The sequence below is a fragment of the Dendronephthya gigantea genome, unplaced genomic scaffold, assembly GCF_004324835.1.
Source record: "Dendronephthya gigantea isolate DGI-Jeju-01 unplaced genomic scaffold, DenGig_1.0 000006F, whole genome shotgun sequence".
Classification (NCBI taxonomy): domain Eukaryota; kingdom Metazoa; phylum Cnidaria; class Anthozoa; order Malacalcyonacea; family Nephtheidae; genus Dendronephthya; species Dendronephthya gigantea.
Genome location: NW_021163016.1, coordinates 150,780 through 222,868, shown reverse-complemented (window position 1 = coordinate 222,868; position 72,089 = coordinate 150,780). Strand labels below are relative to the sequence as shown.

At 37.7% G+C, this 72,089-nt stretch overlaps 3 protein-coding genes and 1 pseudogene across 4 annotated transcripts in view; 2 read left to right on the top strand and 2 right to left on the bottom strand.

Moving 5' to 3' along the window:
• Window positions 1-10,117: 10,117 nt before the first annotated feature.
• Window positions 10,118-14,400, bottom strand: LOC114516550 (NACHT, LRR and PYD domains-containing protein 12-like). The gene is made up of 2 exons (XM_028536074.1): window positions 13,069-14,400; window positions 10,118-11,447 (listed from the first exon to the last, which is right to left on the bottom strand). The coding sequence occupies exons 1-2, from the start codon at window positions 14,352-14,354 to the stop codon at window positions 10,118-10,120; spliced, it is 2,616 nt and encodes an 871-aa protein (XP_028391875.1). The 5' UTR covers window positions 14,355-14,400.
• Window positions 14,401-31,919: 17,519 nt separating this feature from the next.
• Window positions 31,920-37,697, top strand: LOC114516524 (annotated as a pseudogene).
• A 633-nt stretch (window positions 37,698-38,330) lies between these two features.
• Window positions 38,331-54,539, bottom strand: LOC114516549 (coiled-coil domain-containing protein 57-like). The gene is made up of 16 exons (XM_028536073.1): window positions 54,348-54,539; window positions 53,770-53,885; window positions 53,112-53,247; window positions 52,262-52,555; window positions 51,687-51,826; window positions 50,508-50,666; window positions 49,926-50,088; window positions 49,590-49,725; window positions 43,133-43,312; window positions 42,684-42,863; window positions 41,944-42,044; window positions 41,049-41,249; window positions 40,151-40,244; window positions 39,590-39,742; window positions 38,674-38,940; window positions 38,331-38,620 (listed from the first exon to the last, which is right to left on the bottom strand). The coding sequence occupies exons 4-16, from the start codon at window positions 52,451-52,453 to the stop codon at window positions 38,331-38,333; spliced, it is 2,256 nt and encodes a 751-aa protein (XP_028391874.1). The 5' UTR covers window positions 52,454-52,555; window positions 53,112-53,247; window positions 53,770-53,885; window positions 54,348-54,539.
• A 17,170-nt stretch (window positions 54,540-71,709) lies between these two features.
• LOC114516831 (follistatin-related protein 4-like) overlaps window positions 71,710-72,089 on the top strand; it is a 4,187-nt gene continuing 3,807 nt past the window's right edge. For both annotated transcript variants that reach the window (XM_028536417.1, XM_028536418.1), the window contains exon 1: window positions 71,710-71,849. In XM_028536417.1, coding sequence (XP_028392218.1) covers window positions 71,807-71,849 — 43 coding nt within the window. In that variant the 5' untranslated portion in view covers window positions 71,710-71,806. The remainder of the gene's footprint in view (window positions 71,850-72,089) is intronic.

Here is a 72,089-nt window from a genome sequence, read left to right as displayed (position 1 = left end):
AGTCCAAGTCGGCTGCATCTACGAATAATGTCCTCTGTGTAACTGTTAAGGCTTTCGCTCTTACCTTGCTTTCGGTCATTTAATTGTTGTCTCTGAAGGAACTCTTCGTTTGGTGAAGCAAATCGCTGTCGAAGGGCCGTTATTAGACTAGCATAATTGTTCCTTGTCTCGTCTGGTACCGTATGTAGCCATGCCAACGCTGGGCCTTCAAACAATAGCATTAATGCAGACAGTTTCTTGGCGTTTGTCCAATTATAAAACTTGCTGTATCGTTCAAATCTTTCGATAAAGTCGGTAATATCCTCATACGAAAACCCACTGAAGGATTTTGGGCGAAAAAATGACGATGATGATTGTCCTTCAATGGCAGCTTGCATGGCTGCCATCTGCGTTCGTAGTGATTCGACCGTTTCTTCGACGTTTCCGACTTCTGGAATGTCAACTATAGCGTCCCTTTGCATCGTTCCTTTTGACGGCTGTGCTTTGTATTTTGTAAACAATACGTTCTCGTCGGGGTCACCAATGTTATGATATTAAATTATACTGTCACACGTAATGTTATGCTTTGTTTATTATCATAAATATGCGTCTAAAATACTCAATTCGTCAATACTTGAATCACATATCTTCTTCCTAGCCTCAAAAACAAAATCTCCTCATGGTCACAGTTTAATGATATACAGTTATGGAACTCGCGGCGGAACCCTTTGATGTTGCTGTCCCCCTGCCTACGCCATTCCACGCGCCACGCAAATTGCTCTGGCAAGTGTATTTTGACTCTAAAGTAAGGGAAAAAGGCGTTCGAAAGACGAAAATTGTTAATATTTTAAAGCTGGCTCTATCGATCTCCATTTTTGCGCCTAAATTTTAAAAACAAACGGTAAATGGTTGTGTTTTTTGTAAAAAATATATGCGTTAGGTTAAAGAGGTAAGAAATACAAGCACGAATGATTTTCTTTATAAATATCAAGTTGATTGCCAACATCATCGCCGATTATAAATTAGGCAGTTATTTTTCCATCCAGAAAACATTTGAGCTGATCTTAAAACAAGCATGATTGATGTGTTATTTCTAAAATTCAAACACACGAAAAAATTTCTTTGAAAATAATTTATTTTGCCATAAAACTAGCAAAAACTACATGCTTTTTATTCGAATCTTGAACTTGAATTCAAAGCCAAAGGATTTACAATAAACAAATGCAACTTCTACCTATTATATACAATACTTTTTACATGAGTATAAATCCAACTTCACACATAAATGGTAAATGCTAACAGATATTAATTTCAGTTCATACATGATTGTATTCATGAAGGACATGCAAATCAATTCCCAATCTAATCTATGCAATGCTGTGTGGCTTCTATGAGAAGATTGAAAGCTATTTTCCAGTTTTGGATGTGAATATAATACACATAGAAGACATAATAGGGTTCACAAACATCAGTAAACTACGTATGCGTTGTAAAACTTTTTTGATAGCCATCTAACTTGCTATCTTGTTGAACAGTAGAAGTCAGTGTCTGGATATGTCGTCTGCTCAAAAGTTAACTGACTTTGAGAAGATTGTTTCGCCATCTAGAGAAAAATACGACTGCATGTTGGCGAAATATAGTCAGATAGACCTACTCATTTATTAGATGAAATACCAAACTTTGAATTTTTACCTGGCAGTTCTTCTGGCAAGCTTCGTGTGAAAATCGCACTCCTCGTAGATGTATTTCCCGTTTTTTTCCGTTTTAATTCGTATTATCGCAGTCATTTTTAATCCAAAAGGAGCAATGTCGGATGGATAAATAAAATTTGTCAAAAAAACGAAGAGCTAAAGACCCATGGCTTTAAATTGCATTTTTTTCTGCTAAAAAATCGAATTTTCCTTATTAAAAATGTAAAAACACTTGCCAGAGCTTAGCGCATGCGCATTAAAAACAGGGGGACAAGATTTGCCGCGAGTTCCACCTCTGTGTAGTACTCTGTGTCATGGTCCGTACTTTTCCCAACTTTTCCCCACTAATTATCGTCTCTTCGTCACTACTTAAAAATGGACTGTTCACGTGTTCAGCGCATGCCATTGCTATTGTTATAATTATCTCGTAACACTAATTTGCCTGTAATTAGGGGAGCCACCGAGTATTTAAATAAAATAAAGAACAATATATAAACTCCATAAACTGTGAGCATTTTCAAAATAAATTTCTTCCTTTTTTTCGAAACGATAGACATGGCTAATCATATAGTAATAACAATACAAAAAAAAATTCAAACTTTCGCATTTTTGGCCATTACGGGGTTTCTATTGCATGTTCTACTACATTATTTTGTCAGTTGATCAAACCGTTTTCATGAGTGTCTTTCTAGTCTCACACCCCCCCCCCCCTCCAAATCTTAAACATTTATTCGGTCTTGTCATAATTGTTAGACATGCGACTGCAGAGTTTAAGACAATTTCTGATAGTAATAAACCTCTTTCGTTAGAGAGGGTTGCAAGTTCAGTCAAGTTTGCGTGTTCAACGGCACAGTTTTCATCGCAGACTATGATGCAGACGCTGTGCACGTGATTGATGTCAGAACACACAAGAAAATTGAAACTATCCCGACAGGCAAGTTCCCATTGCGCTTGTACTGTTTGCCATGGCGCAAGGAAGTCTGGGTACAATTATATGACTATAGAAGTACTTACTCCTTTGATGTCTTTGAGATTGATGGTCGCACCAGGACCCGTGTTTCACGAGCTCAGCTCCAATCAGGTGATTAAAAATTTCATTATTACTATTGTCATATTATTATTGTTATTGTCATAATGATAGACCGAGTACACTCGCATACACGCGCGAGGGCCACGAGAACGAAAACATTTCTGGGTTGCCTATGGTTATCACATGTGAAAACAGTCTATTTATTTCTAGACGCCCCTGGGAATACAATGCTTTCTGAGAAAGACATGCTGGAAGGAAAAACGGCCTTCGTCACAGATAATGTTTATCCCGGCATCCATGAACTAAATTTGGAAACGAAAAATTACACAAGATTTCGCAATTTCTCAAGGTATGGCTGCACTGGAACACACGGTATTGCCTATAACTCTTACAACAAACACTTGTATGTGGGCTGTTTGAAAAAAGAATATCAAAATGCATCGATACTCGAAGTAGACACAGTCAGTGACAGCACAAAGAAATGGAGTCTTCATGGCTATCCGTTTGTTTCACCAGATGGTCGCTATGTTGTATTCCTTAATCGCACGAGTAACACAAGTAGAATAAATATTTTAGCTGTGAATGGGACAGGATTTAACGCGAGTCATTACCCGATGCTCACTTTCCCTGGTCGTGCATCCAACCCGGTTTTTTACCCCAAGGTCAAAACCTCGGATAGCTACTACATGTTCCTTACTCTTGATTACGCAGACAAGATGGCGGTCGTTGACATGGACTTGGCGAAGAATGAACAAAGCGTCGTTGTGAAATATATCGAAAACGTGGTCTACCACGGCTCACTATTACCATGGGTATGGAGGGACTTGTTTATTGCTGGTGAATGGATCATTTCCCCGGCAACCCAAAACAAGACGGTGATGATTATTAATGCTGAGACTCAAAAGATTCATGCGAAGATTAGCGGGGTGAACGGAGGACATTTTGCAGTTTGGGTTTCAAGACCGACCACGGGTGGGACTGCTAAACCCACCCCGGGTGAGAGCCCCGGACCCACCACTACGGACTCTTCTCAGAACGCAACTAGTGGGACTCGTGGTACAGGTAACCCGAGTCGCTTGGTTTTGCTTGTCATTTTGTATGTTTTATGTGAAACGGCTTTAAAATTTTCTGCCGAAGAGGTGTAAATTAAATTCAAAGGTTTGTTTATGTAATGAACTCACGTAAACCTTTCTTTAACCACAAGACACAACAGTTGATAAACGCTCCCAATATTGAAAATATGTAATTTAAATTTTAGAATGAATACGGGTCACTAAACCGATCATATTTCATTACAATACGTGTTTCAAGATCGGAACACTGAAATAATCTGGAATTTAGTCCCAATTGCGTTAGGCATTTTATCGGTATCAGGCTATCACCTACTCACCCTATGACCCTAAGTCTACAAGCTTCGCGCAAATATTTACCCAAATTTACGACTCACTAAATACACAGTGTCACAGTCGTTTGTTTGTTTGTTCATAGTCAAAAAATCTATTGTTTATTACCTCTTTTGCCATGTTCGTCCAAATTTTAACAACATACCGAGTTTATCATTTTGATTATTATATGTATTAAATGTGCATGTGTTAATTTCCCTAACTTAAAGCACTTATGGCGGTTATTTAAATGTTATTTTTTGGCCTGTGAAGGATGAGAACTTATCATTTTAGGCGTCAATTATCCTTCAGTGCACAGGTGTATATTCAAAGGTAAAGACTAAAAGTAATTTACCTGCACGAGGCCAAGCACGTCACTGGTACACAACAACTGTGATGTTTTTTTCAACATATATTTTTATTGTTTATATATATGTACTAATACTTTTAGTTATTTTACTGAAATGTAAATAGCCACAAGTTTATCAGTTTCTACTGCAATGTGTTACCCCAATTAAATAATGTTGAATGACACATTTGCCTCCCAGTCGTGCCAATAGAAGCGTTCCGAAAAATGTTGACCAGTTCATTTCCTAAGTTACAGGAACACATCTGAACAATTGCTCAACAATTTTAAAAGTTCCTTAAAAAGTTCCTAAAAAGTTCCTTAAAAAGTCGTCCTGTTTCATGCATTGACCAATCACATTGCTCAAAAATAAAATATTAAATTGGTCCATGAAAGAGGAAGTTAGGAACTTTTTAAGAAACTTTTCAAATTGTTGAGGAATTATTGAGATGTGTTCCTACAAGTTAGGAAATGAACTGGTCAACATTTTTCCGAGCGCTTATATTGGCTCGACTGGAAGGCTGCCAGTTACGCGTTTTTCATATACGCACATATGCCACAAGTTTGTCAGTTTCTACTGCAATGTGTTACCGTCATTAAATAAATAATGAATTTGAATGACAAGTTTCCCTTAGGAACTTATGCATGACGGTTATTCAAATGTTAATTTTTAGCCTTGCAAAAGATTATAACTTATCATTTTAGTCGTCAATTTGCCTTCAATGCACAGGTTAATATTTAAAAAGTGACATAACTGTGGCAACCCCGTTATTGACATGCAGGCATACAACGAAAATAAAGCCGAAAATGTTTAACAGCACACTTATCGTTCCAGTTGCCAGCAGTATTCTCATATTTTCAGTTGTTTTAAAATTTATCGCAATGATTATTGGAGTATTGGGAAATGTTACAGTTATAATATACACAATTTTGTTGTGTAAAGAAAAGACAGCGACATCTTACTTGATAGCAAACTTGGCATTTGCGGATCTTCTCGTGTGTTTAATATTTTATCCACTATGGATCATCGAGTTAATTCAGACTATATTAAACATTGAGAGTGATCAGGACATGTTTTGTAAGTTAAGTCGTGCCACGATCTTGTCTTTGCTGTTTGCTTCAGTCGCTACAATTCTCGCAATTACTGTTGATCGTTATTTATATATCGTGAAACCTCTGAAATATCCTCTGATTGTGACACGTCGACGAGTGTTCCTGGTTATTTCTGGAATCTGGTTAACTGCTTGTTGTTTTTGTGTTATATTTTATTTTCACTTTTTTAGCGTCGACAATGGAGTCAGAAGTATTTGCCGCTTAGCCCTGCCTCCTAACATCCGGCAATTTCTATTGGTTTCTTTTGTCTACATTCCTCTTTCTTTCATTTTTCTTCTGAATTTCCGAATTTTAAGTGTTTCTCGAAAACAACGCCGAAGAATCTCTGACGAATCCATGGTCGCAGGCATCAGCAACCACAACGAACATTCAGGCAGTATGAGAGTTGTACTTCGTCTATATCAGGCGTTTGCAGAGGCAAAAACATTTTCTTTTGTTATTACAGTGTTGGCGATCTGTTGCTTTTCACCAACAGTTATTACAACCGTATTACACGTGTCTTGTAGTGATTCATGTTGGTATGTTTGGAACGTGTTTGTTCACTACGAGCTTTTTGGCATAAACTCGATCGTGAACGCTTTCATCTACGGAATGAGGCATATCAAATACAGAAAAGCTTATGGACAAATTCTTTTCAAAATTCTTGATTGCAATTGTTGCAAGCGACCTGTGTAATGAAAAATTAACTTAAATTCTGCCCAATAATAACGATTCAGCGAGTGTTTCTGGCTATTTCCAGAATCCGGCTAGCGGCTTGATGTTAAGCAATCAATATCACACAATAAACACGTACTTGCCAGCAAAACGGATGCCTAGCTTGGGGCATTTTTATTACTGAGATGGGAATCTGTCCAACTTTTATCTATGGTAATATTAAGAAATAAAAGATATCTTTATCGTATCTACCTGGTGAACTGTAATAAAACTGGAAACGCTACCTCACATAGCGTGCATGGTACTTTAATTGTTGAAGCGATAAATTGAAGCAAAAAACTAAGTTTTTTCTCTGTTTTTCGTACCAAATGATTGTATTTTAGTTCTAGACATTGCTAGGTATTTACTCTAACGCGTCTTAAACGTTCAAAAACTTAGAACTAGGGATCCAAGGATAGTGCAAATTTAGATATATAGTGCTAAGCAACCAGACATTTGTCCCAACATAAACGTTTTGACTTATGCCAGTAAAAATATGGTTAAACATTACCCTTGATCAAACAGGAAATTACTCAAAGTACTCAAATTACGCGATATTGTAATATTAAATTATAATTTTTGTTGCTCATTTTAAGCCGGCGCAATTTTCTCAGTTTAGTATGTGGTACCGGATTGTTATCGGAACAGTTACTAAGATCTTTAATGTCCGAGATCTGAATAAATATACCAAATCTCTCAAATTAAAAAGAATTTGCTATTAATCATTGCTTTATATTGGCAAACGAAGATGTCGTGACGACCAAATCCGATACCGTGTGAACGAAGACCATATCTATAAAACAGCATGCAAAAGACTCTATTCCCTACGAATTTTCAAGTAAAGCTGGCGTTGCTCCTTCAATTATTGTAACGGTATACCTAGCTACAATTCGACCAATAATGAATGGAATACGCCGTCCCCGTGTGGCAATTATTTCAAAAGACTTGTCTGCTATGCTATATAGAATCCATCCAGAAAAGAGCCCTGAAGAGCCTTAATTCCAATATGCTGAATTGTATCCAGAAGTGCTAAAACTAGCTGGAATTGAAAAACTACCTGACGGAAGAACTACAATTTGCGAAAAATACATGAATAGAATGAAACTAGCGAATCACCCTTTACACCAACTAATGCCAAAGGTAAAAGAAGAGGACTGTACCTATGCGCTACGTTATAGAACTGAAAAGGTGCGAATGTATCAAAATGTAATTTTCACAAAATGTAATTTTTGTAGAACAAAAAAGGCGGAGGAATTTTTAAACTAACCTTTACACATTGTTGTGAACTGATATAATTAATAATGGTAATTGCACTGAGTGGAGTCCAATTTGGTGTGAAATCAAACACGTGATTACAATTTCCATTTTATCATTTTGGAATACAGATAATTAAACAAACTCAAAACGATTTATTGGCTGAAAGAACCGTAAACGGTGTGAAATGTGAGTAATGTGCATCTATTTTTGTCAAGAAATTCTGTGGGGCATTTAAAAATTACCGGGATCTATGAAAAAGTCGATCGGGATTTGCGCGCCTGGGTACGAGGTTGTTGCGCACGCTGTAATATTAATGACATCATCAATCGCGAATCAACTCATTAGTTTACGTAACAATCCATGTTTTTCATTATTGACTCAGACTGCAAACCAACTAGTCGCATTTGCGGGAGTTGCGCTCAAAAAACCTTTCTCAAAGCGATAATTTGAAGTGGCTGATTGGGGCGTTGCGTCTCCGCTTGTTTCTCCCGCCCGTCTTTGTAACAACGTGTCATCGGCGAGGAAAAAGAGCATACTGTTCTGTGAAAGGACAAAATCTTAGAAAGAAAGTTGGAAAAGAAAAATCTATGAACAATATGAATTTTAGAATATTAAGTGGTTGCGTTTTTTTTGATACACCCTGTATATAAGAAGGCTTAGGATTAGTAAGGAAGCATTTCTGACGAAGGGGCTGCGCCCCGAAACGTAGTATATATTACAAGATGTATTTGATTTGATTTAGTTTATTAAAAGTTTAATTTTTGAACACCGCGATGTGGTGAATTGAAGCTATATATTTAAATAGTTTTCTCTTTTGGACTGGCTCCTGATGTATATATATATATATATTTATCACATATTCGTGCCTTTATCAGGGCGATAACAGGGTGACATAAAAACGATATCGCCACTGATATCGCTTTTTGTCACTGATATCGCTTTTTGTCCCGCTGCATTTGCCGCTGTCAAAACAAAGATGGCTGACTCGAGCAGTTCGAGGTTTGTTTCAGTCGATGTCGATTGCTTTATAGAAGAAAAAGAAGTATGTGATAAACAGGTTATCACAATCGGGACGAGGTGATATCAGTTTTATCGCTTTCAGGACGATATCATAAATGTCCTTCGTTCGCTGCGCTCACTCGTGATATTTATGATATCGTCCCTCAAGCGATAAAACTGATATCACCTCGCCCCTCATGTGATAACCTATATATATATATATATATATATTATATATATTGCATATATCACGCCTTTTACAAGGTAGAAAATCGACATTTAGCACGATATTTATGGGCTGGGGACGTAATAACACGACGATTGTCTTCACTACTGGGCCAACAGATCTTGAAATCAACAGCTATATTTTTCTAACTTACCAAATTCTTCCCTTTCGCGACATGCATTATAAAACACTTTCACCATGCAGGATTCCAACCATCAATTTGGAAGTTGCGAGACCATTGTCGTCAGACTCGTCACCCCTAAACTATTTGCTCTTGTGATAATTGACGGTATTTTTATTTTACCTAAACATTTGTTTCAAATTCATAATGAAAAATATTCCTTTCATAGCTTAATCGATCCTTACGCTTAAGACACGCGAGAAGGCAATAACTACGGAGGAGCCTCTTCCTGGAAAGAAGACAAGAGAACGAAAAGCGAACGAAAAACTGCCCTGTCACACAATGGGTGCGACTTCAATCGTTTGACTTTTAATCGACTTTTAATCGTTTTCCATGCAATGGTTATGTCGTTTAATGTTTGTATATAAGCACGAAACTTGCTTGGAACTTTACATAGGACAAGCATTTGACCATTAAAACAGTGTGGTTATCCATATCAAAATATTTGACATCATAACCAAAGCATGGTTATATTGTTTAATGTTTGTATATGAGCGCCAAACATGCTGGAAACTTTACATAAGACAAACATTTGACCATTAAAACAGTGTGGTTATCCATATCAAAATATTTGACATCATAACCAAAGCATAGTTATGTCGTTTGATGTTTGTATATGAGCGCCAAACATGCTGGAAACTTTACATAGGACTAGAGACTGTTTTTTAGTATGAAAATGTCTCGATCGGCAGCAAAACGATTGTTGTTTATAGTTTACTAATACAAAAAATACGCCTATTGCCACGTTCTTTACGCACAATAACGTGCCAAAGGTTCTAAACTTTGATCTGATATTTCATTATTGAATGTGGCTTAAATATATTTTTTACTTTTAAAGCTTCATTGCCTGATTATATATATTTACACCATAATAAATATTCTAAGGGCGTTTTCCTTTATGCGGTAAAAACGGTCAGACCGGTCCTGTTGTATTTTAGTATACAGGCATGCAGATTACTTCTAGAGTGTTTTAAGAAACCTAAATTCATATTTAATGTTATTCACATCTGATCAGCAGGGAAAAAGTATTTTCACCGCTTCAATTTTTCACCATTTCAATTCAAAATACGACCGGGCTGACCATTTTGCCTTTTGGCCGCCTAATGGGAAGCGTGCTAATACAACTAAGGAACAATATAATAAATTTACAACTATTTTCACTTTTTTAAATATCATGAAGATATCCAAAACGTGATCAGTTCGAGTGATCAGTTATCCTGTCAGCAGTAAGATACAATATAAGAAGCATCTGCAACATTATAAGTAAACTCGAATTCAGTAAGTTTACAATTCTCACTTGTTAAAGCTTTATTAAGGCATTCAACACCTTGATCTGTTATCTTATTATCATTGAGGCTCAATCGAGTAAGTTTACAATTTCTATTTTTTAAAGCTTCACTAAGATTTTTAACACCTGAATCTGTTATATTAATGCAACTGAGATTCAATTCAGTAAGTTTACAATTCTCACTTGTTAAAGCTTTATCAAGGCATTCAACACCTTGATCTGTTATCTTGTTGTTATTTAGGTGTAATGCAGTAAGTTTACAATTTCTATTTTTTAAAGCTTCACTAAGATTTTTAACACCTGAATCTGTTATATTATTGCAACTGAGATTCAATTCAGTAAGTTTACAATTCTCACTTGTTAAAGCTTTATTAAGGCATTCAACACCTTGATCTGTTATCTTATTATCATTGAGGCTCAATCGAGTAAGTTTACAATTTTTATTTCTTAAGGTTTCAATAAGATATTCAACACCTTGAATTTTTATCTTATTATCATCGAGGTACAATTGAGTGAGTTTACAAGGTTCAGTTTTCAAAACCTCACTAAGATATTTAACACCTTGACTTGTTATACGATTATGACTGAGGTGCAATTCAGTAAGTTTACAATCTAAACTGTTTAAAGCTTCACAAAGACATTTAACATCATAATCAGTTATTCCGTTGGTAACAACCAAGTGCAATACAATAAGTTTACAGTTTTCGCTTTCCAAAGCTTTACTCAGATATCCTACGACTGTTAAATTAGAATAGTTGGGACCTTCTACATCACTTGTGTCATTTATTTCAAGCTCATCTTCAGTTTCATTATCGGAAGCTTCCTCAACACGCTCTGTCCGTTCTATTGCTTCGTAACGCAGTTCGGTCAATTGACAATGCTCACTTTTTAAAGCATTACAAAAGTATTCAAAATACTTCGAATATGTATATAACCTCCATTGAAAAAAGGTGACAGCGCTTCCTTCAGTGACGAAAAGCTTCTCCATTTTACGGTAGCTGTACTCACCCCGTATCTTGCAGTTCTGATGAAGAAGTAGTCGTTTTAACTTTTGGGTACTTCCAAAAAAAATAAACAAAGCGGCAGAATCAACTGGTGTGATAATTAGGTCTTTCAAATGCAGCTCTCCATGTCTTTTTTCCAAAAATTTACCAGAAACCGACTTCATTATATTAATATCTTGCATTTCGTACAAACACTTTATTCCAAGTAAAGCCATTTTGCTTTTACTGCTTTCCAATTTAAACACCCATTCCTCAAACCTATATATAAATATCAAATATAGATATACGCGATACTGAAGAGTCGACGTGTACATTATATGCTGATCTGACCTAATATGATATTATAGACATGTAAATGGTGTAATAATATAATGTTCTAAAGTTTTTAGCAATGAATGGCTAAAATTCGAGCGCGTCAGCCAGTCATATATTCATAGACATAGTATAAACTTTTCGGGATTTATATTTGTAACGACTTATCGTACATAATCAACGATTGTAAAGGTAGTTTTAGTTTTCTTGTATAAAAATTCTTTAGGTCATGCAAGCGGTCAAAAAGCGCCTAGTAACACTGTAACATGTGGCTCCGCCCATAGTTACATGTCAAATCGACGCTAAAATAACTCGAAAAAATGCACTGTGCACGCTCAATTGCAAATGGCGGTAAATGGTTTTCCGTGCAGGATAGCGTGATACTGCACGTGGGATATTGCGAGACTTTCGGAAGGCGTGATTGATTCCGATCGATTCTAAATAGACCTTTTCGGTAATTACGTCATAAAATTTAACATTGACAACGTTTAAATTTAGAACCACATTAAATAAAATGGATTTTAAGTTTTACTCTCAGGAGCCACGTGCAAAGATGCAAAACATCCTTCATCAACAGTCAACACATTTATGAAAATTTTTTTTTATTTTGACCAATAAATGTGGAAATAAGCCATAACACGAGAACGAGGCGCCAAGACCGCGAGCCTCGTTCCCGCGTTTGGCTTATTTCATACTTATTAGTGAAAATGAAAAAATATTTTTCGTGCACGGGTTATAGAAGGATGTTTTGCATCTTTGCACATAGCTTGTGAGAGTAAAACTTGAAATCCATCTCATTTAAGGTGGTTTTAAATTTAACGTAACTACCGAAAAGGTCTCAATGATTTCAATATTCCAATTCCGAAATTTACTTGCAAGTTACTTTCAGGGGCGCCGGAAGCAGTTTAGGGCGGCGGGGGCAGAGTTTTAGAAAAGGGCACATTCATTTTATCTTAGCAACCACACAAAGAGGAAACTCAAATTTACAAGTACATGCGAACTTGCAAATCCACGGGAGAACGCATTTTCAATAATATTACGGTTAGTTTTTATGCAAAAAGTAGGCATCATGATTAAATGTTGAATTTATGATACTTTTATATGGTTGTAAAGGGCACAGGGCTGCCCCCGCTCGCCCCCGTAAGCAAAGGGCAGGGGGGGCAGCTGCCCCCGCTGCCCCCGTGGTTCCGGCGCCCCTGGTTACTTTATAAGGCGCCGGTTGTTCTCTTAGGCCTAAGAAAAGCCGCACAGCTGCATATGACAAATTTCTAAAAAATTAGAAGTAGAACGCTGACTTTTTTGCTTCTCCTATTTTTGTCGTAATCAAAATGTAGTTCCACATAAAAAGAGGCGAATGCACTGGCCATTATATAGGTATGAAATAGGCTTTCCTTTGCAAGATTACCCTGAAGTAAATTAAAGGTAACTGTTCGCATTTTTATAGAACTTTGAGAAATATAATTCTATGTCGAGAAATTCCTAAACGATTAGAAAAGCTAGGCCAACATAATGTACTGTGCCCAGATCATGTAGGATAAAATGCCACAAAAAGGCAAAAAAAACATACCTGTTTACTATATCATCAAGGATTTTTTCCCTTCCAGAATAATCTTCACCACTTTTAATCTTATCTCCAACCAAACCAGCCACAAACTGTATCACCAAATACCACTTTGGATAAGGAATATGTGCCTCCAGGAATTCCTCAACATTTTGCATGCCATCATCAACCACCTTTGACGCAGCAAGAAACTCTTGAAGGGTCAAGTGTAAAAAGCAAAAGTAATTTCGACGTTTGTCTGGCAATTTGTTAAATAAACCACAATTGGCTAGTTCGCCAAACTCGTCCCCAGATTTTCGTTCGAAAATTAACCTTCCTTTTCTTATTCCATCCATGGCAATTTGTTTCAGCTTCTTTAAGTCATCATCGAGTTCTCTGGGATAAGGGGAGATCAGGTAATCATTTGGCCTTGGTAGCAACTTGTATCTTGGATGGTGTCTATACATTAAGACTTTAACTGCTCTATTGTATAATTCAGTAATAGTTTTTGGAGCATTCTTTTCCATTTCATCAAATTCAATGCTTTCTTTCAATGTTAAGCAGGCGATGTAACTATTTACTGGTACGTAGCACAAACTGCACAGTTCTGCTGAATTTTGAATTTGATTCCAAATCAATCCACCGGTGCGTTTATCATCCTTACAGAAGTTAAAAACGTACTCTTTGATTTCTTCATGAAAAAAACCTAGGATCTCCACAGTTCTCTTAAAACCTATGTTCTCAAAAAGATCTCCTGCTGTAGGGCGTGATGTGGTCAATACTGTGACGCCTTTCAGCAATTTACCTTTGATCAACATTCGAAAAATTGAAAACACTGGCATCTTGTCATTTAAACCACATACTGGGTCAGTATACGAACACAAAAGCTGTCCATCAACATTAAGTTCGTCCAATCCATCAAAAACAAGAACTACATTTGTGGGGTTGGTAAGGATGAAATAATACACACTTTTAAAGATTGTATCAGTCAGTCCTGCACCATATCTTAGCATTTCCCGAAGAGTAACAGTTTTGTTGTTTAGGACGCGAAATTGCAGACTGATAATTATCTTATCTTGCCAGAACTGTCCTTCGTTTTCTTTCCACTGATGTAGAAGTTTTCTCGTCAACATAGTCTTACCAATTCCAGGCCTTCCTATAACAAGTATGGTTCGCGGGTACGTTTGGTTATCGCCATCGTTGACTGGTTTAAATAAATCAGCAGTCCCTGTAAGCTTTGTGACTGATCTTGGAGTTTCAAGATGACAATTATAAATTTTCTGGCGGTCAAATTCGTCTGGATAAGCGTCCATTAGTTCCCGCCCTTCTTGAATAATGACATTTACATATATATCTTCAAGTTTTCGAAACGCCATATCAATGCCACCAAAATCATCCCTAAATTGGAATTGCTCTTGACTAAAACTCTCCCGTAATTTATTCATCAATTTTCTAACTCTTTTTCGCTTTCTCAGCAGATATACAGTGCAAAATTCTTTGTCAATCAAAAAATCCCTGTCATTGTAGGTTATCCACGCGAGGTAGCCAAGTTCTAAGAAGGCCATTATAACGAATAATACATCCCCAGCTGCAACAACTTTGACCAAGGTCTTACTTTTTGAGGCATTCGGATTAGTACAGTCGATAATCGTTAAGTTATACTGTGAGTTGTTGGTATCATTGAAAGAAGAAGTGACTTTCCCCCTTATTTCAGGTTGCCATGAACAAGGGAAATCCTCTGGAATATCCACTGGGCAGAATACCACAAAAAGAAATACCAACAATGGGATTATACGAGCGACGAAGAGATGCACGATATAAATAAAAAATGTTGACAAACAACTGCAACATTCACGAGCATCCCTCGGGTTTTGATAAAATAATGGTAAAACCATCGTGGGATTCTCCTCGTCACCACTATTAGAACTTAATGTACTGAACGAAATGTCAAATTTCTCAACACGATGTTTTACAAAATACGCATAGATTATACTCAAGGCCAAAACCACCATAAATTTATAGATGACCATACGTGACAAAGGCTCACTAAACTGGAATATATCTTTATAGTCTTCTGAACATTTCATCTTTATGTCCTCAAATGGAGTTTTATCCTCTGGCTTTAATTTGGTATTGTAGCAGTAAAATTTACTATCAAAATCTAGGGTGCGCAAGATGATAATAACCACGACGTCGAACAATATGAATAATGTGAGAAGAACAAAATTATAGGTATTGAAGCTCTTGCGTGGTAAAAGGTTGGAACAAGTCTGACCGACAAAATTTAGCATCTTGAAACCTGCAAATGAACATATTTTTAGTTTAATTTTTGTTCGTTACCTCTTTTACGCGAATTAGTGACATTATCCCCGAGCGGGCGCGGAGCGCCTGCGAGGGTAATAATTCCGCTCGGAGATTAGGAATTACACCCGGAACCCGGTAGAACATAGCCGAATCCAAAGTCACAGAATACCTAACAGAAGTGGAACTCCTGTACTTTTTTCGTAAGTGTGATTCGTCATGATTCGTCACTTAGCAAGTGCATTTTTTTGAGGTAGTCACCCCCCTGCCAATGTCTAAAATCAACCCATATTTAGTATTAGCAGGGGGGTGACAGCCTCAAAAAAATGCACTTGCTAAGTGACGAATCATGACGAATCACACTTACGAAAAAATAGTATAGAGTTCCACTTCTGTTAGGTATTCTGTGCCAAAGTTGTCCAAATTCTTTGTCATGGACGGTCGACGTTGGGTGGTTTTGTAAGTTATGCGCATGCGCGAGTAACATCTGGTAATCAACGAACGTTCTGATTGGCTAAGACAGAAAGTTTGTATTTCAATGAGAACGTCAGCAATTTATATTAACTGTCATTTCGTAAACAATTTTGTAAAAGCGTTTCATAAACTTTGTGCAAAGAAAGTAAAACGAGAAGAAACAAGATATATGAAGCATGACAGTTAGCAAAGATGAACGTGGATACGGTCAAGACAAAGCCGTGTAAGAGGAATAATTCATAATCTGCAAACTTATAAATGTTTTCAAAGACAAAGGGTACGTGTTTACTTTGTTTATTTCGTATTTGTTTCGCGATAAGAATGAGCCGTATTTGTATACTTTTCGGCTTTGTATGCCGTTTATTTGTTAAATTTTCAGCTTTTTATGCAAACGCATAAACCTGTGAAAGGCTATTACACCTTTGCTTTAACTTCAAAAAGTGTTTTTGAAAGTGTAATTTGAATTTTGGTATCAAAAATACACACTATATTTATAAAGTATAAAACTTTTAGCCGCCGGCGTCGACTGCAATTACAGAATAAAATAACATTTGAAGTTTTTTCTTTGTCTGTGAAGATTTTGTACTGTTTTAATCGTTTGAAACTTCGATTTTAAACCGTTTCTTAATTGCTGGCATGGTATAATGCAGCAAAATTGAACGGGCAATATTTACACTAGCTTTATGATTATTTTTGTATTGAATGATGGATCATTAGGTATAATATACTCGGTAAAATATAATAGGACTGATTTGAGTTTTGTGTCATTTCATAATATAAGTTTAGGTCAGGTTAACTCAGGAAATTGTGTACTTGGTTTGAAATAGCGAGGGGTTGCTGCATGCATGTATTTCTAGTATAAAATATCATTCAGGATTTAGTCCTAACAATGTATCAATATTAAGCATGCTACATCAATATGGTTGAGCCCCAACCCCATGGTATGGTAGCCCATTGGGAATGCTTTTATTTGTAGTAAAAATGGCTGTTTTTGTTCTGGTTCTTGTGACAGCCATTAAGATTACGAATTTGTCATTTCAAAGGTTCCTAAAATTCAATTCTCGCTCCCACAACTTGTTTTCAAAGTGAAAATATAGTCAGTATATAGTAAAATTATCGCAGATTTCATTTCTGATGTTATTTAAACTTAGTTGTAGGGATATTTGACGTATTTTTGGATTGTTTGAACGTGTACAGGGTGTCCCCCCAAAACACGCAATTCAATCTTTGGGTTTAAAGTAGGTCTGAACAGAGGTCGGTAAAGTTCGAGTTAAGCCTTTTTCGAGTTAAGCCCCGACCACGCCCAAGACACACCCTTTTTGCGGAGGGCTTAACTCGATATAGGAAGCACGATTTCATTATTCGAGTTTAGCCCCGGGGCTTAATTCGAAGTACGAAAAACGACTTTTGTTATTCGAGTTAAGCCCCGGGGCTTATCTCGATCTTGTCTAAGATTGGTGCTTCTCGAGTTACGCCCTGACTTTTGAAATATGTGATCAAGTGAAGTACACCTGGAAGTGCTAGTATAAAATATTACAAAAATAAGTAATATATCTAGGATAGTCAACAATATTTAGATAACGGTTAACAAGAACTTATCTATGAATGTAATAGTCAGCTCTATCACCGTTCTTTCAACAAACAACAAATCGCAAACAAGTATATTATTCATAAAGTGGGTATAAAAAGATAACGTTCGTGAATATTTTGCTTTTAGTTGTCGTATTTTACTTGGATTCCTGTATGCTGTAGGAGAGATAAATCTTCCAGTGTCAGCTGCGAATCTCTGTTGACGATAACTTCGTTAGGTGGGCCTTTAATATTACTAGCGAATGGTTTTATATTAAGGCAACGATTCTCTGCGCAGAAATGAAATTGACGACTAACGGCAAAACGTTTGCTGCGTGGTATGTATAGCCCATCGAAAACAATGAATATGCAGGTACAACAAGATGCACTTGTTCGAGTGTGACGCTTTTCAGCTCTCTACACCTGATCCGGTTCAGTGGGCTTTTTTGCTTCTAATACAGACTCTATTTCCTCGGGGGTTAGTAAGCCGGTTTGTTGACGCGTTTGGTAAATACACAAACTTATTCAGTATGGATCCTCCCCACAAGACTAACATATTTTAGAGTACACTGGACGAAGACCTTTTGATATATGAAGAAGAGTTGAAAAAACGAGGTTTTTCTTCGTCGTTAACAATTTGAAAGAAAACTGAATATTTTCACCATGTCATGGTTTCCCCCGAGAAACGTGTACATTTCCAGCGTGAAACAAACGCGTTCGGAATAAGTGTAAAAGAAATATATACTAGGATAGATAAAACACCGTTAAAGCTATTAATATTTACATCCCTGAAATACTAGAGATTCTGAATATCGATGTTGAATAAGTTTAAACGGCATGTTTTATACGATATTAACCTAGGTTGACAATCTTGTCAAGAACTTCACATGTTTTTAGCAAAATCTTACACAAGATCCTGCTACTAGAGTGGTTGGACACTAGAGTCAGTTGGGTAGGTAATAGTAGTTAGGTAATAGAGGGTTCACGGCTCGGAGTTTTTATTAAGGGTGGATACGGCTCAATTCAGGAGAATGTAAAGCATTCAGTATTTGAAAGTATTTGAATAAAACTATCGTCCAAACAAACCAGAGAAACACCATAGCATTTGAGCTGCCTAAGATTACTCTGGCACTTTCAGGTGTACTTCACTTGTTCACATATTTCAAAAGTCAGGGTGTAACTCGAGAATCACCAATCTCGAATAACAAAAGTCGTGTTTCGTACTTCGAGTTAATCCCCGGGGCTATAAACTCGAATAAATATGAAATCGTGTTTCTTACTTCGAGTTAAGCCCTCCACAAAAAAGGTGTGTCTTGGGCGTGGTCGGGGCTTGACTCGAAAAGGGTTTAACTCGGGAGGCTCAACTCGAAGGGCTTAACTCGAACTTTATCGACCTCGTCTGAACAAAGAAAGCTCTTTTGGCTATACAGTCAACTGTACCATGACATTATAGAGATAGTCTAATTGGCGTGCTTCGCGAGTCGTGACAAGTAGGCGCGACTTGACCAAATAACGAGCGACTCCAGAAGAAAACGTAAACAAAAACCCAAACAGACACGAATAATTATAATAACACATAATTTTTACGAATAATTATAGTCACCTTTACTTTCTGGTTACAACATTTTGTGCCATAGAAAAGAACAAAAAACACAACAAAATTCCAAACAACCTCAAAGACCATGATATAGAAACACAATGCGGATAGTAAAAAACAATTTCTGAATAGACAATTAAGATATCTTGAAAGTCAATAATATAAGATTCAAACAAGACACAGGTGTGAGGTTGAGACTTTTTCACAGTTCTGTGGAAAATTTACAGTCTCTGAGTCTCACTGACCCGTGCTTATTTACACTCTCCCCTTACGAAAAAAACACATGCAAAAACCACATGTGGAATCACATGTGACTCACATGTGAAATTGGAACCATTAAATCACATGTGGTTCACATGTGGTAGTATCACATGTGGACCACATGTGGTTCACATATGAGTCACATGTGGTTGAATACATGTGGTTCACATGTGAGTCACATGTGGAACAACCACATGTGGTTTACATGTGAGCCTGTTTCGACGTTCACATGTGGATCACATGTGATCCACACAAACTGCTGTTTTTCTCGATCATGCACTGAGAATGCTCAAAATAAATCACTCGTACACAGTATGATCACAAGGCTAAGCAAATTAATGCTGATATATTAATAATACCCATATAACAAAATTACGTGAAACATTTGACAAAGGGCTAGCTGCTTTCCACTGTGGCGTTGTTTGCACGTACATACACACGCTTGTAAAACCTTAAAAACTTCTAAGTTGTTGCATGATTATTTTTATGCAAGAAAACACAAAATCGTCAACAGAATCCAACCCTCACACCTGTATCTTGTTTGAATCTTATATTATTGACTTTCAAGATATCTTAATTGTCTATTCAGAAATTGTTTTTTACTATCCGCATTGTGTTTCTATATAGTCTTTCGAAGTTGTTTGGAATTTTGTTGTGTTTTTTGTTCTTCTCTATGGCACAAAATGTTGTAACATGAAAGTAAAGATGACTATAATTATTCGTAAAAATTATGTGTTATTATAATTATTCGTGTGTTTGGGTTTTTGCTTACGTTTTCTTCTGGAGTCGCTCCTTTTTTGGTTGACTCGCCTATTTGTCGCGACTCGCGAAGCGTGCCAATTAGACTATCTCGACATTATATGATTGAAATTTTGCCAAACAGTTTGGTAGTTTGAAAGACAAAAATGAATTTGTAGTTGGCTTCCGAGTACCCATGGGACATTAAAAATGTTCTTTTACGGTGCATCTTACAATCACTGGGTGTGCGGGAATATATCTTGTAAATAGATTTCTTGCCCGAAATGCTTAAAGGCAGGTTACATTCGCTTCTGCGCATGTGCGAAGTGTACTCACACTTTGTTGTGATTCTTGCAATTTCTATCGTGTTAAGAATGATATCTAACTCGTTCGCCGCGCTCACTGGATAATATTATTCTCATTACTCGAAATAAATTCCATATTTTCGCGCATCATGTATTGATTCTCTCTCTGTATATATATATATATATATATATATATATATATATATATATATATATATATATATATATATATATATATATATATATATATATTGGAATAAGACTAATAATAATATATATATATTGGAATAAGACTAATAATAACCAAATACACAACCAAATTTAAACTCTATATTTCGATTCAAATCTGAATCATCTTCAGGAGATAAGATATTGCACGATATGACAAATTTGATTAACGTGCGCAATGACGCAACTGCAACGGATAACAACGCTATAACTTAAGCAAAAACAAAATTAATTTCAGCCATAGAATACACATTATACCAGACGTCTCACCCTTTGCATTTTGCTAATGTTTTCATGAGTGGTTTTCATAGAGATTGTAAATAACACTCGAGGGGGCATCGAGGAGAAATTGGGGGGGCAAATCCAAGTCCCGGATGTTCACTCACTCACGATGTCCGAGGCCAAAATAAATGTTTTTTTTCCTAAAATATCATTTCAGGATGTCTAGTCAGGATGTTAGTAAAACTAGTTAAAAAAACACTGTTTTTCCTGAAAAACCGGCAAAGCGACCTAAAAAACGAATACTAAATTTTTTAATACAAATTTTACAAGTTGTTGTTAACGTGGTTGCTAAGGAGGCATTGATGTAGCCAATAGACACTAGGCTTAGCATCCGTGTCTTGAATTTGCCCTCAATTAACGCGCTCCCTTTTTCGACTGATGTTTCCGATACCAATGCTTCTCTGGTTTGTATCAGGAAGAAAGTCTAGCCTACGGCTGTGCGTTGACTACCGGGAACTGAACAAAAAAGACACCCAATACCGAGAATCCAGGAAACCCTGGACAACCTGACACCGCGGAAATTGGTATAGGCTTAGCCGCAATTCTTGATACTTAGACTTCAAACTTGGTGAGGAAAAAGATTTATAAATATTCAAGAAAATATGTCTTGCACAAAAGATTTGAAGCTTGCTCACGGTAAAAACGAATCGTCTGAATTAATAACCTTGTGTATACTTTAAGCCTCAAAATGGCCATTTCACAGCGGTCAGATGAGTATGATGAGCTGTCAAAAGATTGCAGAATGCGTATTCAGAAGAAAAATTGAACTTTTTTAAGATATTTAAAAGGTTTCTCTTTGATAGGGCGATACAGAAATGCACAATTGTGAACCAGCGATTAGATTTTCGGGTTGAAACGTCTTAAACACCAATTTCTGCGGTGTCGGACAACCTAGGGTTAAGCCTACAATCAAGGGTTCCTCAAGAAGGAAAGTCAACCCCTTACTGCCTTTATCACTCCATTGAAAGACAACCCACCTAAGACTGTGAACAATGTTCGTAAGTTGATGGCGCTATATCGGAAACTTTTCCCGAATTGCCAAACCAATCTATGATCTGGTGAAGTCATCGGAGAATGATTCGGCCAAGGTGAAAGGAAGAGACAAACGGGGTAGTAAGGCGGGCCTACCGGCCAGACAATCCTTGTTGAGCTCATCGAATGCCTTGTGAGTGCACCAGTCATGGCATATCCCGACCCTCACATTAAACCATACGTACGTCATACTGATGCTTCGGAGAGCGGACTCAGAGCAGTGCTTTACCAAGAACAGGGAGGTACCTTGCGTGTGATTGCATATGGATATAGAACGTTGACACCAGCACAGACGAATTATCATCTCCATGACTCCGGCAAATTAGAATTCTTGGCACTGTCACTATTTGTGAGCATTTCCGAGACTACTTGTACCAGTACTACGGTCCTAGCTTCGTAATGTCCTTTCTTCAGCTAAATTGAATGCCTTCGTTGGTTAGGAGAGCTTGCAGATTTTCAATTTACCATACTTATCGCCCGAGGAAAAGCAATGCAGATGCACTCTCCAGATTACCAGAAGACATGAGTCAATATATGGCAACATGCACCGAAGAAACATGCCAAGATGAATTACGGGCGTCGGGTAATCCAATCAGTACAACGCAAGGTAATTCGCAAATTAACTGCATGGGTTTCATCCTTGACCACCAATTCAACTCTTCTACACGAAGATGACCCTCAACCAATTCCTAACAACGTCCAGACGTTTGGTATTACTGACATTCGGCACGCTCAAACCGAAGACAACGTTATAAATCCAGTGTATGGCTTCGTTCAGAGACAGCGCCGACCCCCAACCTCCCAGACCGCAGACGCGTCGCCTACCACCAAGCTACTTCTCCGTGAATGGCCGAAGCTGTTCATAGACAAAGAATGCGTGTTGCGGCGAAAGAATGACTCTGGTGCTCAGATTGTGCTGCCTAAAAAGTATCATAAGACCGTTCTAAGAGAGTTGCAGGATAACATGGCTCACCTCGGATCTGAGCGCGTCTTACACTTAGCTCGGGTATCGGTTTCTTTTGGCCACGAATGGCGAATGCAACCAGATGTCGAACATTACGTCCGCAATATCTGTCGTTGCGTGATGCAGACGACTTAAAACGTAAGCCCCCTTGCGACCCATCATTACAACCTCCCCTTTTGAACTAGTGTCTCTGGACTTTATTCACCTCAAAAACAGCAGCGGTGAGTACGAGTATATCCTAGTAAAAGTAGTAATAGTTGAACATTTTACCCGATACGCCCAAACTTATCCAACCAGGAACAAATCAGCAAAGACCGTGGCAGAGGAACTCTATTAATGACTACTACTACCAACGACTAAACCACAAGATGATGAAATATCCAGCGAGTCAGCGACGAGGAGTATACCGATATAGTAACCAGTCCCCTAACTCCAGAGACGCAGGCAACCCCTCCTCCCCAAAACCAAACCCCATCTAAACCAGACCAACCTCCGCTGAATGAGAACCTTCCAGATTCAGCGCAGGAGAAAATTGTGGTTGACCCACAACCTGATGCCCCGTCTGCTGAAGCGAGAATTCCTGACGCGGGTAACCAAGCTCCAGCCATACCTGAACCCCCAAGACACACCGTACACGACATCCACCGGAACGATCAATGTACTACAATCCTGGTGACCCTCTCGAGTGTTCTCAGTTTCAGCACCAGCCCCCCCAACACCTACTGGCTTACCAAGCTAACTCCTACCTAAGATAGTTTTTTGGAGAGAACTACTCCATTTTAAAGTACCATTTGGTTCTGGTTCCATCCTTTCCCAATGCTTTGAGTGTCATGGGACGACACTCATTCTGAATGGGGAATATGTTAATTAAACTGATTAACTTGGAATTGCTATGTTAAATTTAAAATTAGAAAGGTCTAATTACGATATGAAAAACAGAACAAATCTAAATGAAAAAGGCATATATAAATGCTCCAGAGAAATTTAAATTGCTATTGAAATTAAGATGTCTACAGACGGTTTTAGGTAAACTAAATAATGCAATATTTTGTTTTTATCAAATGCGTACCAGGCTACTAATACTACTTCATGCATTTCTTGTTTGTTTCAAGTGCAAATGCATGCCTTATGCCATATAATAAACCTTTTATTATTAAACCTCGTTTGCTCGAGACCGGGAAATATCGGTGCTCGGTTAATAAGAAGTTAGTAAAGATCATTAGAAATGTTATGCAAGAAATAATTCGTGTGGATGTGTTCAGTGGAACCAAGAAGGGTACACAAAAGCAATGGGATCTGATCTGAGGTGGTAGAAAATTTGAGCAATGTCAGTGGTATGTCAATAATGTATAGTGGTGGAGATGAGTGAGGCAGGGAGCACTGGAATGGATAATTGAGAAGGAAGTTACATCAGAAGAACTAAGACAAGAGGGAAATGCAAAAAAGTTGCAGGTTTAAGTGGAACAAACAAAAGCACAGACTGTAAAGATGACAGCAACAGAAAGTCTGGGGGAAACAAAGAAAAGGAGAAGTGAAAAAGGTGAAAAGGAAAGCTGGAAAGAAGACTAGAATGGAAGTGCCACAGTTGAATATTTAAAAGAGAAGAATGATTAGATGTCCAAGTTAATGAAAATAGAGATATAAGAAAAAAGTATTGAAGCAGTAAATATCAGGCAAGAACAGCTGATGATGACAATGCAGCACCAGCAGCAGATGGAGACATTCACACAATATGATACAACAACAACAGCAAACACAACAATCTCAGCAAAATGAGATGATGATGAAGTTTTTTGGTATGATGAACCAGGCGCGGATCTAGGGGTAGGCAACATAGTCAAGTGACTATGGTAAATTATCCAGATAATAATTACAAAATTCCCCGTTCCCAATTCCCAAAGTATTCATTCATAAGTGGAAACATGCAGTTCATTATTCATATTTTCTTATCACAGTCCAGTTATTTATTGATGATATACAGCTCATTGGTGTTTAGGCAAGCCGTGAAGCAAGCCAATGAGAGGCAGCTATTTTGCCTATGCCTGGCGGCCGATACAGCCTTTTGATTGGCTAATAGCTTTTTTGCCTAACCTAGACGAATTTGCCTAACTTGACGTAATCAGGAAGCCTTATGATTGGGTAATTTTTTTAAATTCTATTCTTTCATTGGCTTGCAGATTTTGCCTATCTTTGGCGAGGTGAACCAATCACTGTGCTTCGTGAGCATGCCTGTGTTAGTCATGTTAGGCAAAGACTAGGCAAAGAGTGGAAACATGCCTTTTCAATCGCTCTGAGCATCGAAGGATTAAATTTCGAAGTTTTTCTGTTTTTCGCGTTCGTTTTGTTATTGTGTTATTCTACAATGTCTTCATCGTCTTGTAGTGATTTGTACGAGCCATTCGAACGATTTAGAGTGTCTAAATGACGCGATATTTATGCGACGTTCGATCTTTGTATTTATGAAGGCGACACGCTCAAGGCTAAGCTCAAATTTTTGTGTGGAGTTATATGTGCCGAAGCACGCTCGTAATGGCAAGAAAAAGGCTTGTACTGCAATAAAACTATATTTTGTTTATTCCATGCTACGCTTCTATATAACTGTGTTTTTAGATCTCAAATCGGCAAAATGATTGTCGAACAACAACAAGCATGGCTAGTTCTTTTGTATTCAAATATAAATTTACATATGTCTGCGCTGGCCGGGTCAAAGGTTGCTATATATGAATATATAGCTTAATATTATATGAAAGACACAAACTTAGCATGTTCACTTTTAGTTACTTATTATTATTCGTATTCCTGATGTATATCACATGTATAAATACGTTCATATGAAATTATGAGTGAATATACATCATAATGTTGACATTGTAACTCTGCCGTCAGTCCGCGATATAATTGAAATTGTTGGATACTTGATCTAGCGTGATTTTAATTTCCTGTTTTGAATATTTTCCTACTTCTCCTGAGTTCTAATCAGCTTCGGCCCTAGTACTAGTAGGTAACAATAATACTCAAAGTTGGGACTACGCAAAGTAGGGACTAAGGAATACTTTGGGAATAAGTAGATTCTCCCCTCAATGTCCTCTCAAAAACAATTATTAGCGTATATTTTTAAAAGTGTATCATAGGCATGCTGATGAGCCCTAATATGGGGCGAAGCAGTTCAGCTGGTAGTCTCAAGACTATCATTTAAAAAATCGAACATCTTTTAATATGCCTGTAAATGAGTCATGCGTGACGCCATACGTGACGTCATAAATGACGTCATAAAATTTGACTAAGGTATGAAAAATCCTAGATCCGCACCTGTGATGAACAATTAATAACAATTATTATTGTATTACAAATTCACCATTTACACAAAAGAACAAAGTTGTGGGCTTGTGGCTGTTGATAATGTATGCAGTATATGTTACATGTTTTAATTATTGACCAGTTGCTCTTTTCCTAAATATAAATATTTATTGTATGTAATTTTGTAATAATGCATCTTATAAACAAAATTTGTTATGATTTGATTATTAAGATTGCATACACACACCTAATTTACAAAAATTATAACATTGTGTGAAAACCTTGTATTATATTGTTTATGTTATTATTGTTTATAATTATATTGTAAAAATCAATATTTATAAACAATTACATTGAATTTACATTCAGTACATTGAAAAATATATTGTAATAAGATTACAAGAATAAAACTGCATTTTATAATGGTGACATATATATAGTTTGCACGACCTTGGTCCATATTATTGTATTCAGCTAGACAACAAAATATTACAGCTTTTCTAGGAATTGTCAACTAATTAAAATATTCAGGCAAAGTTGGTTGCTCCAAGTCAAAGTAAATAGATGTTTTCATTCCTACATAAACATGTAAGAGCATTTCATAAAGTAGCACATACAATGTACATCTTGCCAAAAGCAGACCGACTGATCTTAAATTCTTTTTTAATATCTATGAATTGAAAATATTTGGCAATATCCCCAGAGTCTGTACTCCACACTTGTCTATTCCACACACTGCATTTGAGGTGTTAAGTCAGCATGCTGGAATGGTGCCTGCAAGTGTACCCAAAGTGGGTATGCTGGATCCCCATAGATGCATAGTTGCAAATTGATAGTAAAGTCATCATGCTGCTTACCCTCTAGATAATTAACAAAAAAGCAACTTGCAATAGATACACAGTAATATAGTATACCATATATTTATTTGATACTATACACAGATACATTTAATTATATACATGTAAAAATTGCGAATATTATTTATTATAGATGTTAAATACATGCATATTGTCCTTACCTACAGGACCAAACAAATTAGCGATTAAAGCATTTGGAATTGCAACTGACTGAAATTTTATGGCATGGATTTTCTTGTGGCATTGTAAACATCTCTTTGATTGTGTTTTGGACCTTTCCTGTGAATAGCAACTGCGTATCTGTCTAGTCCGCTCAGGAGTCAGGATGGTGTTGTTCCATTGGGATATTCTGTAGCCATGAGTAATGAGTTCGATGTACTTTATAGATCATACAATAAAACGAATTCGTTTTCGTCAATGAAACCATCGTCATAGGCATCCAACACCAAGTTATGTCATTGCGAGAGAATGCCTTCTTGATCAAACTTTTTTTGCTTAATCATTGTTTACATTATTCTGCTACGTCCTGCGGGCTACGGGCACAGAATACCTAACAGAAGTAGAACTCTATACTATTTAATTTTTTCGTAAGTGTATTCGTCATGATTCGTCACTTAGCAAGTGCATTTTTTTGAGGCTGTCACCCCCCTGCTAATACTAAATATGCGTTGATTTTAGACATTGGCAGAGGGGTGACTACCTCAAAAAAATGCACTTGCTAAGTGACGAATCATAACGAATCACACTTACGAAAAAAGTACAGGAGTTCCACTTCTGTTAGGTATTCTGTGCTGCGGGGGAAACGGGGGAAAATATTTCTCGCCCCAGCTTTACTCGCCTTTTTTTCAAGTCGCAGATCGGGCCTATATATGACTATGTAAACCTCAAAAGCCCAGTCTCAATTTACTGTTTTTCCGTTTTGTAGAATACATGTACTGACAAAAGAAATATTTGTTTCAAAAACATGTTTCAAAATTGGTGTAAAGCAGTTGTAACCGAGGTAAAATAAGATAGATAATTATCGCTACTCTGCCTCTGGTTTTAATAAATGCAGACAAAGATTAATTCACGGTCGTGAAAGTTAATCTTTGCGTGGTGATTACTTTCATTTATTAAAACAAGAGTAGCGATAATTACGATGGATTATATACCTGGTTGCCGTGAACTCATTAACTTCGTATATTAACTAATTAAGATATCAAATTCAAATGAAATACATCCTATTATGAACTCTTCTTAGCCAGGGCTCTGCTCAGGCCCGGAGTTGGGGGGGGGGGGGGGTTTAGGTGGGTGTTACACCCCCCCCCCCAGAAAGTTTATTCTGAGGTTCAGTCGGTAAAATTGCTATTCTATTCTAAAATTGCAGACAAAAATATTTTTGTTACTATAGACCGATCCAATATAAACTTGACAAAGTTTCATCCAGAGTGTAGTCGGTAGAAGTCCGTCGATCAGTCGGTCAAGATGACCTTACACCCCCCCTGTAAAATATCCTGAAGACGGCCCTGGCTCTGCTAACCACGACACTAAAAATATTTTGGTTCCCCCTGCTTAGTAGGCGCAAAATCGGAATTTACTAAATATCGTATAGTTCATCGAGGAAAAAATTGTGTAGTAAAATCGACTAGATATGAAATAGAAAATAAAACGGATATTACCTTATTTAGCTTTCCTAATTAGGGCACGAGACTTGATATCACTGCAAGATTAATAAAGTGCCAATGACATGAAATTTAGGTATGTGCTTTTTTCGCTCTTCTGGTACTTTTTGATGCACTGATTATCACGGTAATTGAAATGCGATCGGTTCGATTTGAACAGCCAAATTTCAATGACTACAAAGCTGGAGACTCTCATGGCGAATAGAATCCCTGTGGTTATCTGCCATTAGCTCATTACCCTATTCATCACCCACACACAGAAATATTTAAAATATTTCACCCGCCACCGCCTTGTTTATACTAAGAAGTAAATGAACAGACTTTCCATGAGAATCAAAACTGACATACAACAGGAAAATCGAATTGAATCTATATTATTCCTTAAATATATCAAGAACTTTCAGAATATTTGAAACGCTTTTAACTCTTACCTTAACAGTGGCGTAGCCAGCATCGATAATTGGGGGGGCCCATATTCATATATTCATGTTAACAGACTGTAAAGACAATTGATTTGAAAAGAAATCAAACCTGCGCATCACGAATATATGAATATGGGCCCCCCCAATTATCGTTCTGGCTACGCCACTGCTTACCTAAGCCCTTAGATATAGGTAAAAATCTATGGTAATTATGACTTATTGACTTCGTTCAATCGAACATAAAATATTTTCATCTTTAAACGCTAAAGTAAAGCAGACAATACAGCTGATGGATTGGAATCTCAGTGATCCCAGGACGTATAGAAATATAGAATCACAAATTATTTAAAGACGGCGGCATTAAATTACGTAACAAGCAACAGAATGCTTACCAAGAAAAAGTGTATGATCTGGATTTGCGTTACTGCCTGCCAATCTTTGTCTTTAATGCTCGGTTGGATGGTTGCGCTGTGTCTTTGCGTTTACGACCAGCTTCGACCAGCCTCGTTCCCAGGCGCTGAGCTAAACTGAGCGAGCGCGCAAGGAATTTTGGAGAGGACGCGACGGAAAACTCAGTGGGAAAAAACTTGTGGGAAAATGCACTGGAAAAATGGAGCTCCTTCCCTCCTTCCCCTCGTCCTCCCCAAAATTCCTTGCGCGCTCGCTCCGCTTAGCCACTGATCTATGTAAAATCAAGTTCGCTATGAAGGTTGTAATCGATATTTTGTATTTATGGCTTACACCTGGTATTATAGTTTACGACAAACGATTAAATGGATTATGGGCAATGTGAAATTAAAACGGGGACGTTTTGACCAGCGGTAGCGTGGACGTTCAGGTGCGGATCTAGGATTTTTCATACCTTAGTCAAATTTTATGACGTCATTTATGACGTCACGTATGGCGTCACGCATGACTCATTTACAGGCATATTAAAAGATGTTCGATTTTTTAAATGATAGTCTTGAGACTACCAGCTGAACTGCTTCGCCCCATATTAGGGCTCATCAGCATGCCTATGATACACTTTTAAAAATATACGCTAATAATTGTTTTTGAGAGGACATTGAGGGGAGAATCTACTTATTCCCAAAGTATTCCTTAGTCCCTACTTTGCGTAGTCCCAACTTTGAGTATTATTGTTACCTACTAGTACTAGGGCCGAAGCTGATTAGAACTCAGGAGAAGTAGGAAAATATTCAAAACAGGAAATTAAAATCACGCTAGATCAAGTATCCAACAATTTCAATTATATCGCGGACTGACGGCAGAGTTACAATGTCAACATTATGATGTATATTCACTCATAATTTTCATATGAACGTATTTATACATGTGATATACATCAGGAATACGAATAATAATAAGTAACTAAAAGTGAACATGCTAAGTTTGTGTCTTTCATATAATACTTAAGCTATATATTCATATATAGCAACCTTTGACCCGGCCAGCGCAGACATATGTAAATTTATATTTGAATACTAAAAGAACTAGCCATGCTTGTTGTTGTCGACAATCATTTTGCCGATTGAGATCTAAAAACACAGTTATAGAAGCGTAGCATGGAAAAACAAAATAGTTTAGCTAATTGCAGTACAAGCCTTTTTCTTGCCATTACGAGCGTGCTTCGGCACAAATAACTCCACACAAAAATTTGAGCTTAGCCTTGAGCGTGTCGCCTTCATAAATACAAAGATCGAAACGTCGCATAAATATCGCGTCATTTAGACACTCTAAATCGTTCGAATGGCTCGTACAAATCACTACAAGACGATGAAGACATTGTAGAATAACACAATAACAAGACGAACGCGAAAAACCAGAAAAACTTCGAAATTTAATCCTTCGATGCTCAGAGCGATTGAAAAGGCATGTTTCCACTCTTTGCCTAGTCTTTGCCTAACATGACTAACACAGGCATGCTCACGAAGCACAGTGATTGGTTCACCTCGCCAAAGATAGGCAAAATCTGCAAGCCAATGAAAGAATAGAATTTAAAAAAATTACCCAATCATAAGGCTTCCTGATTACGTCAAGTTAGGCAAATTCGTCTAGGTTAGGCAAAAAAGCTATTAGCCAATCAAAAGGCTGTATCGGCCGCCAGGCATAGGCAAAATAGCTGCCTCTCATTGGCTTGCTTCACGGCTTGCCTAAACACCAATGAGCTGTATATCAATAAATAACTGGACTGTGATAAGAAAATATGAATAATGAACTGCATGTTTCCACTTATGAATGAATACTTTGGGAATTGGGAACGGGGAATTTTGTAATTATTATCTGGATAATTTACCATAGTCACTTGACTATGTTGCCTACCCCTAGATCCGCGCCTGACGTTTTGACTTGGGGACGACTTACTGGACACCTGTGAAAACAACAACTAGTACCTCCCATGAGAACGTCACGCGACCAACTTATAGGAATCCTTCATTTGTGGACTGTAAATATTCAATACTGAATAGGTGGAAAGAAACATATACTTGTAATTGTCTTTATCACGATAAATTTTCTCGTCGATGCAGTGACACTCGTGGAGATTTTTTACCTGTTGAGGTCTGCATGGAAGAGACCCACTTTCCATACTGATCAGCACCTTCTTCAAAAACGAACAAAAACAATCATGGAGATAAACCACCAAACGATTCGGAAGAATCAATTCAAACACTTGTTTACTGTGAGCCACAGATTTAGAGGAAAACAAAACCTGGATGAAATTTTTATCAATGTTATAATTCAAGATGGAATGGAACATGACAATTATTCCAGAAGAGAATTTATGAAAGGTAGACATGAGATTTGGAAAAGCCCCTTGGTGCAAAAGTCCTTGAGAGTACAGCAGAATTATTTAGAGCAGCAAAAGCTGGTGAAGAACATCCTAGAACTGTTCTTGTAGTCGGCAGACCAGGAATTGGGAAAACCCTACTGATAGAAAAGGTCTTTCAGGAGTGGCAAAAAGGTAAAATATCTCAATTCTGGCATGAAAATATTGTACTTCTGATTCTGTTTCATAATTTTAACAAGAAAGACAAGAAAACAAGTCTACAACACATGTTACGTCAGGCTCATGGGCTAAGCGAATCAATACCTTCTCAGTTCAACAACATGTCTATCTATGAATATGTTTTCCAGAGACAAAGCGATACCATACTTGTATCTGGCTTAAATGAACTTAGTGTAGATGATGAATGTTTAGTTGATGAAAAAATCATAAACAGTCCAGCAGAACTTGCACATATTTACCTCACTTTCCAACAGCTAATGAATTAAGGCAAGCTATTACCTGGAGCCACTGTGTTAACCACATCTCGACCCACTGTAGAACGTAGCTATCAAAATCTCAATTTTGATGGAAAGGTAGAGATATTGGGTTTTAGTAAGAAAGAAATAAAAGTGCTGATGACACATAGAAAAGTTCAGAAATGTGGAACAAATCAGCAAAATCAAGGATTCTCCTGAACTTTGGGCATGCACTTCAATAATATGTAGTGGTAAATATCGATTTTGTAATCAATAATCTGATAATCTGTACATGTAGCACATCGATAATCCTAAGTGGCTTTTTTGATATACAGGTACATGAAAATAACATTGCAAAACATAAGTTGTGCTAACCTTTTTTTTTTGAGCATGTGAAAGTAAAATCTGGGCTGAAAAATTTTGTTGGGTAGGAGCAGGTGCGGATCTAGGATTTTTCATACCTTAGTCAAATTTTATGACGTCATTTATGACGTCACGTATGGCGTCACGCATGACTCATTTACAGGCATATTAAAAGATGTTCGATTTTTTAAATGATAGTCTTGAGACTACCAGCTGAACTGCTTCGCCCCATATTAGGGCTCATCAGCATGCCTATGATACACTTTTAAAAATATACGCTAATAATTGTTTTTGAGAGGACATTGAGGGGAGAATCTACTTATTCCCAAAGTATTCCTTAGTCCCTACTTTGCGTAGTCCCAACTTTGAGTATTATTGTTACCTACTAGTACTAGGGCCGAAGCTGATTAGAACTCAGGAGAAGTAGGAAAATATTCAAAACAGGAAATTAAAATCACGCTAGATCAAGTATCCAACAATTTCAATTATATCGCGGACTGACGGCAGAGTTACAATGTCAACATTATGATGTATATTCACTCATAATTTTCATATGAACGTATTTATACATGTGATATACATCAGGAATACGAATAATAATAAGTAACTAAAAGTGAACATGCTAAGTTTGTGTCTTTCATATAATACTTAAGCTATATATTCATATATAGCAACCTTTGACCCGGCCAGCGCAGACATATGTAAATTTATATTTGAATACTAAAAGAACTAGCCATGCTTGTTGTTGTTCGACAATCATTTTGCCGATTTGAGATCTAAAAACACAGTTATATAGAAGCGTAGCATGGAATAAACAAAATATAGTTTAGCTAATTGCAGTACAAGCCTTTTTCTTGCCATTACGAGCGTGCTTCGGCACATATAACTCCACACAAAAATTTGAGCTTAGCCTTGAGCGTGTCGCCTTCATAAATACAAAGATCGAAACGTCGCATAAATATCGCGTCATTTAGACACTCTAAATCGTTCGAATGGCTCGTACAAATCACTACAAGACGATGAAGACATTGTAGAATAACACAATAACAAGACGAACGCGAAAAACCAGAAAAACTTCGAAATTTAATCCTTCGATGCTCAGAGCGATTGAAAAGGCATGTTTCCACTCTTTGCCTAGTCTTTGCCTAACATGACTAACACAGGCATGCTCACGAAGCACAGTGATTGGTTCACCTCGCCAAAGATAGGCAAAATCTGCAAGCCAATGAAAGAATAGAATTTAAAAAAATTACCCAATCATAAGGCTTCCTGATTACGTCAAGTTAGGCAAATTCGTCTAGGTTAGGCAAAAAAGCTATTAGCCAATCAAAAGGCTGTATCGGCCGCCAGGCATAGGCAAAATAGCTGCCTCTCATTGGCTTGCTTCACGGCTTGCCTAAACACCAATGAGCTGTATATCAATAAATAACTGGACTGTGATAAGAAAATATGAATAATGAACTGCATGTTTCCACTTATGAATGAATACTTTGGGAATTGGGAACGGGGAATTTTGTAATTATTATCTGGATAATTTACCATAGTCACTTGACTATGTTGCCTACCCCTAGATCCGCGCCTGGGTAGGAGCAAGACTTTATTGCCAGCACAATTGAGATTAGTGTACAAACTCATTGCACTGATTTTCAACAATTAACAAGGAAACTATTGCAATTCATCAACTCTAAACAAGGTTATTAGTCTACCTATATACATTTATTAGATCTAAATATATGTACATTGGGGAAATACCTCTGCAGATGAGTATGTATGATAGCAGCTTTCACTTTCTGATTTGGAAGTATTTCTCACATTTTTTAAAGATTTGTATTTGAAAGTATAAACCAAATGAAAATTAATTAATTAGAAAATTAATTATTGGCTATTATTTAATCATTAATTTTTTAATACCCAATATTCATTTTCATGTTGTATATGTAATGAACTCTGTGCGTGAAGAATACTGAAAGCTTTTGGTGTGCAAGTCTTTATGTTTAAAACTATTATTTTTGGTGTTTGTATCAAATCAATAATCAAATTAATTTTTTTATCAGGTTAATTCAACATGAAGACAGTGAAATAATAAAGCGTGTATGCAAAAGGTAAAATGTTATTATAACTCATAGGCCTGTTGCGTTGTAGTTTCATTTTTCAATGAACATGTTGCTAGTTAACAATTGATCCTTCGCATAATAGACCACCAACTTGTGATATAGGCCTGTTATGGACACTTTGCGAAATATTTTTGGTGAAAAAACCAATGTCCAATGAGCCAAATGATTTCAGGCAGTGGGGATTTCAATTACGCAATTAATTCAATAACGCAAATCTAAATTACTATTATGACCGAACAAGGCTGGGCAAGACTGAGAGTAAACCACACTGAGACTATAGTAATCTAGCTAGTTTTTCCCGCTGCGGATCGGTAGGGATGGAGACGGTAACACGGCGAAGCGAACGAGGTTGACGATGCGAACGTGCTAAGCCATCATACGTACCTCCATCAATATACCCCATCCCGGTCTTACTAAAAACCGCCCGAGACCGCCCGAGAGTATAGAAAAACCGCCCGAGAGTATAGAAAAACCGCCCGAGACTTCGACGGTTCTGTCAAAATATTTATGATTACTATTTTACTTCACTTGTTCAAAGAAATTCAAAATATGTGAAAGTTTGGCAATTTCTAAATCCCTAATGTTATGAGCAGAACCAATGCGCAGAAGCCGGCAGAATAATAAATGTGAAATGGTGTTGGCTAAGAGCAGCAGATGAACAGAATATAGTTCAACTGAAAAAACTGTAAACTATAGATCTAGAGACCTTTTATTTTAAATTTAGGGACGAACCAGTCAATTTTTTAAACGCATGGGGGGATCATGTTGAGTAAAACAACAGAGCCAGGAGAATTTCCATGCACAATTACAATTCAGCCTGCTAATCTGTGCTAGTTAGTGCCAAATGTTCTTGTCTAAGCATACGGGTTCTTAGAACGTTTCATGATGTTTAACTGATGTTTAATTTAAAAACAGAAAAAAACTTCAGATTTTTGTCAGCCGCTTTTTTGAAGTCTCGGGCGGTTTTTCTATACTCTCAGGCGGTCTCGGGCGGTTTTTCTATACCCTCGGGCGGTCTCGGGCGGTTTTTAGTAGGCCATCCCGTGATCACACTGTCACACAGAATCACGAAAGTGAAGCCGTGGAAGGAAAACATGCAACACATACAATACACACGTAGTAAATGACTAGATACATACCCCAGGAGACTTCTGCAAGAACCTAAAGAATCTAAACTAAAAAAAAGCAGCAACAGCAAGACCATCCCCTGGGGGGTGGAATGTCAGGGGGGAAAGCGGGGCGAACGAACCGATACGGGATATTCATATATTCACCTTCACTTCACATTTTAAACTCTAAATTGTTTTGGTGGCTTTCTTAAATGTTATATCTTGGGCTCTCATATTTATCATAAGAATTCGTTTTCCGCCTGGCAAATCTCTAGCCACGTCGCTTCAGTATTATTAGTTTCTTGTTCCTGCGATGAGCGAGTGAGAGCTTTAAGGGACTGTTTACGAGCTTTAAGAGCGAGTTATTACGGCTAGGCGAGGTGAAAACTGCATATAATGAAGGACTAATCAGGTTAAGCCTTTGATGTGATGCGCTTTTTACATCGCCTAGCCGGGATAACTCGCTCCATGTAAACAGGGCCTATGCATATATGCATATATGGACTATATTTCTAGATTTCAAGACTGGATGCCAAAGGAACGACTCGCGATAAAATGTGTTTGGGAAATGCAGGAAGATGGCGTCATGGAAATGATTTCGTCGTTTGCGTCTGACGATGATGATGAGACATTTAGTTTGGAGGCATTAAATATTGCACCAGCAGAATCTACGGCTTTGTTCAAGTTTTTAGGCCACATCAAGAACTTGAAACAGCTTAAGATCAATGGTTGTACTATGACGAACATTGCTATCCGTGAATTGGTTAAGTTTTTGAAGAACGAAAATCATGAGCGTGACGACCGTGGACTTACTAAACTATATTTGAGTGGCAATCGTTTAACAGCTGAAGCTGCTAATGATTTATGTGATGCTCTAAAGAGTGGCACCTGTAAACTTACCAAGCTAAATGTAAGCGGCAGTGGTTTAACAGCTGAATGTGCTAAACATTTAATGCATGCTCTGACGAGTGGTAATTGTGAGCTTACTAAACTAGATGTAAGTGGCAATAATTTCTCAAGGTGCTAAATATTTAAGTGATGCTCTGAAGAGTGACAATTGTAAACTGACTACACTAGATGTAAGCGGCAATGGATTAACAGCTCAAGGTGCTGAATATTTAAGTGAAGCTCTGAAGAGTGACAACTGTAAACTTACTAAATTAGATGTAAGTGACAACGGTTTAACAGCTGAAGGTGCTATATATTTAAGTGATGCTCTTAAGAGTGAGAAATGTGAACTTACTAAATTAAATGTAAGTCGCAATGGTCTAACAGCTGAGGGTGCTAAATATTTAAGTGATGCTCTGAAGAGTGAGAGCTGTAAACTTCGTAAACTAGATGTAAGTGTCAATGATTTAATACCTGAAGGTGCTAAATTTTGAAGTGATGCTCTGAAGAGTGACAACTGTAAACTGATTTACTAAATGTAAAGTCCTAGTGGCTGCAATCAGTTTAAAACGCCTAAAATGTTGTTAAATGTTCTTGTTAAAACTTACGACGACCTGTCACTTGTTTCAAGTATCTTTTGTCTCTAGTACAAACAAATTTTATTTCAAATATTTTTGGTCGATTATATTTTGCCCAAGTGGATGAGACGTTTTATGAGAAAAAAGATAAAATGCCAATTTTCAGCCCAGACTTTCATCGCTCTCTTTCAAATGTGAAGAAGGAACTCCTTGTTAAGGGCCTCCTTTTTTTTGGTATAGTGAGGATGTACGACACTGTCATTTTCGAAAGTAAGCGCGGCACGCGCGCGAGTATCACACGCGCAAGTCAAGTCTGGGATTTTATAAATCAGTTTGCATTGCTTAAAAAAGGGAATCAGAGTTTGTAGTCTTCTTTATAGTATTCTTGATTGTATATAATTGTATTCTAATAAGTATTTTGTAGTTTATTGTAATTTCACTAATTTGTAATTTGGTAAATTTCTTTGTATTAATTCACAGTTGTATGTTTATCTAGAATAAACGTAAAGTAAATATGTGTAAACTACTACTACCATTAATACTTTGCTATAGCGATCCACCTCATCCAAAAAAATCATATACACTGTATATAAACGCGGGTTGAATTTCGTCTCAGGAAAGCATGCTAGCTCCGGGCGGGTAACAGGGCTGGATCACTTCCATATAAACCAATATATCCCATATATCCACCTAAAACTGACCAACCGCGAGAAGTTTGGCCAGGCCAGCAGTATAATTATTTTTAATCTTTAGAGAGCTTTCATTTGAAATACCCGAATGCACGGGATTTTCGACTTTGGTTAATTTGTTATCATTCGGGACTACTGTAGTTAAAAGCGCGGATTATTTGATGAGGTATTTTTTCACCTCTTAGTAGTGCCGGAGGAAACATTTTTCGGCTAAAAAGGTGTGGAAATGTTAAAAGATTAAAACTTTCCCTTTAGCCTCCACCTGCCATGAATGACCGGTCTGGTTAAAAACAAATATGATAGGTAAATAAAAATATCTACAATCCCTCGCGAACATCTTCGTCTCTTATATTATAATTTCTTATCTTCGCTTTTACCTGGGAGGGTGTCCATTTACCAGCTGCCTTGGCAGACAGCACAGCCTTGGAACACTCTGGCTTGAGATGCACGTGACTAGGCTGACCTTTGACCGTGAAACTGTCCGTAGTGGAGGAACTTTCCCGAAGCTGAGACTTGCTGACTTCGTCCCCGCGATTTCCAACAGGGGTGAATCCAGGACTGTCCTCGTCTAGTAGTTTCCAGACATCTTGTAATGACGCGCGGTCGTCTGATGAGAACGATGGTTGCCATGGTGAGACGATGTCGTCACGAACAGTAGACGTTTCCGGTAGGCCTGTTTTTCTGCGAGTTCCGTGTTTGAAGAGTGTTTTTGAAGTTCTTGGGCCGACGCGGAATTCTTTTTCCGAAGAGATAGCGAATGCTGATCATTATTCCTCGCTAGTGTTTTCTGTGCATACTGTAGTTCTTTGCTTGTTAGTTGATATTGCAACTGTTCCAAACCTCGTAGTTGGGATCGGGATGTTTGCGCCACATTCTGCGGATCTTTGGATAATTGACTCGCTTCAATTGAAGGCGATTTTCTCCCTCCTAATATAACGATAGAATGAGATTCTAAGATCGAAACGGTGACAGCGGTACACTAAATGTAATCGATTTAACATTTCAGCATCTCTCATAATGCCAAAGCGGGCACGCTGCGGAGAAACAAGAAATTTTCGTGTTCTCAATAATTGTGGTTTTTCTCAACTTCTATAATATAAGTTTAAACTTTTGTTCTTAACAATTCATCAAAAATGTTCTGAAGACACTCTGCAAAACAATTTTATTTCATATTTCAATGCCAGGACGCATTAAACGAATGTTTAGTCCACCCGTTTTCAGTACATTTTCAAGTACAAGTTTAACTTATATCTTATCAATGAACATGCATGTTTTGTTTCAACAATTCCAATTGAAATTTTTCGTCATATGCTTATAACCGACCGGCGTTTGCACAGACGTCTCGCCGCGGTGTTCTAGGGCCCGGTCACGTGTCACTACCCTACATGTGGTAGTGACGTAATCATCGCGGGATCTCTTTGCACATGCACTTAATCTTTTGCGAACAACAGAAGCTACGCGTCATGACTATAGGAAAAATGTATTCAATTCATTCTTACAGTAATTTATTTCGACTAACGTATATATATATATTAATGCCATCTTAATAGACATACCAAAACATCCTTTCAAATACCTTTATATTTCAACAATTCAGCTCTCAGCTTATTTCCCATCCTAATCAACTGTTCGCGTTCTTTTGTTAATCCATTAATCCGTTGAGCAGCTTGACGTAGTTTGGTGTGTAATCCTTCAGATGAAGATACTAATCCCTTCATACCAGGGACTTCTGAAAAAAAAGGAAAACGTTTAAAATTCAAATCCTGACTAAATCATTCAGAGTTTTATGAAGTGAATTTAGGGTTTGTTATGTGTTGATGAGAAATGTTAGGTTTTCCAGCCGCAATCAATTTTCAGTTTTGGAAAAGGTCGTAATTTACCAATTGTGAACGGGTTGGAATGAAATATATCTCCATAGACAGGCGTCATAGTTATATCACGCTATTTTAGGTGGATCAGGACAGCAAGGGATATGCATTCTATATATGGTCTAACAACTGACAGTGGTTGGGTTCCATCACAATCTATACGTTTCAATTAATTCATTAGATTTAGAATGTTCTACGGCAGTCGCGATTGTTAAGATTCTAAACACAAATACAAATAGTATTTCAAAAGCGTCAGAAAGTACACTCACCTTTATCTCGAAGGTCTTGTATAAACTGACTTTCTGGATTGTACGTATTCAAAGGTTTTCCGTGACTGGCAAGATCCAATTTTAATGCTGACAACTGCAGAAAAGCAATGAGAAAACCTGTCATCTCCTGCCTGTCACACAATTCTTGACTAGATGTTGCTAATACTTCTACCTGCGGTAGTTTATCTGCGACAAACATTAACCCATACTTTCATAAACGATATCTGCAGAAACTCGAATTTCTGTCTAATTACACCGAATACAAAAATTTCGGACATTATATACGCTCACAAAACAGATAAATATCAAACAATCATCAGTAATTCTTCGCATGTAGGCTGTGTTACACTCCCACTCATTGAGTGTGATACACAAATTTTGTTATCACTGATCAAAGAGAAAGTTAATATTTCTTAATCGATACAAAGATTTAAGGTAAAACACTGAAAATTAAGCTCTTATATTCGAGTGGAAATACCGCCATGGAAATGTTATGACTTAGATTGAGATCTCCCACTCAACAAGTTCGAGTGAGGTTTCAGAATACAGGCATATGGCTGTCACAACTGCATGATATCTCAGGTTCAGCATTATAGCTGCTCGCTTTGTTGCTCAGTGAATCTCCCAGGATGTTACTGACATTCCTGCCCTCCAGCTGATAACTAATCAAATCCTCTCTTAACTGCTTGCGGTTTTAAAAGCACATATAAATAGTCGTTTGATCTTGCAGTAACCAGCAACACGGTAAAGTATAATTGAAAGTGGGTTCACCGTTAAGCTTCAGACTGTGATACATTTACACGTTTAATTTGTTTTAATGTTATATACCTAAAAAATGTCTTTATTATATCCATTTTGCATCTGCGATCTAGTTATTGAACAATATCATCGAACTAACCTGGTTTCCTAATGATACAGCATCAATATTTCTCTCCAAACCCGTTTTGTAAAATTCGTCAGCCTGGTGTCTTGCTTGGGTTACCTGCAGCTTGAGATCAGAGTTCTGCTGCTTCAAAGCATTCATTCCTTCGTTGGCCCGACGATTCTCTGTTGTCAACTGATAGTGAAGTTGATCAATGTTTAGTTGCTTCTGACGAACCTGAAAAGAGAAAGAGCGTTGATCATCAATGTTCGACACAGTTTTCTAAAATCCAGGAATGTAGCACTTGAATACCAGCGCCATTTACACTATAGACTAAATTTATCTGCACGGCACGGATCAAATTGGTACCAGTGCCCAGTTCTATTAGTTTTCAGGCTACCCAATACAAAGGCTGAGCACGGATGAAATGGTACAGGTACCCATTTTAGCAGTGCCCTGTCGATAAATTGTGAGTGTGGTGTAAAAGGGGCTACATGTATCATCAGCCCTCCTGGCTTGCCTTGACCTACGGGAAAAAGCAGTTTTGTTAGGATAACTTTCTTGGGAGTTGGCATACACTTAAAAATAGCCTATAGCGCTTGCATCGTGTGTCCGGGAAAGGAAAAAAACCAATCAACACTCCGTCTGTTTATTTGTATCATTTTGATTTAAAGAAAGTCTAACAACTCAAAATATATTAAAACATTCGTAACAAAGTAAATCGATGTTTAGTACAACTATTAACCATTATTTTCTGCGGTGGATTGCTGTAAATAATGCAGTAACTCACTCTTTAAACGTTACTTACTGACCAGCCAGATAAGTACACACAATAAAAATACGAGAACATATATTACAAACATTCTCAGCGATGACGGATAAAAATACAAGTGAAGCATATATAGCTAACCATTTAGAGAAGGAGACTCACCTCTTCTGAAGAATGATGAAGTAAACCTTGAAGATGAACGATAGTTGCTTCATATTTTCTCAATTGAGATGTAAGGTCTAATTTTTCTTGGCGTAAACTACCTAAAGATGCGCAAGAATATATATTGTGAAATAAGCAATTATATTATATACCTTATCTGAAATTCTAGTCGGTTAATACAGAATGTTTTTCGTGCGATTCCCACAATTTAAGTTACATGGTCAATAGTACAATGCGATTGGAATATCTGCTCGTACAACAATCTTAATCCTTGATACATTAGTTGTATCTTGCAAAGGTATTTTTTTTTCAAATTTTCATTCTGGTAAATTCTCAGGGCTAATCAACATGCTAGTGGTATTTTAATGACCCACAGAATTACGCAACCTGAAAGTCAAATATTTGAGTTAACAGAAATATTTGCAGTAAAGATAGTGAACGGTTATGTAACTTGGTGTAATAAATCAGCAGATCGAGGCAATGTATGTAGGGGTTGTTTTTTATGCTACCTGCGCGCGGAGTGGAAACCCGCAGAAATTATTCAGGACATTGTAGGTTAAAATTTGACATTAGACACAGAAAACTAATTCAACGTTCAACTATAACTATTCAGACAACACAATGAAAACTGCTGGGTATGCGGGGGATGAGGTAATGTTTCAATTTAATGACGCTATGTTTAAGCTTTGTAACTTTTGGAAGTGCTGTAGTATGGTTGAACTTTGCCATGTACCACTTACCGATCGTGCTGTTCAGCTGTGCCACCAGACCTCTTATATGAACATTATCCTTACTTCCATCTAAAACGTAAGTTGGCTCAGTATTTTCAGTTTTAGCATTTGTATTAACCATGGATTGGGTCAGTTCGCGGTTTCTCGCCTTCACTTCTCGAATTTCTTTTTCCAGACTTCTTACATATTCTGAAATGTTTAGTTAAGAAATACCAGCTTAATTCCATCCACCCTGATCTTTGCTACGACCACTATAACGATTAGTCATTTTAAAAATATGTCTTTCAAAATACAGAAGCTATATGTACAGTATAATGCGGATAGCCTTAAATAGAGTGTATTAAAGATAAGTTTTTAAGAAATAATAAAATCATCCATGCAAAGAACACAATGTGGCTTTAAATTTTCGAAATGGTTTTGTTATGAAATATATTCCTGCTTTATTGTCATACAAATACCTTCCGTGATGGGTACGCCATCTCCTGCATTAGTTATCGATCCAGTGGTACGTTGCGTCAACTGTTTCGTCAAATCCTCCATGTCCTCTCTCATTTGATGAATAACATGACGCAAATTTTCGTTCTGAACTTGAAGTTCTTCATTATTCATATTCGCTGCTGGTGTGCCAACATCTTCGACTGCAACAAGAAAAGATGAGTATGAACTTAACCCGGACGAAAATGCTTTTGTCACAATTGAGATTTGTGAAACATGCATGAATGATAAAATCAAGAAAAATGATAAAATCTTGCGAAGCAATGGGGGAGGTATCGATGTAAAGGTTTCAGATTCGCGAGCGCAGGGTAGGTCCTCAATTACATCAGCGCAAACTCAAAAGAATTTTGGAATGTGTCACGTGTTTTTACCATGAAGAAAAAACGCGTTATGTAACGTAGATTTAGGGTAGGCGATAATTTTGTCGCGTCAATATTGTGTATATTTTGTTATTGTAATTTTCGCGGGTTTTTCTTGAGAAATAAAATTGATAAGGTCGTAACATGGCGCCCGACGTGGGGCAAGATTTCTTTCATTTTGAAGCTATTTTCTTTTGATTTGGATGATCTGTTCGATTTTGAAGTATTCGTTACAATGAGTGAAGAAAATATTGAGCGTTTGAAGGCAAAAAGAAGAGGGCATCGTGCCGTAACAACGAAATTAATACATGAAGCGAAGTCTATTGTCGATAACCCCGAGATAACCGCGTTGAATCGTTCACGTTTGAAGATTTTAGACAACTTATTCGGTGAGAAAGAGAAATTATTACAAGGAATGGACGATGAAATTTTGTCTTTGTGCAAGGTTGATGAAATCGAGAAGGAAATTGAGGATTCTGATACTATTCGGTCGAGAATTTTGGAGATAAAGGGTATGATTGAATGCTTAGATGTTTCTCAGTTGACACCCAGCATAAATACACCCCCCACGACGAACACGCAATCGCTTGAACAGCAAGAAAGTGTCCCTGAGCAGGATTCACCATCTCAACCCGAGGAACATCCAACAAATGTTTCAGTAGAAGGGGCTACATCAAATTCGAATAATTTTGCTATGACCCCAAAATTACCGAAGTTGGTTCTACAAAAATTTAATGGAGAAATTACAAAATTTAAGACATTTTGGGATCGATTTGACAGTTCAGTTAATAAGAACCCCAACATCTCAGCAATAGACAAATTTAACTATTTGCAAGGACTTCTAGAGGGACCAGCTGCCAGAGTCATCCAGGGATTGCCCTTAACCGAGTCGAATAATACTGTAGCATTAAAGCTTCTGGAAGAGCGTTTTGGCAATACACAACAAATAATATCTATGCATATGGATGACCTCTTACAATTGCCTACATGTTCGGGAACCAAACCTGCTGATCTTCGCCTGATCTATGACAAAGTTAGTGTAAATGTTCGTGGTTTGGAATCCTTAGGGATCAGTTCCGATAAGTATGGGAGTTTTCTCATACCCATAATCATGTCTAAGCTACCACCAGAAGATGTTCGTCTCCAAATAGCTCGAGTTACAACCAAGGATGTTTGGCAGATAGAAGAAGTATTGTCGTTATTAAGGAGTGAAGTGCAAGCGAGGGAGATAAGTAGTAATATGAAAGTAAAGGAGGCAGGTGTTTTGCCAAGACACAAACCACCCCCATCCACTGGTGCTTTTTTTGCGGGGAACAATATACGTTGTGTATTTTGCGATTCAAAGCATTTCTCAGCATCATGTGAAAAAATTAAGGACCCTCAAGCCAGGAAGGACAGCTTAAAGAGACAAGGACGGTGCTTTTTATGCTTGAGAAGGGGCCATAGAATGAATCAGTGTGACTCCAATAGAAGATGCCAAAAATGCCCCGGGAAACACCATCAGTCTATTTGTGAATTCAGCTCCAGCAAACCACCATCAAATCATGGTCAACAACCACATGATAAATCCAATGGACAAACACAAAACAATGGACAACCACAGAACAAATCTGGACAGGAATCTACCAGCGCGTCAGCTGTTGCCGGAACGCCAATTGGTACAACTACTACATCTGTAACCAGAAGTCCAAGACGAGTGTTGTTGCAAACCGCAAGAACATATGCATACTCTCCTGATCATTCTGAAGTTATTCCTGTCAGAGTGCTCGTAGACAGTGGGAGTCAGAGATCGTATATTACAAAGGAGTTGCAACAAAGGCTAGGTCTGAGACGCATCAAGACAGAACTACTAAACCTGAATACCTTTGGCGAGGATTGTTTTTCGAAGAAAGAGTGCGACTTGGTCCAATTAAAGTTACAAGCAAGAAATGGTGAAGATGTGGAGATATCGGTTTTGAGTTTTAACAGCATATGCTCACCATAACCTGGAACAATAAGTTTAGAGAACTATCCTTCATTTTTAGAGCTTGACCTTGCAGATTACAACACTGTTACGAATGATCACAACGACATTGATGTATTGATAGGCTCAGACCATTATTGGAATGTTGTAACTGGAAATGTTGTTCGAGAGAGTGGTGGACTCGCAGCAGTCAGCAGCAAGTTTGGTTGGTTGGTGTCAGGTCCTGTGCGAAATACACGAAATGTTGGCAATCATGTCACATCTAATCTAATTCTCCAACAACCGAGCTACCCAGAAATTATCCAGAAACCAAGGAACAAGGAAAGAGATTCTTGAAGGAAATTGCATTTGACCAAACCGAGGGAAAATATCAAGTTGATCTTCCCTGGAAGGAGACACAGCCTTTGCAGACATCCAACTTTGAGCTATGTGTATCTCGATTGCACCACTTGAATGCCCGTTTTAACAAAGACGGTTTCTTGAATGAGTATGATAGTATTTTCAAGGAGCAGGAAAAGGCAGGAATCATCGAACGAGTACCGGTTGAAGAAGAAAACAGTAAGGATGCGCACGACGTGTTGCTTAAGTTTCGATGCCATCCAGTGGCATTAACGGCTGACATAGAGAAGGCATTTCATCAAATCTCGATAAGTGAGTCAGACCGAAATAAGCTAAGATTCCTGTGGTGGGAAAATATCGGCGACGAAAATCCAAAGATTGTGCAATACCGCTTCCGCCGCCTGGTTTTCGGTTTAACCTCGAGCCCAGCAATCCTTAATGCAACACTTCAACATCATTTGTCGCTGTACACATCCGCAGAACCAGAGGTCTCCAAACTCCTAACTAATTCATTGTACGTGGACGATTTTCCGGGAGGAGCTACAAATGATGAAGCTGCTTTTGACGTCTACACAAATGCTAAACGTATTATGAGTGAAGGAGGATTCAATCTTCGTAAGTGGCATACCAACTCGACGGAATTAAAGAAACGAATCGATGACATTGAAAACATGGCTGCCACTAATCAACCAAGTCTTACTAATCGTAAGGCATCAGAATTGCGGTCTTCGGAGAATGAATGGCCTGAAGTGAAACCGTCAGAAGATACACCGACAATTGCGAGAGCACCCGAAGCGAAATCTTCACAAGTGAAAATGCTTGGACTTGACTGGGATACTGAAAATGACTGTTTCAGTTTTGATGTTGCACAACTTATCGATTATCTGAAGTCATTGCCACCTACAAGAAGATCAATATTGAAAGCATCCGCAAAAATATTTGATCCAACTGGACTTATAAGCCCAATAACAGTGAATTTAAAGATGTGGTTCCAAGAATTATGTTCCAGCAAGGTCGATTGGGACGAATTGCTTGAAAACCAATGGGTAAAGAGGTGGAATTTACTATTGAACGAAATAAAAGCGTTATCTGAGATAAATGTTCCACGATGCTATTTCATCAAGGAGTCAGAAGAATCAAGGGCACTCGTCAGTCATGATGTCCACGGATTCAGTGATGCATCCGAGAAGGCTATAGCAGCTGCAGTGAACTTGGTATCCAGATATACAGATGGAAGAATCGATGCACGACTTATTGCATCGAAAACCCGAGTGTCACCATTGAAAAAACAGTCAATTCCTAGATTAGAACTCTTGGGAGCTTACCTATTAGCAAGGCTGGTTTTTTCTATTCGCTCCGTTTTTGAGTCTCTCGCGTTCAAATTCCGTACCTATTACTGGGTGGACTCATTCACTACACTTTGCTGGATCAAGAACAATAAACCGTGGAAGCAATATGTACAACATCGGGTAAACGAGATAAGACGGTCATCAGAAAAGGAAAAGGGGAGATTTTGCCCCGGAGAGCTGAACCCAGCTGACATTCCGTCTAGAGGAAGTGCTGTTAAGAATTTGGTAGAAAACCAGTTATGGTGAAACGGGCCAGAATTTTTGAAAGATGAACCAGAGGCATGGCCGAATACAGCAACCACGTATAAGAACGAGTTAGCAGACCAAGAATTACTTAAACATCCACCCGTGATAACCAACTCCCTCCCATGTGTTTCTGAGAAGGAATCTCGTATACCTAATTTGGGAAACATTATCGACATCGAAAGATACGGTACAAGGATTAGATTACTCAGAGTGACTGCGACGGTCATGAGATTCGTGAATCTACTGAAACGGAAAGGGGACATTGGTTCAAGAAATTTAACTGGGGATGAATTACGTGCAGCAGAAGTTGCGTGGATTAAATCTGTGCAAGCTGGGTCATTCAAGATGGAACAGGAAGCATTACTGAACAGTAACAAGGCTCGTTTACATCAGTTTGAGCTACAACTTGATAACGATGAATTAATTTGTTGCAAGGGACGATTACATTACGCTGAAGTTCCAGAGTCTAGTAAGAATCCGATTTTACTTCCATCAAGACATAGATTTACGGAACTGTTAATTCATCATCCAGGCATTCGTGATACATTGAACTCCATTCGACAGCAATACTGGGTTTTGAAAGGAAGAGAAGCCGTCAAACGTGTTATAAGAAAATGTGTTGTATGCAAAAGATTCGAAGGAAAATCGTTTCCTACGCCACCGATGCCTGATTTGCCGGCAAATCGTGTTGATGATAGTCCGCCGTTCACGAACACTGGAGTGGATTACGCTGGTCCGCTTTACGTTAGGAGTGATTCGAGAAAGAACGTCAGTGAATGCTACTGTTGCTTGTTTACTTGCGCGTCAACGCGTGCTGTCCATCTTGAGCTTACCAGAGATTTGACCGCACCATCATTTTTACAAGCATTCAGGCGATTCACAGCACGTCGTGGACTACTATCGAAACTGCAATCGGACAACGCCAAAACGTTTAAGGCGGCATTAGTCAATGTGAAAAAGATTATGCAGTCGACAGAAGTCGCGAGCCATCTAGCGAACAAGCAAGTTGTTTGGGAGTTTATCGTTGAGTAGGCCCCATGGTGGGGGGGGGGGGCTATTGGGAGCGATTAGTTCGAAGCGTCAAGTCGTGTTTAAAGAAATCTGTGGGTCGATCTTCGCTAAACTTTGAAGAACTGCGCACCTTGATGGTCGAAATAGAGTGCACCTTGAATAATTGACCCCTGACCTACGTGTACGCAGACGACGAAGGTCCATCCTATCCTCTTACGCCTGCCGACCTGCTGTACGGACGACACATAGCCACGACCCCGAATCAACGACAATCAAATGTTACAAATACATATGAAACCTTGACTCGGAGAGTAAAATATCACTACAGATTGCTTCAAAACTTTGCTCGACAATGGCGCAAAGAGTATTTATTGGGATTACGTGAATGTGCAAGAAAGAAATCCACCGGCACGCAGATTTCGGGGAATATATCTGTCGACGAGGTAGTGATCCATAAGGACGAGTCCGCAGCTCGTTGTTATTGGAAATTAGCTAGAGTTGTCGAGTTACTTAAGGGAAAGGACGGAGTAGTTCGAGCGGCTAAGATTAGTGTTCTTACTGCACCCGGACATGGAAAAAATACTATACTTCAGAGACCGATTCAGCATCTTATACCGTTAGAGATTCGATGCTTGAACAATACGGACATGAATTAAGGACAGGTTTTAAGAATATTTTAACGGACAGTTATCAGTAATTAAGCATGGACTCTATACTAACAATTAGTTATAAATTTCAATTTAGTGCATGCTTATGTTCAGGTTTTGTTTAAGTTTTATCACCTACGGGAGATAAACCCCCGGGAGTGTAACGTAGATTTAGGGTAGGCGATAATTTTGTCGCGTCAATATTGTGTAAATTTTGTTATTGTAATTTTTGCGGGTTTTTCTTGAGAAATAAAATTGATAAGGTCGTAACACGTTATTTCAGTGAAAATTACACGCGCGTTAAACTTCGAGTAATATCATCAGTAAAGTTTCAAAAATACTAAGATATTTTCGGTTGATATTTCCGTCCGCATCTAAACTTTATACATTTTGCGACAGTTATCTCGTGAAACACATCACTGGAGGAGATAGGGCCCCATATACGCCGTATAAAAACCGAACGCTAAGCGTTTACGATCTACCTACAATCAAGGTGTAAAACTCACCTGATATTTGGGAAGGCACGGTTAGTCCATGAAGCTTGAGGATAGAAACTGATTCATCTCGTTGTGTCTTTAAAATATGGATAACACTATCCTTGTGAAGCAGTTCACGTTTCTGTTGTTTCACCAACGATAACGCCTGATATGAAATAATACAGAAGAGTTCTATCAACCTGAATGTTGACATTGAAGTCCCTGATGATCAGTTTAGTAATATTATATCGCTTCATATGGACCTTGTGGGGCTGAAACTTCAACGGTTCCAAATTGAGAGGGGTAGGGTAGAGGCAATGGAAAGGGGTATAACATTTTACTATTTACATATTCATATATATTCACCTCTTCTTTGCCTTGTGTTAAATTCTTAACTAATTCTTCTTGTTTATCATACCCAGTTCTCTCTGCCTCTTCACATCTGCGCTGCCAATCTAACTCTAGTTGAGCCCTAGAACGTTCCAACGACGACTCTCTCTCCAAAGATAAAGACAACTCTTTTTGCCTCCTAAAGAAAAAAGTTGGATCAAGACCTGAATTTCGATCTTTAATAGAAATCCTCAACACGATACACGACTAGTAATATCAATAAATAAAAGGATCCGTAATTTAGAAAAATGGCGATTGCAGGTATTTTTTTACGATTTTCGATCAAACTTTTACACTTTTTCTTTATTTTAAAAAAGTTATGAAACCTTATAGTACAATATTCATTAACACATAGTTGCACTTTAGCTCAGCAAAGGAGGTGTTTTTAACGGATGGATTGAATGGCTTCAATGGCCAGGTTTATCTTACCAGATATTATTAAGCCCCCTGAAAAATCACCTCATACGGTGAGCCTGCATTTATTTAGGAACGTTTCACGATGGGTCGGAATTTAAAACAAATCAGGAGAAAAAAGTTATATTCAACGTTTATTCGCACCTCTTAAGATCATTCTTTCTCTGCGCGAGTTCAGATCTCATCTTGGACTCCTGTTGATGCAACGTTTCCAATTCAACATCCTTTGCTACAGTTAATCTGGAATATTCCTGGTTCTGTTGGTCCATCTTGCTCTTTAAGTCTGCGATTGATTGATTTAGCCTGTGTAATAAAAAAATCACTTGTCACCTGTACAAAGTCGTTCCTCTCGAATTGTTAAAAAGTTGTCGAATTTCAGCATCAACTTGTTCAAAAGCACTATTCTTGAATGGATGAAATCATAAAAGTCATAATCAAACCTTCCAGCAGCCCAGTATTATAGGTTAAAATGTATTTATTAGTATAATAAAAGAAGTTAATATCGAAGAGTTGGCCCTCGCGTGGGTTCCTAGCCGGGTGTTTGGCACGGGGGTATTTTCCCCGGGCCTTAGTATTTATATGGCTTGCCTTGTTGTTATCTGTTTATTATCGCTTCGTTCGCCCCGCCTTTCTCCCCTGACATTCCACCCGTCGGGGGATGGTTTCCATTTATTGTTTTTTAGTTTAGCTTCTCTAGGTTCAGTTGGTTTGCAAAGATTCCTACGGTATGTATCGAATTATTTACTATGTGTGCATCGTGTGTGTTTATGTTTTCCTTCCACGGCTTTCACTTCTGTGATTCCGTGTGACAGTGTGATCATGGGATGGAGGGGGGGTACCGTTTAGGTTCCATATCTGATGGACGTACGCATGATTGAAAATGACAGTAAAGACTACGCATCGCCAACCTCATTCGTTTCGCCGTGCTGCCGTCTCCATCCCTACCGATCCGCAGCGGGCATAACTAGTTAGGTTACTATAGTTATAGTATTCACTAAGCCTCGCTTAGCCTGGTTGGGCCTTATCTGAGTATATTAATATAGTTTAGGTTTAATATAGGTTTTAAATATAGACATGAATGCCCTGTGGCAGAGCTTAGCCTTGGTGAAAATAAATGAGAACAGCTCACATTTGGACATATTGAGAATTAAAAATATTTTCAAAAAAATCTACTCGTAGACACGAGTAATGAACCTTTGGGGGTTCACAATCAAAATATATAATGCACCAATGATAATGTTGATGATTTAGATAAGAGCCCGTTTCAATATACATGGTCTTGCCCCCCGTCCCTCTCCCCCTAAGAAGTTTCATAAAGCTTACGTCTGTATAGTGACATCATTTTCCTTCAGTTTGTCCACAAGTCTCCATTCCTTTTGACGATGTTCCTGTTCTTTAGCTTCGAGTTGGTTTTGTAATTTGCGAATATTCTGCTGAAGTTGTCTTTCTTCCTCAGTGAAACCCTGGAATGAACAATCACATGCAGGTTTAAAAATCATGTTAAAGCATCATTGGGCTGATCGATATTTAGCTAATATACCAGGAGTGTATATACAGCTGTACATAATTTATTGTATTGTACAACCCAATCGTTGCGTCTTTTCAATAACTAGACACTCAAGAAACTACGACAAGAATTAAAATGTTTGGCATCTTGTACTACGTGAACATTACTTTGTTGGGTTTTTGTCCATAATGAAGCGACTTGATGAAGCGACTTGAAAATCGCTGTAACCACAATGTTAAGGCCCTGTTACACGGTGCAATTTTTCTTCCAACTTGCAGTGCAATTCTACTTTTGAGAGATGAATATTTGGGAATAACGAAACGTTTGTGCTCATACACTTCACGCACTTTTCTTCAGCAAGGCTTAGTCTACATTTACAATAGCGACTTACTTGTTTAGCGTTGGTCAACATTTCTTCTTTTTCCCGAGCATAGCGATCCAATTCGGCATGTTTCCTTTTAAAATCCTCCTGTAAGTTGTCCCCCATTCTCCTCATATTTTCCAGTTGTGCTTCCAGATCTGTGACCTTATACTTATGAGTGTTTTCCAAATCAGAAATCATCCAATCTTTTTCTTTAAGCATCTTCTCCAGCTCCCGAGTGCTCACTCCTGTCTTGTCGAGTTCCTCTTTACATCGACGACTATCACATCGCAATAACTCCAGCTCTTTTGTTAATCTTCTGATCTAAAAAAACCTGTCAATTATTAAAACAAGTGACAATGACAAACCAACCCACAAAGCACTTTCTACATATGTACTTTAAACCAAAGGCCTAATTTATGCCCGGCAATATACGTATGGCTTGGTAGCTTCATTTGACCTAATGAACTGGTTTAAGCATCTAGACTGCATAGGTAAAATTTAGCTCAGAGAGCGAATTCCTAAATTCGCCAAGAAGTTAGGGAAAAAGCGAGACCTTGTTGGTAGCAAGATAGTTTAACCGAGGAAAACAGTTACACACACATTGTATGTTTACAATGAACAACATGTAATATTTTTAGTATTAGTCATTCACAAAATGGCCTTAAATAACTGGTCTATGCGGTGAAATAGTTTCAAGCCACAACATGTAGCATTTAAAGTGCACAGGAGGTTTGTTGGAGAGAGATGCTCAAGGAAAAGGTCGCAGGAGAAGGGATCGAGCTTCAGTATGGTGGTAATATTGTATTTGAGGGTTATATTAGCAAATGGAAAGCATGCAGATAGGCCTGTAATGGTTGTAATGAGTATACATTATTACCTTAAGGTCATTTGACAACAAGAGACTACTTGTTTCATCCAGTTTTGATCGATATTCTTGTTCTCTTTTTCTTATTGCTTCTTCAAAATTACTGACATTTTCTTGATGACGAAACTCAAAATCATTTTCTGTTTCTCTAAAAAGTTAAAATGCTGATTTTTAACCAATATTTTAAAGAATGCTTTAGTAACATAATCACTGTAAATCATTGTTAATTAGAGCCTCAGTAGGTTCTCAAAGTTCATAATTGATAATTGCACATAATTGGCATACAATGCATGTAATATTTATACAGACACTAAAAGGTAGGTTACAGTGGCTTCTTCGCATCAGTTATGCTTATAACAATGGGTAGGCTACTTGATTTAAAATTTCTGAAATTTAGCACATTTTTTACTTTTTGGAACATAAACTCCAGCTCTCATTTAGAACTATAGCAAACCAAAATAGTGTCAAATATTCTGACTGTTCTTGATATTTTTAGAAATATAGTGAGTGAAAATGTAAACAAGGTGTTAGTTTAAACATTGTTTACATTAATTAGCATCAGTGTACCCTACCTTTAGAATTCATATAATCACCTAAAATTCAAATGTCTTTAAGAGCTCTGGTGGTATTCCAGTTTCAAACAATGATTGCATGAGGTGGACTAGATTACCTTAATTGCAGCTCCAGATTTTTTCGATAGGATGAAAGCTCCTCCCTTTCTTTGGCAACTTCATTATCTTTCTCTTCTTGAAAAGCTTTAAATTGATTCTGATATTCTTGCAATCTCTAGACATAATTAATCATATATCATTTGTTGAAAATATCAGCATTGAACATAGCTAGTGAAGAAACCACATCCAGAAGAGAAAGCTTGCAGCTCATGCAGCTATTCTGTAACAGTTCTAATTATGCTTAATGGCTGCCGAATTTGTTTATTTTCTCTGCTTAGCCATATCATAGGATAAATTTATTCTTGCACAAATATCTAGTGGCAGCTTGAACCACACTCCAAATAATCCACAGAAAAATCTTTGCTCTGCAAGTTGCAAATGCTTTCAACAAACATGTCCCACCATGGCACTTAGGTGTTTTGGACTTTGAACCAAATGATTTTCGACCTAATTTCTGTCGTGACAATAAAATGAGTGTACTCTGAACAGGGCTTTTATTAGAAGCATCATATGGAAGCAAACAAAACCTAAATTGTGTAACGTTACAAGTACAAGTATACAGCACAACTATTTGTACCTTTTGGTAGTGTTTCTGTAGCTCCTCTTTGGACTTCTGTTCATTTTGTAACTTGATATTGAGTTCATCAATCTTCACACACAATTCACTAACTTGAGCAGTCTTAACGTGCTCATCTTCCTTTACTTTACCAATCACCGCATCATATTTCTCTAACTCTTGATCTCTTTCTAATATAAGTTTCAAGTTATACTCAAAACCATCCTTCAACTTACGAAATCTCAACTTTTCCTGTCTTAACTCCCTATCTTTTTCAGTTATAGTTTCTTCCAGTGCCTGAACTCTGAGTTGAGAAGCTTCACGCCATTCCTTCTCCTTCTGTAAAACCACGGAGTCTAAATGATTTGCAGACATTGCAGCATATTAATAACACATTGAGTGTACGAAGGACATGCCAACTTCAGCCTCAGGACAGTTTCCCTAACCCTAACCCCAATACCTCTGGAAAGTCACATGCATGGATATGTGTATGTCCAATGAATCCAATGTCCATTGACAAGTAAAATGTCCATTGGACCGTCGAATATCGAATCGATCCAAGAAACGAGTGAATTGCCCATTGGACGGTTAGTGGCAATCTCGTTCCCCGAGCTCGCGATTTCTCCGGCAAGAAAACAAAGGCTCTGGGATAATCCAAACCGGAAGCCAGAAATCCAGTTGGAGTTCGTGTTGGCCCAAAACGTTTAACCTACATACCTGTTCGTAATCTTACTGGTGCACTTGTGTCAGTAACATGTTGTTCAGGTCGACCTTCTCATCGCCAGTAGACATAATGGTCCACCCAAACTTAGTGAACTCAGCTCTCCGGGTGACCCCAATCTTGGTTTCGTCAACGTTTTAATTTTGGCGTAATCCCCAGTCCCTAAAATTACATGCACGGCTGGGGGTTCCTTTGTGTCCTGATCTTGCATTGTTACGCCTTGGAGGTGATTGTATTTTGAAATAAGTTGATTGTCTAAGATCAAGGGGTCGCTTCTCTCAACTTGCGTTACTTCGGTCTCGATATGAAACCTCTCCTCTGCATCGCTTATTTTTGGAGTATAAATTCCAACCAAATTGGTTGAAGTCCCAAACAGCATTTCTATACGACGCACTACTCGTTTTTGGGGTTTAGCTTTTATTTTGTCGAGCAATGCAGACGACGCGTAGGAACTCCCCCCCCCCCCTGTGTCGATTATGACGCGCATTTAACACCATTTATATTAACAACTACGACAGGATAGACGACAGATCTATTGGACGCACAAGTTGCCATGTTAATTAAGTAGCGTGTCATTAGAGGGCGCAGCAGGAGGCTTCGTATCATCCGGGGCGTAACCAATCGAGGTATGATGTCTACACTTACATTTGGTACAAGAAAATCGGCTTTGGCAATCAGAGGCACGATGATCGGCCCCAGTACGGTTAAAACACAAACGCTTATCGCTTAGATACTTCTTTCGCTCCGCAGACGTAACTAATTTTGGACAGTTGATTGACATATGGTCAATCTCGATACAATAAACACACCGTCTCTGTTTTGTTTCGCGCTGGCGCGTTAGGGATGTTTTCGTTCGAAGAACATTCGGGAACTTATTACTATTTTTATCAGAGGACCTGGGGTTTCTCTCCGTCCATTTCCTAAGGGCATCTACTAATTTGACAAAATCCCACTGCCGCCAGCCATCATCTGTTTGAAATAAATTTTCCCGTATCCCCTCTATTTTATCTAAGGTCATGCGAACGTACCCATTTACTTCTTTCAGCTTCCCCAATGTCTCTAAAGACTGCACGTCAAACACTAATTTATCATAGAATGTGTGTATCTTACCCATATTATATCTGCATTCCTAACCTCTGACGTATTATTAATTATAAAAGAATGTAAAAAATTTACCCCGTTCTCAACAATTGGCTGAAACACTACATATCAACATATTATATATCGTCATATACATGGCGCTGTGTGTTTTGCTTCCAATACTGGTTATTTACGGTAAAGTTTTATTACTTTTTTTGTAAATATGTTTTATTTCTTTGGCGTTTCTCAGGAAGAACATCAATTTAATGGTGAAGAGAAATGCGTCATTAAATAAATTGTTTATATATATGTATGTATGTATGTAGGGAACGTAGAAACAAAATAAAATTTGTGTCTAAACCAAAACCCAACATTAAAGCTTCATGATGTCCAAACCCAACATTAGCTTCGTTGAAGATGTCTGCGTATCTCAAACATTGGTTCGCTACTGATAGTCCTAAATGAATATCAGCTAAAACCTGTCCAGAAAATTCCGAAACACGGGAAATTTCAACAATATTCAATTTGCGGTCGCGCATTTGCAACCATTGCGCAAACGCGTCTGTGAATATACTGCGAATAACGTGTACTCGATCGAAGTTATAAACGACTGCATGCATATTCTGCGCGAATAGCGTGATCAAAATGAAACGCCTGCGCGCATATTTTGTTTAAGTATGGGCAATTATGGCACGATTCACAGACTTCCCATTCCCCTCTTAAAAATAGCCTTCGTTTCATTAACCTGCGATGTTTTTGCAGTTCCTGTCAATCTTTTGCTTTCATTGATAAACTTTCTCCCACTAAAAGCACAAGGAAAAACACTCCTTTAGGCTTTAGCTCAAGTAAACGCTTATTGAGCGTCTTGTTTACGTTTAAGAAGTGCATATCTATAGCAAGTGTACCTACATAATCAAAGATTAGTAAGGTTGGCACCGAAAATATCCTTCGTGGGTATCCAAATCCTTCAAGCCGAGCGAACATAAATCTCGGCTGTAAAGTTCTTCAAGAAGTCAAATCAGGTGTGAACTCCTGCTGAAAAAAACATGCGGTTTGTTTATATTGTGAGTGAGTTGGAATTCCGGATTCAAGATTGACTTCCGATACATACATATAAATTTCATGCAATTAAACCTGTGATTAGACTGAACAGTTCAAAATCAAAATAATCTAAATACATAAATCATAATCTATACGTAAGATCTGCGCAAACGGCGCTTACCTTCTCAGTAATAAACAGCCCAAACGAAAGTCCAAATGCCTCAAAGCACATGCATGGAATTAGGACCACTACACGAAATCGGGAAAATGATAACAAGTTACAAGAGGCTTGTTAAGCCTTTACAGACTTTACTCCAGCTGAAGGAGCGTCTTTTACGGAAAAAGTAAAACCAAAACTTTTGTGAGTGGGTTGGCTTAACCTTCAATACGCCTCAAACGGCGTTCACAACACGGATCGAGTAAACAAAAAGAAGCGGGTTGTGTCAGTGTGTCGTTTTGCTTGCGAATATAGTTTTGATCAAGTCACAGAACATGTATGCATACTGATGCAGTGTCGTTTAGCTTCGATCGAGTACGCTCAGAAAGCGTACATTATCATATACCTTGGTGCACATATTAAAACGCACCATTATTACGTTTTTTGTTAACGTAACGTGTCGTATGTCAGAAAACTGTCCCCACGCACAAAGAAACAGAAAATTGAATAAAAGCAAATAAGACGGTCACAAATATGTCACATGCGTCACAACCATTTATTTCGATTGACCAAAATTAAGCCGGATTGGCCGCGTGGGAGGATTAAGTCTTGCGCGTATTTTACCGTTTGACTATTATTTCAAAGCTTTTGGTATATTTACAGTGTTTCAGAGCGATCTTTCTTCCGTAAATAACCGAAATTTCCATTCTCAATGGCGTAGGAAGAATACAGAGATTGGGGGGCGGACTCCAACTTTCAAGGACACTTTTGGTTAAAAATATGAATAGGGACGATTTTATTGCCAAAGCACCAAGGACACAACTAGTGAGTAGTGACTGTAGTGTGGTTTATATTCATCATGGTCTACACAAAGATTAGGAACGGGTAAGTGGGCGTACCTGCAGGCCCTGAGCGTACATTGGAAGCAAAAAAGGGCACCTTCGATTTTAAAGTTGTATTTACAGAATTAGCATTTCCAAAAAGGCATTTTTCACCAAAACCCGGCACTTCTCTCTCTTGTCTCCCGTCTCTTGGAATTTTTTTTTGGGGGGGCACGTCATTTCACATGAGATAACTCAGTGTGAGATAACTAACACGCGCTAGATAACATCTCACTCTGCAGGTCGCCGGGCGACATCAAATTTCGTCACTCTCGCGTTATTCGCACTCGACTAATGAAATGCTACGAGCACCAAACTTTGAGAACTGATATATAATAAAACCATTTTTTCGGTATATAAAACTGAAAACCAGTGATATTCCTGTATATTCGACCTTACCAGGGTTGAATTACAAACTTTCAGAATATACCATCCTGAGTATTCTGGAGTGAGGGGATTCGGCGAAGCATTTCCAGAATTTCTCGAGACTTGCAAATACTTACTTTCGGAAATATTTCACCGTATTCCCCGAGAGGAGGGTTAATAAATTGTCCGTTTGCTGACAAATTCGTTCTTTAACTGTTCAATACTTTTTTTCTTCTGGTGTGTTACAGGTCAAAAATACTCAACAATGGTGTAAAAATGTACCAACTTTGTCACACATATTCTGCGTATATACACGCCAAATTTGGTTCAAATTTTATACACACTGTATGAGTGCATGATCTCTTGGCAAAGTCTAGCTTTCTAAATTTTATTTACAATGTAAACCTCATAAAAGTGTAATAATTGAAATTTCTCTTCAGGCTTTCTCCCGGGTCATTCTGCCTCGAAGGAAACAGGCAATTTCTATGTTCTGGGGAGTGACGGTATTTACGTGATTGATCCAGAGGCGAAAGCTGTTGTTGCTAATATAACCAACACTACAGAACCGGGCTGTGCACACATGAACTTTTCGGGTTGGTTGGAAGTGTTCCTATATCCATTTCTTCCTTGCAATTGGCCGTTTTGACACTAGAGACGCATAATGCGTCTTTTCTGGTTTTTCGTCTTCAGTATAAAAACGGACAACAGACGCATAATACGTCCAGACGATTAATGTTCAGTTTTTTGTCTCAGAGACGTATAACCAACGATAGTTCGTCTTGACGGATAATGCGTTTGCCCGTGTGAAGACGGCGCATAGACGAATAATTCTGGAAAATGAGACAGTGATAAAATAAACCAAAAATTCTAATGTAATCTATTCGCGCGTGTTTCCATCGACTTATTCGTCTGATTAGTTGTCCCGCCTTCATACTAAAAAATGATGAAGACGCATATTGCGCCCAGATGCAATCCAATCTTTCAACCTTTTCCTTCCGTATACAGCTTGTCCGGAAACTGTCCGGTTCATAAAACCGGTCAAATTGGGAATCCCAAAGCGAAATACTTTCTTTTTTTTTTGAAAATTTAACAAAAAAGGTCACGTCGTTGTTCCGGCATGCTCTCTGAATATGACGAGCCGGGCATTTTTTACTTCATGTGATTTACTTAAATGTGAATTTAGTTCATATGATTTTATTCTCTACAAATTTGTTTCGTATAACGAGCAGTGCTTGCCACACTCATCAGGTGAATTTAAGGTGGCTCCCTACAATTTTTTAAAATATTGAAAACTTGTGGTTTTGATTTAAAATTTTAGCACGAGATTTCTTGGTAAGGAAAAGAAATTTCCCAGATATATTAACCAACATTCTAACAGTCAGAAATTACCCATAGGCATGACGTCATTACCGTTGTTATGGTAACAATGGCGATTCAATATGGCCGACATTTTACCTATTCATGCATTTTACTCGAAAACAAGTTCGGTTACCCCAATTTTTTATTTTATAAACAGTTTTCTTACAAAAAAATGGAAAATATGAACCAGTTAAAAAAATTCTATGGAGCCAAAATTATTAAAAATGAAAAAACGTGATTTTTCATTATAGAAATTTTTTGGCTCCATAGAATTTTTTTAAACTTGCTCAAATTTCCCATTTTTTTGTAAGAAAACTTTTTATAAAATAAAAATTAGGGTAACCGAACTTGTTTTCGAGTAAAATGCGTGAATAGGTTAAATGTCGGCCATATTGAATCGCCATTTTTACCATAACAACGGTGATGACGTCATGCTTATGGGCAATTTCTGACTGTTAGAATGTTGGTTAATATATATGGGAAATTTCTTATACTTACCAAGAAATCTCGTGCTAAAATTTTAAATCAAAACAACAAGATTTCAATATTCTTAAAACTGTAGGGAGCCACCTTAAATGTCCCGCTACATAGTTGCTATGATTATATATATATATATATATATATATATATATATTTATATATATATATATATATATATATATATATATATATATATATATACACCCGTTTGCAAAAACGTTGGCCGCAGATAGATATATAGATAGATACCCGAAATCTAATTAGAATTGCATATGTTGTGTAATATGATTGAAATCCCATGCAAATGTAATCATATGCAATTCCAAATTGCATATGTTGTGTAATATGATTGAAATCCCATGTAAATGTCATAATATGCAATTCTAATTAGGCTTTGAGTATCTATCTATCCATCTATCTGCGGCCAACGTTTTTGCAAATGGGTGTATATATATAATTATATATATATATATATATATATATATATATATATATATATATATTGAAAGAATTGACTGTAACAAAGAGTTCACAGAACTTGACAATGAAATTATATTTATTTATTAAAAGACTATAGCTTAGCTACTCGGAGTTCCACGCTATAAAGCGATCGTCAGACTAATTACAGGTGTCATATCCTACTAAAATCCTTCCCCTCCCGAACACCATCTACAAAATATTTAATTATTAAACAATTAAGCTCTTGGTATATCGAAAAAACTAGTATTGTTTCGAAAGATCAAAAATCCGTGTTGGCCACGTAGCTCAGTTGGCAGAACATCGGACTAGTGTACCGAAGGCAATGGATTCAAATCCTACCGTTGTCAAGTAGAATTTTCTGCTTTCCATGGCAGGCTGCCACTCGGTGTCATATCCTACTAAAATCCTTCCCATCCCGAGTACCATCTACAAAATAATATATATATTTATAATGTATGTATGTTATTTATTATTAATTTTTTTACAAAAAGTGGCGTTCTGTTGTATTATAATTGTAGCAAGACTCAGCAATGCCAATGGCGACAAAAACATAAACAATCAAAACCTCGTTCGTTTAATTTACTAAAATTCACTTCAATTTATCGTGATAATTATTTGGTCCGTATAAATTAGTTTAAGATAAAAAAGTAAAAAATTTGCGAATGAATCTTTAGAAAAATAAAACAAAACAAAACAAACACTCGAGCATAAAATATAGGATTCCGGACCGTGGTAATATCGTAAAATTCCGCCCGCTGCTACAGCCAATCAGATCGCAGGAAAGCTTAGGCTTCCGTCCGCTGCGGATTGTAAAACAAGTACGATCGTACTACAGGGTGTCCCCAAAAAAACGAAAACTATTGAAATCACCCATAACAATGCAATTGTTAGAGTTTGAATGCCTAAGCACTCTGTTGGGCCCACAAATCGGGGTTGCCAGAAGCATTTTTATGCATGCATATGATGCAGTCAAATATTTAAATGTGCATCTCAAGGACCATGTCCTTCGACATGTCCCCTTTCTCTAGCAACACAAAGCATTTAGCATTTTATAAGTTGCATTAAATCCCCACGGGCTGAAATTCGTAAACATGGCATTCAAATTTTAACAATGAGTGATTTCAATAGTTTTCGGTTTTTTTGGGACACCCTGTACAGGGTGTATCAAAAAAAAACGCAACACTTAATATTCATGAATATCCTCTTTGTTCTACAACACAAAAGACTATTAGCAGTTGAACTGTACGATTAGAAGCCATTTTAAAATCCCAGGGGCATAAAATCTATTGAGCTTATAAACAATATGAATTTTAGAATATTAAGTGGTTGCGTTTTTTTTGAGACACTGTATAGTGGACCAGGAACTGCGTGACCTAGTTTCTGAACTGCATTGTATTTACAACAATAGAGAGGACAATGTATTTCTAATCGTTTGCATACTCTTATATATAGGCTGAATATTAATGACATATAGGCTGAATATTAATGATAGCTATGTATCTATTATTTGCTGCACATATAGTCAAGAATTGCTTGTAACTTGCTTCAACGGTCAAAAGTAAAAATTCGAACTCCGTCAATCGATGCGGAATATTGCTTAGAATAATTGTGCCAAGTTTTATTCCGGTGAAACAAGTAATGATAGAGCCTCGCCCCCTAACAAGAAGAAAAAAAAAAAATTGGCAGCGGTTAGGGACCAGTTCCCGGTCCAAAAATAATAATAAACATTTTTCATTATTAGAGCCCGTTGCTGGTTCAGTCAGGTTTGCGTTGTTGACGACCAAGTTTTCGTGGGGGACATGAATAGATATAATGTGCTAATGATTGATATCAGAACACGGAGGAAAATTGGAACTATCCCAACAGCCAGGGAACCGTTGCGTTTGTACTTTTTGCAGTGGCGCAAGGAAGTCTGGGTACATTTTGCTGACGTTCATTACTCGTTTACTGTCATCAAAACTGAGGACCGTAACAGCAGCAATGTTTTATCTGGTCGGATTCAATCAGGTAAATGAAATTTAATGTAATTTCGCATTTGAGGGTCCTTCAGTTTCAGGACGGTATACTAACCTCTACCCTGTATACTAAAACATAAGTGCATGTATTTTTATTGGGTTCATTTTCTGGCTATTTGTTCAAAGTCTTGGATGGCAGATAAATTATTGGGTGAATCAATTTCTGATAATCTCTTAAATATTGTGAAGTATATGTTCCCAGGAAAATGGTAGCTTATAGCTACTGCAACATTAGCACTAACGATATGGACTGGTAATTAATAATGTAATCATGATATTATTTATATTTCTACTTGACTACCCTCTAAAATTTTGGTAGTCAACTTAGCCGATGAGATGATTGCTGACCAAGATATGCTGGAAGGAAAAACGGCCTTCGTCACAACTTTTTCTTATCCCGGCATCAAAGAATTAAATTTGGAAACGAAGAACTACACGAACTTTCGTAACTTCGCAGGGTATGGCTGCGCTGGAACATCGGGAATTGCATATAACTCTTACAACAAACATTTGTACGTGGGTTGTAGAAAACCATATCAAAGACGAAGTACGTTGATACTCGAACTAGACACAGTCACTGATACCACAAAAAATTGGAGCCTTCCCGGCGTTCCATTTGTTTCTCCTGACGGTCGGTTTGTTGTGCTCCTTTATCGCACGGAGACGGTGACGAATAAACAATTTAGTCGAATAAATATTTTAGCTGTGAATGGGACACGGTTTAACGCCAGTTATCACGCGACCTTCATTTTCCCGTTGGTATCTAATCCAGTTTTTTACCCCAAAGGGGAAACGTCGGGTAGCTACTTCCTATTCCTTGCTCTTGAGTACACAAACAAAATGGCCGTCGTTGACTTAGAATTAGCAAAAACCGGCAACATACAAGACGTCGACTCATACAAGTCAGGATTTTCGTGGGAAAGGAGCGACTGGTTTGTCGCCGAAAAATGGATCATATCTCCCATAACCGTAAACAAAACGGTGGTGATTATTAACGCAGAGACCCAAAAGATTCACGCGAAGATTAGGGGAGTGAACGGTGCACATTTTGCAGTCTGGGTTCCAGCGTCTACCTCGAGTGTGACTTCTGGGCCAACCCCGAGTGTGACTTCTGGGCCAGCCCCGAGTGTTACTTCTGGGCCAACCCCGAGTGTTACTTCTGGGCCAGCCCCGAGTGTGACTTCTGGGCCAACCTCAAGTGAGAGTCCCAGACCCACCACCACTGGATATTCCCAGAACACCACCAGTGGAACATTTGGTATAGGTCGCCCGAGTTGTTTGATTTTTCTTATGATTTTGTATGCTTTCTTGTAAAGTCTTGAATCAATACAGGGTGAACATAATTGAGGTGAATAATAGTAGGTGAAATGTAAACATTTGACATCGAACACTTTTTAGCCATAAATTTTACTGTAATTAGATCTAAAGCTCTTGATTACTTTGGGAATATTGTTTTAATAAATTTCGGTAGTTTAGTTATAAAACATTGATAAGCTTGGATCATGTTGTTTTTAACTTTGATGCATGGTATTTTCTTGTAATCTTTCATGCATCGTATTTTTCCCTTTTTTTCGTGGATGCATGGTATTTTTGTTGTGATCTTTGATGCATTGTACTTTTCTTGTGATCTTTGATGCACGGTATTTTGCTTGCGATCTTTGATGCATGGTATTTTTCTTGTGTTCTGTTGGCAAAATATTTAACCATTCAGGCTTTTGCATGAACACGAACCTTTCAGAATGGATCTACGTTATTTTTACTTCCAATATGGGCTGTTTACGGTTTGGTAGCACAAGAATGTAGAAGCACAATACTATTTATTTGAAAATCCAAAAGTCGCTTCCATGAACTCTAATCAGCAGAGTCGAGTTATTCTCGTCGAGAAAATGTAGTGTTTAGTTTTTACATTCATTGAATCATGGATAGCTCTAAATGAGCCGATGAGATGATAATGATAAACTTTATTTAACCACGCTAACATTGTTAGCTATAGCTGGTCTCCAGAATGGGTGTCGAAATAATTATCATTTATAATGCGAACATGAGTGCATGTTATTTAGAGTTTTACCCTACCGAGAAAAATCGTATTTAAACACACGTAAAAATACGATATTTTTACGTATAAGATTTCATTTTCGCAAGCCAATCAAAAACTGCATAGGAAATATGTTTGACTAATCAAAAAATCTGTTGTAAAACGTTTCAGTTGTTGAATTTGTTCTTATAACTTGTTGATATAATAAGCAGAATATTACATGCTTGTAAATCTGGATTTATTTCATTTGTTGAAGGGAATATTGCTCACTCGCTTGTTAGTTTTGAAACGCATTTAATTCTATAATAATAATATATTTTACATATTTACATCAACAAGACGCCAGCAATATTAATTCGCATGCGGAACTTGGCAAGGGTGTGACGGCCATGCATCAAGTTGATGCGTTTGGCAAAAACACCTTCAGTTGAAACATAAACGTTATTGCGATAACAACTGCTACTGGCGTGGCTATTTGTTTTACTTGTTTTGTGTTGGACGCTGCTGGCGCAAATATTCTATCAAGTTCAAATCGTTGTCTTTGGTGCGCGTGTAAACCAAAGTGAGTTAAATTCATAGTTATATTTAGTTCTTTTGTTAACTTAGATTTAGTTTGTTACCAAGACTTTATTTTCGTATTTACGAACCTTAGATTTAGTTTTGTTTATGGAACACTTCGAACACTGTTCAAGTTGTCTTGCATGCAGGTTATTGTTCATGACGTGCTATTTTATCTAATGTATAGGCCGCGCATGAAATGGTTAAAGTTGTGCTGTATGTGCATGTGATCACGCAATACTGTATTTAGTATAGCTATTGTTGTTTCGTGTTCTCTAGTTCGAACCTACTATCTACTACCATCTACTACTATCTGCTACTATCTACTATTATCCACTACGTATCTACATTCCTGCTACCTGCCTACCTATATCTACCCACCATACAACCTTTGTTACCACCCCGACCTGATGTCAATTTGCTTAGTCAATCAAATCATTTCGATATTAAAGTAATCATTTATTAACTGTCTGTTTACGCATTGATTGCTTACTCTATTCTGTCGAGTTCGAAATATCAGCGCACCGCCTACATCTCGCGCGACACGTGACTGCAAGCTATCGTTTGTCCGTGAGAAGTACATCGCTCGCTGCGCTCACTTCAACACTCGAAATAAATTCCATATTTCCCCGCAACCATATAATATTCTCTCTATGTATAATATCATAATCCTCGAGCTGGTGCTTCGTGCGAGGGTACTAATTCCGCTCGGATATTTACACCCACGATGTGAAAATGCGAAATCAATTCCGTTATGCAACGGACCTCACGCCATGGACCGTTTTTTACGTTACGCACATGCGCCAGTGTGAACTACTGAGCTCTTGATTATTAATCGAGACAAAACTTCGTATTTTCAAACATCAATCCATTACTGTCATTTCGCAAAATTTTGATGAAATTTATAAATTTATATTTTCATAAATATGGAATATATGTAGCCTATGTTTTAATTACTAGAGGGAAACTCGCATGCGGTCAGGACTTTTCATGGTTTAACAAATAAGAAATCTAAATTTTCGACCGAATTCACCGTGTATAATGAAATCGCAAGATTTTACGCTTGATAATATTTCACCCGGCACAGCTTTAAAAAGTAATCATTTTGTGGTGAACACATGCAGCTTTCATATTCTTCGTGTTCTCCAAGCATTAATATTTACACACATGCGCAGATATCGATCTTGTCGAATCGATATTTTGTCACGTGAGCAGCTCAAACTTGATTTTATACCTGTTTTTCTTGCGTTTCTGAATATTGCTGACTGATTTGCTCTGCGCGATAAGGAACTTTATGCACTGCACTAACACTAAAGTCGAGTATTTCGCCTTGTATTTCAGCTGAATACCGGTATGTGCTTGGCTTCGTTATTTGGCCCTACTCTATGAATTCGACCACTTCCAAAGTAGCCCAATCGCAGGGGCATTCTTCTATCAGCGCTCGTCGTAGTATGAGTTATTATTATACTGCGGTCTGTCACCCGATCGGGCCGCTGTGGCACTTGCAAAAAGTGAAATGAATTTCTAAAGAAGCGAATAACGATGATAAAGTAAAATTCGCATAACATGACTAAATCGTAAGGCGATCTACGCCACCGTTTATATATCGTTATATGTATATGGCGCTGCGTGTTTTGCTTCCGATACTGGTTATTCGCCGTAAGTTAACAACTATGTTGTTCAGTGGCGTAGCCAGCCTGACGATTTTGTCCCGCTATGTAAATTTCGAGTTATTATAATTATTCATGTCTTTAGAATCCTATTGTTTTCACAGTCAGTGAACACCAAAATATTAGCATAGCGGGACAAATCTCAGGCTGGCTACGCTACTGATGTTGTTTGGTGGGTAAGAACGTAGAAACAGAATAGAATTTGTGTCTAAACCAAAACCCAACATTAGAGCTTCATGATGTCCAAACCCAACATTAGCTTCGTTGAAGATGTCTGCGTATCTCAAACATTGGTTCGCTACTGCATGGTAGTCCTAAATGAATATCAGCTAAAACCTGTCCAGAAAATTCCAAAACATGCGAAATTTCGGCAAATTTGCGGTCGCGCATTTGCAACCATTGCGCAAACGCGTCTATGAATATACTGTGAATACTGTGCACTCGATCAAAGTTGAGCGACTGCACGCAAATTTTTTGTACTCGATCGAGCTCATATGGGTATGCATGGCAATCCGCAATCGATGATTCAGAGACTCCTCTTTCCTCTCTTAGAAATAACCTTCGTTTTAACGGTTAATCTGCGATGTTTTTGCAGCGTTTTTTAATGTTCTTTAAATAACTCGGTAATACCAAAATTAAAGTTTACATTTAGATGGCAAATATGTTTACTTTTGCTAGAGTGTGAATATTGGAGGCAGCCGCCATTCAGCAGATTCAATTAGGAGAAAATTACTTTTTTAACTAATCAGCGCTTCTTTATTAACTCTACGCGAAACTAAGTGATTATCTAAATGAACAATTTGTGAAAACACCACGTGCATTTGTTGAAGCAACTGCAACTCTTATTGCAAATCTACTCGGACATATGATCCGTTTGTTGCCCGTATTTGAACAATTTGTGAGACACCACGTGCATGTATACAGCTTTTATATTATATACTTTGGTCCGTTAACCCCGACCTTTAATATTGCGATATGCAGCAGCTTCATCAATTCAATTAACGACCAAAAGCTCTGCATGTAATAAATACACATGTGGTGTTTTTACAAATTTATTATTTAACTTATTAATTATATTCTCGAAAGGAGGAAATTTGCAAGTGCTAATGTAAGTACGCGGGAGGAGCGTGCATCATGGCCGTTTATACGCTGTGCTTTTGTCAAGCTAAAAAATTCAACTTTTTACTCCATGCTATGCTAAGCATAATAAACTAATCTCCCTGTATTCTCATATTCAAAATTCGTTTAGAATATATTTAGCTTATGTTTTTTTCAAAATGAAAACAGTAACCTATTCCGTTTTGTATACATATTTAGAATTATAAGGTTTGATGTTCCGAAAGAGATCTTCTTAATTGAAGCAGCTGCAACTCTTATTGCAAATCTACTCGGGTGAAAGTCGCAGATTTGTTCGTCTTATAACATATGATCCGTTTGTTGCCCGTATTTATTCACAGTGTATGCAGACTGAAAGCTATAAAGCTTATTTCAATAGTTTTGTGTTTTTACGGTACATCTTGGGAAGAATACGGCCAAAACAGTTAAACTATTCAATTTATTGTGAGATTTAATTGTCATTGACTTATTAAAACTATTATTTTCTTCTCATTCTTAATTCAATGCGCAGGTGAACATATATATTTAAACTCAAAGTAACGTAATTGTGGTAAACTCTGTCATTCACTGGTATACAAGCAACGACATTTTAATGTCATTATAGTTTAAAAATTAAAAATGACTAACAGCACAATTCTGGTTCCAGTTGCCAGCAGTGTTCTTGTCTTTTCAGTTGCTTTCAAATTTATCGCGATGATTATTGGAGTATTGGGAAATGTCACAGTTATAATATACACAATTTTGTTGTGTAAAGAAAAGACAGCGACATCTTACTTGATAGCAAACTTGGCATTTGCGGATCTTCTCGTGTGTTTAACATTTTATCCACTATGGATCATCGAGTTTATTCAGACTATATTAAACATTGAGAATGATCAGGACGTGTTTTGTAAGTTAAGTCGTTCTACGATCTGGTCTTTTCTGTCTGCCTCAGTGGCTACAATTCTCGCAATTACTGTTGATCGTTATTTATACATTGTGAAACCTCTGAAATATCCTCTGATTGTGACACGTCGACGAGTGTTCCTGGTTATTTCTGGAATCTGGTTAACTGCTTGTTGTGTTTGTGTTATATTTTATGTCGACCATTCGAGTTTTGACAATAAAATCAGAAGTCTTTGCCGTCAAGCTCAAAGTATTTATTATTCTGTTGTAGTTTCTCTAATCTATGTTCCTATTACTTCAATATTCTTTCTGAATTCCCGAATTGTAAGTGTGTCTCGGAAACACCGCAAACGAATCATTGATGAATCTATAGTCGCAGGCATCAGCAACCACAACGAACATTCAGGCAGTATAAGAGTTGTACTTCGTCTATTTCAGGCGTTTGCAGAGGCGAAAACATTTTCTATTGTTATTACGGTGTTGGCCGTCTGTTGCTTTCTACCAACAATTATCGGGATTGTGTTACGCTATTCTTGTAGTGATTCTTGCCGGCTGGTTTGGTTCGTGGTTGTTCAGTTGGAATTTTATGGGATAAACTCGATCGTGAATTCTTTCATCTACGGAATGAGGCATATCAAATACAGAAAAGCTTATGGACAAATTCTTTTCAAAATTCTAAACTGCATCTAATCGTTGTTGTTAGTGTTATGAAAACCTTCTTGGATTCTGCTCGTTACCGATCAATATACTTTTAGTTTTTTACGATTCATTTACTTTTTAGTTCTGAGAATCATTTATACTAGACGTTCAAATGGTCTTAATTTCGAGTGGAATTATATCCACTTTTCAAATTTGAAGTGTGTATAATTCCACTCGAAATGAAGACCCTTTGAACCTCTAGAATGTACCTGCATGGAGTGAAGTGCCAAAAATCATAATTAGTATAGTTCATAGGTTAATAATCAATATTTTTATCGAGGTAGTCCCTCCACTCTTGATTTCTATAGTCTATAGTCGCGAATATATAATTGAGTTTTTGCGCTTTGGAATAAAATTTCAATTATTGTAATGCAGTTGGTTTGCTGCTTCATGCCATTCGTTGTTTGAAATTTAAATGGAATTTAAACAATCATTAATAAAATTACCCGCACTCTTTATCTTAGAACTCATTAACCAGTGCTCAGGCTACTCGAAAAGTTTTCAAAGTAGCGTCTTCTCTTTTTAATGAAAATCCCCTGCCTCAACAAACTAAGGTCAGCTATTGTGAACGAGTTTGGCGATTTTCACCCGTAAGATTAAATTAATCAGAACTGAAATTGACAGAATTGTGGTAAAACGTCCCTGGGTTGATGATATCTATTGTCACCAACAGCTGAACTGACAGCATTTCGTGAGTTAGCAGAAGAAGAAATTCGCGATATGATAAGTCATCAAATACCGCCTGCAAATTTGATCCAATTCGAACCTGGTTATTAAAATTACGCGTTAAAAACTGTCAGTGATAACAACAATTACGTTCCCGAAGCATGAAAAGCTTTTCTTCTTGTACCTATATTGAAGAAACTTGCATGATCTTGAGGCTTTTTAAAATAGAATTTCGAGAATTTTAGAATTTTAGAATAAATATTCACGTTCCTGTTCTATTCGATCTTCAGAACATGAAGATGAACGTATACGTCTGATCCGGAATTTGACTTTCCACATGCAATAGAATGTAAAAAATACGCAGTTTCTTTCGACAAAGATCTCCAATTACCATTTATTTTATTGAGGTGAATGAAACGCTATGCGCATGCCCCAGTCCTCCAGCAATCACAATGCCGTGCAGAAATGAACACGAGAAGCGGGGAAAATTGACTTGTTCAAGAATACCTCGGAGACTGTTGGTCCAAGTCCAAATCGGCCGATAATAAAATAAGGTTGATATGCACTTTAAAACTGCGTTTACACTACGTGCTTTGACCTGGCCTGGACTAAGCCTAGGCCTAGATGTGAACGCTGTTTATCCGGCCTAGACCAGGCCTGGACCTGGTCTAGGCCACAAAATCCAGGCCAACAGCAGAAGGTGGCCTGGACCAGCAGGCTTTACCTAGCCTTGGCAAATATTGAACTTAATAGTATGATTTGTATAGGATACATATAGTATTACCACTTTTCGGCGTGTTTTGGGTCTTTTTCCAAGTATATTGTCAATTACTTTGGCTATCTGATATCATCAACAAGGAAGACAGTGGGAACGTGGCACATATTACCTAGACTTGTCATAGACCTGGTCCAGGCCAGGTCAAGGCCTGAAGTGTAAACGCGACTTAAGTCGTTTAGTAAACTAATCATAGTTAAAGCTAACGACTTTTTATACAACCGGTCTTTGATAGGAGACTAGCAGCTGCAAAACACTGAACCAACATAACATATCAACGTCAGCGGAACCGAATGTCTAATATTGCCCAATGGAACGTAAACTCAAAGGACATACTCACGGGAAATACATAATAGACAAGTATAAAACATCCTGTTATTATAGATAAGTGGACGTCATTCTTGAGATTTCTGTGCATAAAAAAAATTGTTGGTTCGAATCGTTCTGAATTCTTCGCGGAAGACCTTAGCTGAAATACAACATATTAAATATCGTTATGGCGCTGCATGTTTGGCTTTCAATAATGGCCGTTATTTACAGTAAGTGAACAAAAATGTCGAAAAACCAACACTAGCTTAGTTAAGTGAACATCTTTGTTAAAGATGCAAATACAGTGTTTTTACCTCGACGAGTCATGTTCCCTGATGAGTGGCTCCAAATGAGAAAACATGTCATGTATAACTATTGTAGGTGGGACAGTATATAATAGAGACCTTAGCTTAGAGTGTTTAGGGTTAGGATTCTTGGTGTTTACGGCAAACGCCAAACCACTTTGTGTT

Bases quoted from the DNA above. Each gene is read 5' to 3' on its own strand.
- LOC114516550 (XM_028536074.1), bottom strand. From the start codon at position 14,354: ATGGACGCTTATCCAGACGAATTTGACCGCCAGAAAATTTATAATTGT. The intron at 11,448-13,068 runs GTATGTTTTTTT...ATTTATATATAG, and splicing joins CTTGATGATATAGTAAACAG to GTTTGAGGAATGGGTGTTTA.
- LOC114516549 (XM_028536073.1), bottom strand. From the start codon at position 52,453: ATGCTTAAAGAAAAAGATTGGATGATTTCTGATTTGGAAAACACTCAT. The intron at 50,667-51,686 runs GTAAGCTTTATG...TTTATTACACAG, and splicing joins AATGATGTCACTATACAGAC to GCTAAATCAATCAATCGCAG. The intron at 40,245-41,048 runs GTTAGTTCGATG...GCTTTTCTGCAG, and splicing joins CTGTATCATTAGGAAACCAG to TTGTCAGCATTAAAATTGGA.